The sequence below is a fragment of the Cygnus atratus genome, chromosome 3 (genome assembly GCF_013377495.2).
Source record: "Cygnus atratus isolate AKBS03 ecotype Queensland, Australia chromosome 3, CAtr_DNAZoo_HiC_assembly, whole genome shotgun sequence".
Lineage (NCBI taxonomy): Eukaryota > Metazoa > Chordata > Aves > Anseriformes > Anatidae > Cygnus > Cygnus atratus.
In genome coordinates, this window is record NC_066364.1 from 31,695 (window position 1) to 102,816 (window position 71,122).

Below are 71,122 nucleotides of genomic sequence, written 5' to 3' on the forward strand. Positions count from 1 at the left end.
GGGTATTTCTACCCTGCCGGTATTACCCCTGGTCCTGGAGGATGAGCTCTCTCCCATTTTTGTATAGCAGCTCTCCTCCCGATCATTCCCATTTCTTTCCCTGTAAAGAACATACTTATAGACATAATTCCCCCTCAAGAGTGCAAGTTAGGTCCTAGGAACTGGTCTAAGAGTTCAGCTAGCCTGTTGGGGTCCTCAACTAAGGACTTCATCTCCTCCTTAAAACTCCTAACCCCTCTGCCGGTAAGGAGAGGGGGGAGTTCACCTAAGAGGATACACAGTTAGCGTTAGTACTGTTAGTGTCAGGGAAGGCAAAATTCTCAGCATCTCTTCTACCTTGTTCTAATTCTTGCCAGAGCCTAGAGTACGCTCCTTCTCTAGGGATAGTGTTAATTACAGTCCCTGTCTCCCTTCCTGGGGCAACTGCTGCTGCCACCGGTGCAATATTAGGATTATAGGGAGCGTAACTTGGCTCCTTCTCCGAAAAAGGAATCTTATTGTTTACATATAAATTTAAAGCCTGAATTTTCATCAGACCCATATTTTGGCCAAAATACTGCTGTTTCCTTAATTGGTTCTTTTGTCCTGACTGATACACAATATTTAACCTTTTTTTTTTTTCCTTTCTTTTATCATCTCCTCCGATTTTGATATTATTTTTCCAATTTCTTATAATTCTTCAGGAAGACCTGTCGGCAGGCACTCCCCCAGGGATATCTCCCTGTCCCCTGGAACTCATATTTCCCATTTTTCCTAGCCCTAGTCAGTGTGCTGCTACAGAAATTTCCCTCCTGCAGGGTACCACACACTAACGTTCCGATTCTGGAAAATGGGGGTGTACTGCCAAGCACTTTACCGTGCAAGGGCTACCATACACCAAATTTCCCTGGTGTACTGCCAAGCACTTCCCCGTGCAAGGGCTACCGTACACCAAATTTCCCGAGACGCTTCCTTTCTCTCTCTTATCTCACGCTTCGGCTGTCTCTGGCCACGCCCCTCACGGAGCTACGGAACAGTGGATCAGGACGCTCCACACTCGCTTCGTACAAAAGTATGTCTCAGTCACACATCACACGGAGTCTCACCCGACCCCCAAGGCAATACTTAATATTTCTTACCTTGGTCTCTGCACAGAGTTACCGGATCAATTCCTAAACCCGGAGTGCCTACCTTCTTCCCTTCCCCACTACTTCATGGATCCTGCCTCTTTAATCAGTCTCGGGCCCTCTGTCAGCCCTCCGCAGAACTGCCTCTAACAGATCCTACTAGTTGTTACCTCAAAAAGAAGGACGTACCGATCTCTACTTGGAAACGCATCAGTCCATAGACTCTGACCCACCTAAAGACCCCTGCAACTGACTGAAGGAAAACCAAAGCACTTACCCCAAAGTGCACCCCAGGCAGAATGAGCTCTCTGATAGGATGCCTGTGACTCACTTACCATTAAGCTCTGCCTGGAACCCAAACCCAATCACCTGGGAAAGGGGAGGGGCAAAGCACGAGAAAGTAGAAAGAGAGCAGGGGGAGCAGCAGCTGTTTTTCTTTTCCTTTATTTTTTTCTGGCTTATCTGAACAGCATGCAGAGTGCAGACAGGAGAACTGGTGTCTCTCTAGCAGCAACAATACCAATGCTTTTGCTTCAGCTTTGAATATTGAAATGACAATATGAGAAAGCAAGTTACTGAAGCTAACTGGAATTAGCTCAACCTTTCTTCTACACAGGAAGAAAAATCTAGCAGCATAACAGATTACACCCCAAAAACAAAATCAATGTAGTAACATCACTCGCAGGAAAAAAAACCGCGCATGCGCGGCCCCGCGCCGGCTGCAGTACCCGCTTTTCCCCGGCAGGCGGCGGCAGAGGGCGCCCGGGGGCGCCACTGCGCATGCGCCGCCCCCCACCGCCTGCAGTACCCGCTTTTCCCCGGCAGGGGGCGGCAGAGGGCGACCGGGGGCGCCACGGCGCATGCGCCTCCCCGCGTCGCCTGCAGTACCCGCTTTTCGCCGGCAGGCGGCGGCAGAGGGCGCCCGGGGGCGCAATCGCGCATGCGCGGAGCACCGCCGCCTGCAGTACCTGCTTTCCCCCGGCAGGGGGCGTCCCGAGGTCAGCAGGGACAGCTTCCCAGACCATTTTCCCAGAAGAAGCACAAACGAAAACAGCAGAAATTCGCACCCCACGCCGCCTCAGGGAGACCTCAGGATCTGCCTTGGGCAACGTGCCGCTCACGGCTGGGAAGCTGAGCGACGGCAAGCTGAAACAATAAATTTTTTACCAGGATAAAAAAGGCAGGGAGATAATAACAACGAACCCAACGTGGGCAACGGGAAGCTCAGAGCCCAATGACCACAACTCCCGGCTTGCTGTGGGAGAAGGTGCTCCTGGCGGCTTGACACTGCGGACACCGTGGAGCCAGCCCCGGGCTTCCCGACCTGCAGCCCAGCACCCGCAGACCCGCGCCTGCCACCCCGTGCCATCCCTGCCTGGCCTTTCCCTGCCCCAGCCGCCAATCCCGCGGGACCCGGCCTCCGCAACGCCATCCCCTGCCCTGGGGGTCCTGCCGGGAACCCCCAGCCCCCCCCACCTGCGCTTCTGCAAGCAGCCCCCACCACACAGAGCAGTCCCCCCCAGCCCGGGGAGCAAAGACAGCACCGAGCTGCCCTCCCGGTCCCGCAATAGGCAGCTGCCCCCCCACCCGGCAGGGCTGGTCCCGCACCCCGGCCGACGGACACGGGGCCACCCCCCCCTCCGGGCCCCTGCCCCCTCCACACCCACCCCGCTACGGAACCTGCACCCACACGCAGGCGGCGACAGCCACTTAACGGGGCGGCAACCACCAAAGGGGGCACGGGCCGGAAAGCAAACTTTACTAAACTGCTGTGCAGGACTCCCGGGAGGGGGGCTGCGGTGGGGCTCCCTGCCCGGTCGTTCTCCCCTTCCCCTGGCGGGCAAGGCAAAGAGCGGCGTCCGTCTGTCCACCCGTCCGTCCCTGCGTGGGGAGCGGATGCTGGAAGTGGGCTTCTCACTATCGCTGCTTTGGGTAGTTGCGGAGTAATTGCCTGAAGTAACTAGGCCAATTAAACTCATATTCACCTTTTAAAGAAAGCGTACAGCACTGAAGAAGCTTTCAGGGTGGAGGGCAGCTGCGCTACCTAAGCGTTTCCTAGGCCTCCAACTTTACATGCTATCGCACTAGGGGAACTCAGTGTGCTGACTCTAAGGAACAGGACGGAGCGTAAGGCGGAGTGGAAACACCACGGATAGGCTCTGCGACCAGATGGGGACCCGATGCTCTTGTGCACACTGAGACCGATAAGCTGCACGTTTGCTACCCTGAGCCAACGACCTGTCATGTTTTTAACAAAACACTGTACTCTAGGGAACTTTTGCTCATTCTAGTATCATCATAAGATCAAAACACACCTCCATCCCAAAAGCTCCGTGCCTCCAAGGTGCGACCCCTGAGCGCTGAGCATGCGTGCTCGCTTGCTTTCGTGGACAGTGAATTTATCGCCGGCGATCCAAAGAACCTGTGTCCTTGTTGCTGTAATAAATTGCTGTTCAGTGCATTGTTCCTAGCCGTGACAGTTCTCATTGAACGCGACTAGAGCGAGGATGTGCTACGTTATTTAGGTGAATCCGTGACCGTGATAGTTCAGTACCCTGAATCCGACCAGAACCGTAACAGTTAGTCAGCTATGCCCCTTAACGCGACAGTATTTCATAGGGAAAAACATTAAGCCTAAGATTTCCCATGCCTAAGGCCCTGGGGGGCAGGCAGAGAAGGAACCCGAGACTCTTAGCCATGCGACTCCTGAGAATCGCAGCTTACAGTTAGTCACTCATTGTCTTCTGGTCTCTCAGGATGAGGCAGAGGTATAATTAATTCCTTCGCCACCTCTCTGGAAAGAGCTTTTCTCCTATCTGTGACAAAGGAAAAAAAAAAAGCTGTGATCATGGGAGTCATTACACAAAGCCACACTCTGTGAATTCACTACTACAGTTAAGATCATTTTTAGTCAAAAAACACCTCGGCAGCAATGTTACCACCGCAAACATAGCGCTGCAAGTAAAATTCAACTCAAGACAAAGGAAAGGACGAGCTAAAAGGACGAATGACGTGACCAAAGGCAACTGCAACAACCATCTGGTAGATGGTTGTCCACAGCCCTCGGATTTCATGGTCGTCTTTCCTGACAAATGAATCCTGGAAGAACAGAAAAGATACACATCGTGCCCACAAAAGCCTTTGGGGAGACTACTGAAAGGAAAACCAAACCAAAAAACTAGAAACAGCAAGTGGCGCGTATGTCGGTTTTGTTAACAGAGTAACACTAACGTACTAGAAATTTCCACGTTCTTTGCCCTCTACCTTGAAGAAGTCACCCAATTCTGTCAGTGTTCACCACCAGTTTTTTTTTTTTTTTTTTTTTTATTTTCTCATGGACATCCGAGGAAAACATTTCGAGTCTCTGTCATCGAGGGAGGAGAGAGAAAAAAGAAAAAAGAAAAAAAGAGGGATGAGGGGGGAAGAAGCACAGCCATTCCTTTCCTCGGTAACGCGAGCAAAAAGCTCAGGCGCTTGGCAACAACGTGCTTTGAAAGATAAAACACAGAAGAAACTGCACGTTATTTAATCTCAGCTACAGTGTCACATGTATTTGTACATGCTCATTTATTCATCTGTCAGTTTATTTTGCTACAGACACTACAGAACATAGAAACTGCAAGGTTACTACTACCTTTTGTAACCGATGGGATCTTCGGTAGGAATAGCTATCTAAAAGAGCCAACAAAATCCCCTTCGTTGACAGCCGTCTGAACTTTTATCGTCTAAAAACAGTCCTACAAACATCCCCCAGGATGCTCAACTTCAGAAACTTTCCGTTCAACTTGAGGCAGAACAAGCCCTTAACCTGGACACCTTCACCTGGCTCTCCACTGTTAGCAGAGTAGCACTCTGATACCGTCCAGTACGTGCTGCAGCCTACTCGCTTACGCATATTTACTGCAGCCTGGTTCGATATGCTCACAGAGAGATCCATGAAAAATCCACCCTTTCTTTCAGAAAAAAATAAATAAAATAAATATGACACAGTAAGGAAGAAAAGCTGAACATAAGGGATGCGGTCCTTTACCGAGTGGCATATCCAGCATAGGCACAAGGAGTTTTTGGGCACGTGAGCGATCATCTACAACAGCTATCGGGACAAGCCAAATGCATGCACACGAGCCTCAATTTGAAAAACACGTTAAGTTCCTTTATAGCTTATGGAAATAACAATCTACAGCTTAGATGTATTTAGATTGCATCAGATTAGAGATTGCCTCCTTCGAAATGCACAGGGAGGTGGGGAAACCAGCCTTTCAAACCTGTTGCCTAACAAGAGACGGCCCTTCTCCTCCGTAGATTAAGTTCTTCCAAGCATCGTCCTGTTTCTGGATTTTCAGAATCACAGATTCATCTAGGTTGGAAGAGACCTCCAAGGTCACCTAGTCCAACCTCTGACCTAACACTAACACGTCCTCCACTAAACCATATCACTAAGCTCTACATCTAAATGTCTTTTAAAGACCTCCAGGGATGGTGACTCAACCACTTCCCTGGGCAGCCCATTCCAATGCCCAACAACCCTTTTGGTAAAGAAGTTTTTCCTAATATCTATCCTAAACCTCCCCTGGCGCAACTTTAGCCCATTCCTCCTCATCCTATCTCCGGGCACGTGGGAGAATAGACCAAACCCCACCTCGCTACAGCCTCCTTTAAGGTATCTATAGAGTGCGATAAGGTCGCCCCTGAGCCTCCTCTTTTCCAGACTGATCAATCCCAGCTCCTTCAGCCGCTCCTCCTAAGACTCGTTCTCCAGACCCATTCACCAACTTCATTGTCCTTCTCTGGACATGCTCGAGCACCTCGATGTCCTTCTTGTTGTGAGGGGTCCGAAACTGAACACAGTACTCGAGGTGTGGCCTCACCAGAGCCAAGTACAGGGACAGCCACAATGGGATAGTCCTACCGGCATGAGTTGGGGATGCTTCCCTGGGGGTTTACTTGATGCTGAAGTAGGTTTCCTGCAGGTACAAGTAACATAGCACAAGACGGAAAGTAAGCTAAGGTACTTTCTGCAGCACAACACTTGTGCGATATTGGACCTGAGGGGACCACTCAAAGCCTGCAATCACTGAACGAGTATGTAGGGAGCCCTACAGGAAACAGAGCTTATGTTCTGCGAAGCTCTTTTCCTGTTGAGAAGAGGACCTTGTATTCAGTGTCTTTACTGAAATTTAGGCTACTTCCTAGTCGTTTTGGCATGTTAGCCTTTGTAGAAGCCAAGAGATTTTAAACTGCCAAGCACCATTTGTAATTCTTGTTTTCTGACTACAGGAAATTTCAATCGGGGCGCTAGTTAATAGAAAAGTCTGTCTGTTTCATGCAAATCAAGTAGCTAAACCACGGACAGGAGTCTGCAGAAAGAATACTTTAAAAGGTGAATTTAAAGAGAAGGATAATACTTTGTTTTAGCTTTGCTTCTGATAAACTAGACTGAACCTAGTAAGAACTGTTATCTAAATTTGAAATTGTGATGCTCTTGGAAAGCTCTGCTTTAGTAAAAGCAGTAACCATGTCATAGGTGGCACTTAACAGCTGGTTGTCCGTGTCCTCCTGCCCCATCTATGCTTGTAAAATTCACAAAAATTCTTTTTCCACAAACCCGTACAACTTGTACTAGCAGACCCAGCTGCCAGAGCCTCACTGATAAATCTCTCTAGCAAGGTCACAGTAGAAAGAAAAATATTCCAGAGTTGAGAATGGTAAACAGCAAGAGAACATGTGTGCCCCACCGGTATCTATCAAGAAAACAAGTATTAGCCCATGTCCAAGTATTTCTCTACATGTCATGTAAACGCTCATCTATAGAAACTCCTCGGTTTTAAGTTACATACAAATATGTATAGCCATTACACAGCCATGCATGCTTCAGTTCTTAGTCTACTGAGAATCAAGCCAGTTCTCATGGGAATTTTATTTACTCAGTATTTTCTTAAGTCATCTGTATTGTGTCTATGTAATGCAAGTAAGATGCATTTGCTGTGCATCCAGACGGGTGGGCTCTAAGTGCTGTAAGGACAGAAAAAAATTCTCACATTAGAAAGGTGAAATGAGAACTGCTATTAACCATCACACATTTGTTACTTCATAAAATATATTTAATTAAAAATAAAGTATCAAACACTAGGTTGATGGAATATTATTAAACTACTTTGCTTTCAATTATTTATAGACTAAATTAAGCTTGTCTACTTCTCTAAAAGACCTTACATTTTAATCTCCAAAACCATAATACTTGGGGGGGGGGGCAGGGAACAAAACACGAGAGATGCCCTTTAGATCACTATCTCAGAAAAAAAGAACACATACATATCAGGCGTTTCATGCTGTGGAGGTTTCACTTCTGTCCTGGATGTATCACACACCTGTCTGCATGAGGTGAACACACTGCACTTCTGGAAACCAGTAAGATTATAATGCTCTCAAAACTCAAAATCTAAGCTCTCAACAGACATATCTAAACAATTTGAAACAAAAGAAAGTGCAATCTGTTTCCTTCAGCTTTAGGAAGTCACAGTGGCAGATGACCAAATGTACAGTCAGTTGGATATAAAACCTTCTACTCATATGACCAACAGTTACTGCAGGAAGAAAGACAGATACAGTATCAATGTATCATAGGAAGCTGTTCATAGGCATAAGACTTCATGCATGGTTCCATGCAAGTTTCTTTATGCTGTTTCTTTACTGTTAATTCCATTTTAATGGACTCCAAACCCTTTATTTCTGAGGGTCTGATTCATTCCGATTGCTTCTTCTCTGGTATTTCATCCGTGTCTCTTGCATAAAATTTCTGAAGGCTGGTTCTTCATGACTCTCCTCAGTAACTGGGAGAAAACAAACAAACAAACAACACAGTTCACTATTTCAGCATTCATTCTACTTGTGTTCCTAAAGAAAGCTAGAGTCAGGCTAATCAGAGTGACACTGAAAGTCTATTTGGTCTTCAATTTCATTACAAGAGAAAAGAAAGAAGTGATCCTAAATATGAATGGAACAGGGAAAGTATGAAGATAGTCTGTGAGCTATATAACGCAATATCACACACTGTTAAGAACTTAAAAGATTGTTTTAAGACCAAGAGTGACAAGAAAAGGGAAGAAAGACAGGGACGGGAACTGTAAGACCATAAAGAAGATGAATCGTGCATTAAACAGGTTCAGGGGTCACTGCATGCATGGCCCAAACGTAACAAGTTCTCTGGTGAACACATATTGTTTTATGCATTGTTGTATTAAAAATAATTACTTGAATACACAATTTATAATTGAACTTTCACAAAGATTACAGTGTGGAATCCCTGGACTGAGCAGTGTGGCTGGGCTACTGCTATAAATTCATACACTTATATTTAGATGACCAAACTTTCGCTTGTCTCCTAGGCTCTTGTTACAGCTAATACAGCTAATGAAATACAGATAATATTTCATGCCTAGACAAGCAGCTTTTAGATCAGAACAGATCTCTCCTTCCCTTACCTTCATGGTCAATGTCATCAGTATCACTCTCCCTCTCTTCTTCTTCCTCATCAAGAGTTCCTCGTGTTAGGATCAGCTCAGAGGGACCCATTGCAGAAGCATCATCAGACCCTTGGAAGGAACAGAAATGGCTATACACAAAACAGCATGCTAACAATAAGTTAGCTCACTCCCTGACAACTTCTATTTACATACAACAAAAACAAGTACCTACTCTAAAGGAACAGAAAGCTACTTACAGGTTCCAAAGATACAGGACAGGCTGTAACAACATCTTACTGAACTCCTCATATAAGGTAACAGCTGAACCAAGAGCAGAGCTTTCTCATTGTCTATTTTGACCTTTTCTAAAATACTTGATTACTCACAGTATGCCCATTGCTTTACCCACACACTAGGGTTTCCTCTTCTCATGTCTCTGACTAACACATGGGAGAGATAAGTCTGACCCATCCCACAGGAACTGACATCCCACTCCACTAAGATGAAGCTGCTTTCATGCTTTTACAGTGAAGACAGAAAAGCACCATGCTACTTTTCAAGGCAGGCTCTTCAGAGAACTTCTGCAGTAAATGTAATATTGCTAGTAAGATACCTGCAAGTGTGTTGTTGCCCTGCATACACACAGTGCCCATGTCCTTCCACAAGTGTTCCAGCTGATCCCTCTTTTGTTTATTTTGAACTTTCTCCTGTGGGTACAAAGTTACAATTGGCTTATGAACACTTTTAAAACATATCTCACTCAATACTTGCAGTCTGTCCTCTGGGGTGGGGTGGGGAAGTCAACAAGCATATCTTACATTACAGCTAAATCACAGAATCATAAAGGTTGGAAAAAACCTCCAAGATCATCTGGTCCAACCATCACCCTACCACCCACTAAACCATGTCCCTAAGCACCATGTCCAGCCTTTCCTTAAACAGTCCCAGGGACAGTGACTCCACCACCTCCCTGGGCAACCCATTCCAATGCCTGACTGCTCTTTCTGAGAAGAAATTTCTCCTAATTTCCAACCTAAGCCTTCCCTGGCGCAACTGGAGGCCACTCCTTCTTGTCCTATCACTAGTTATCTGTGAGAAGAGGCCGACCCCCAGCTCCCCACACCTTCCTTTCAGTGAGTTGGAGAGAGCAATAAGGTCTCCCCTGAGCCTCCTCTTCTCCAGACTAGACACAGACACAGACACAGATTTCTAGGTTGGAAGAGACCTCAAGATCATCGAGTCCAACCTCTGACCTAACACTAACTACTCCACTAAACCATATTGCTAAGCTCTACATCTAAACGTCTTTTAAAGACCTCCAGGGATGGTGACTCCACCACCTCCCTGGGCAGCCCGTTCCAATGCTTAATAACCCTTTCGGTAAAGAAGTACTTCCTAACATCCAATCTAAAACTCCCCTGTCGCAACTTTCGCCCATTCCCCCTCGTCCTGTCACCAGGCACGTGGGAGAACAGACCAACCCCCATCTCTCTACAGCCTCCTTTAAGGTAACTGTAGAGAGCGATAAGGTCGCCCCTGAGCCTCCTCTTCTCCAGGCTGAACAAGCCCAGCTCCCTCAGCCGCTCCTCATAAGACTTGTTCTCCAGACCCCTCACCAGCTTGGTCGCCCTTCTCTGGACTCGCTCAAGCACGTCCATGTCCTTCCTGTAGCGAGGGGCCCAAAACTGAACACAGTACTCGAGGTGCGGCCTCACCAGAGCCAAGTACAGGGGGACAATCACTTCCCTAGACCTGCTGGCCACACTGCTTCTTATACAGGCCAGGATGCTGTTGGCCTTCTTGGCCACCTGAGCACACTGTTGGCTCATATTCAGCCGACTATCAACCAGTACTCCCAGGTCCTTCTCGGCCAGGCAGCTTTCCAGCCACTCATCTCCCAGCCTGTAGCTCTGCTTGGGGTTGTTGCGCCCCAGGTGCAGGACCCGGCACTTGGCCTTGTTGAACTTCATACAGTTGACCTCAGCCCATCGCTCCAGCCTATCCAGATCCTCCTGCAGAGCCTTCCTGCCCTCTAGCAGATCGACACACGCACTTAGCTTGGTGTCATCTGCAAACTTACTGAGGGTGCACTGGACGCCCTCATCCAGATCATCGATAAAGATATTAAAGAGGACCGGCCCCAGTACTGAGCCCTGGGGGACACCACTTGTGACCAGCCTCCAACCAGATTTGACTCCATTCACCACAACTCTCTGGGCCCGGCTATCCAGCCAGTTTCTAACCCAGCGAAGCGTACGCCAGTCCAAGCCCCGAGCAGCCAGTTTCTTGAGGAGAATGTTGTGGGGAACGGTGTCAAAAGCCTTACTGAGGTCAAGGTAAACCACTAAACAACAGACTGGTAAACCAGACTAAACAACCCCAGTTCCCTCAGCCGCTCCTCATAGGACTTGGATTCCAGGCCCTTCACCAGCTTCGTAGTCCTTCTCTGGACACGCTCCAGGGCCTCGATGTCCTTCTTGTAATGAGAGGCCCAAAACAGAACACAGTATTGGAGGTGTGACCTCCCCAGAGCAGAGTATAGGGGGATGATCACCTCCCTGGTCCTGCTGGCTACAGTATTCCTCATACAAGCCATCCTGTTACATAGAATGCTATTGGCCTTCTTGGTCACCTGGGCACACTGCGGGCTCACGTTCAGGCGAGCGTCAACCAACAACCCCAGATCCTTTTCCTCTTCACAGCTTTCCAGCCACTCTGCCCCAAGCCTGTAGCGCTGCATGGGGCTGTTGTGGCCAAAGTGCAGGACCCAGCACTTAGACATGTTGAACCTCATCCCATCGGCCTCTGCCCATCAACCCATCCTGTCCAGGTCCCTCTGCAGGGCCTTCCTATCCTCCAGCAGCTTGACACTTCCCCCCAGCTTGGTGTCATCTGCAAACGTACTGAGGGTGCTCTCAATTCCCTCATCCAAGTCATCAATAAAGATATAAAAGAGGATGGGCCCCAACACTGACCCCCGGGGAACACCAATGGTGACCGGTCACCAGCTGGATTTCACTCCGTTCACCACTACTCTCTGGGCCCGGCCACCCAGCCAGTTTTTAACCTAGCAAAGAGTATACCTGTCCAAGCCATGGACTTCCAGCTTCTCCAGGAGAATACTGTGGAAGAATGTGTCAAAAGCTTTGCTGAAATCTAGGTAGACTATGTCAACAGCCTTTCTGTCATCCACCAGGTGGGTCACCCAGTCACAGAAGGAGATGAGGATGGTCAGGCAGCACTTGCCTTTCATGAACCCATGCTGACTGGGCTTGATCCCCCAGTTCTCCCGCATATGCTGTATGATTGCATTCAAGATGACCTGTTCTGTCACCTTTCCTGGCACTGTGGTCAGGCTGACAGGCCTGTAGTTCCCTGGGTCCTCCTTACGACCCTTCTTAAAGATGGGCGTCACATTAGCAAGTCTCCAGTCATCCGGGACCTCTCCAGATGACCAGGACCACTAACAGATGAAGGAAAGCAGCCCAGCAACCACATCCGCCAACTCCCTTAGCACCCTCGGGTGGATCCCATCTGGCCCCATGGACTTGTGATAGTCCAGGTGGAGCAGCAGGTCTCTAACTGTTTCCACCTGAACTGTGGGTGATTTCTTCTTCTCCCCGTCCCAGACTTCCAGCTCGGGAGGCTGAGTACCCTGAGGGTAAGTGGTCTGACTAGTAAAGACAGATGTAAAGAAGGCATTAAGAACCTCAGCCTTCTCCTTATCCTCAGTAGTCATGTTCTCCCCTGTGTCCAGTAAAGGATGGAGATTCTCCTTGGCCCTCTTTTTACCGCCAATATATTTGTAAAAACATTTTTTGTTATCCTTAACCATAGTGACCAGATAGAGCTTGTGTTGGGCTTTAGACTTCCTGATTTTTTCTCTGCATAAACTCGCAACTTCCTTGTACTCTCCCCGAGTTGCCCGTCCCTTCTTCCACTGGACATAAACTCTCTTTTTCTCCCAGACACTCAGCAAAAGTTCCCTGTTCGGCTATGCTGCTCTTCTTCCCCACCAGCTCATCTTATGGCACATGGGGACAGCCAGCTCCTGCGCCTTTGAGATTTCCTTCTTGAGGAGCATTGAGCCTTCCTGGACCTTAAGGACTGACTCCCAAGGGACCTTCCCTACCAGTTTCCTGAACAATTCGAAGTTTGCCCTCCGGAATTCCAAGGTAGCAGCTCTACTGCCCCCCCCCCCCCCGCTGACTTCACCAAGAATTGACCACAAAATGGTAGAGTTCTCCGTCCAAGACAGCTCCCAACCACCACATCTCCCACCGGTCCTTTTCTGTTCGTGAACAGTAGGTCTAGTGGTGCACCCCCCCGCTAGACTCACTGACCAGCTGAGTCAGGAAGCTATCTTCCACACACTCCAGGAACCTCCTAGACTGCCTCCTAAGGGCTGTATTGTCTTTCCCGCATATGTCCAGGAAGTCCTCCATGAGAACAAACACTGGCGATTGCACGACTTCCACCAGCTGCTTGTAGAACACCTCATCTATATCTTCATCCTGGTTTGGCAGTCTATAACAGACCCCCACCAGGATGTCCGCCTTGCCTTGTTGGTCTTTCCCCTGATCCTTAAAGTTACACAGAACTTTTGTTTAAGCATGGAAAGCAACCTCCAGTATGAACTTAATGAAAATTTTCAGCAGCATCTGGAAAACAAACTTGGTGAATTTGTGCCTGCAGAGAACTACCCTTGCACAGTCAGAACTCAAGACAAGCAAAGCTACTCATTTTGGTACTCCAGGCTTCATTATTAATCGTCTCAGTCAAAACAGCAAACTTGACTGGTGCAGAAAGATGCAGTGATATTCTCAACAAACCACATTGGAAAGTTTTTTTTTTTTAAAAAAAGACAAAGTATCCTTCTGAACAGAAAATACCACAATCATTTTCTCACAATCTGCCCTAATAAACTTGAATTATTTAGCACTAGAACATTGATCAACATCTATTTTACAAAACATCTGCGGTTTTGTAAAGATATGCTCCACCAAGCCTGGGGAAAAAAAGACAGATTGCGAGCTTCAGGATAACACTTTTTCCACACCATGTATGAATAGTAAATGAAATGTTAGATCCTCCCAATGCAGAGGCAACTGTACGTATAAAATTGACCCCCAAGATACACTGCCTCAGTATACAATAGTTAAAAATACTTACCAATGTTTTCCTCAGACGCTCATATTCTGGACGATATTCCCTGCAAAGATAAATACATGGAGTACATTCACTCTCAATTAATACATCATTCATATTAAGTACAGATCATTTTGGAGGTTTGTTTCTATCCCAAACAAGTTTTTTTAGGCTTTCATATGCTTGAGAGAGGTTTCAAAAAGACAAATGGTACTTTTACCTGCATTTGGATCTGAAACTAGAGGATGCAAAATAAGTAAAAACAAACAAACATTCTTCATTAAAATGCTAAACCTTTCTCACACATTTTTGTTGGATAAAATAATAAAAAAAAAACCTGTCCAATAGAGGTAGCTGTTTCACTACCATACCTAAACAGCAGATCACTTACTCTCCTCTAACTACAGACATAGCTTTCTCTGCCAGCACCTGTGCATCCTGAGACAGTTCAATGGGAACTCATACAGGAAGACAACACATATTATCCTGCTCAGACACACAGACACAGACACAGACACAGATTTCTAGGTTGGAAGAGACCTCAAGATCATCGAGTCCAACCTCCGACCTAACACTAAGTACTCCACTAAACCATATCACTAAGCTCTACATCTAAACGTCTTTTAAAGACCTCCAGGGATGGCGACTCCACCACCTCCCTGGGCAGCCCGTTCCAATGCTTAATAACCCTTTCGGTAAAGAAGTTCTTCCTAACATCCAACCTAAAACTCCCCTGGCGCAACTTTCGCCCATTCCCCCTCGTCCTGTCACCAGGCACGTGGGAGAACAGACCAACCCCCACCTCACTACAGCTTCCTTTAAGGTAACTGTAGAGAGCGATAAGGTCGCCCCTGAGCCTCCTCTTCTCCAGGCTGAACAAGCCCAGCTCCCTCAGCCGCTCCTCGTAAGACTTGTTCTCCAGACCCCTCACCAGCTTGGTCGCCCTTCTCTGGACTCGCTCAAGCACGTCCATGTCCTTCCTGTAGCGAGGGGCCCAAAACTGAACACAGTACTCGAGGTGCGGCCTCACCAGAGCCGAGTACAGGGGCACAATCACCTCCCTAGACCTGCTGGCCACACTGCTTCTTATACAGGCCAGGATGCTGTTGGCCTTCTTGGCCACCTGAGCACACTGCTGGCTCATATTCAGCCGACTATCAACCAATACTCCCAGGTCCTTCTCGGCCAGGCAGCTTTCCAACCACTCATCTCCCAGCCTGTAGCTCTGCTTGGGGTTGTTGCGCCCCAGGTGCAGGACCCGGCACTTGGCCTTGTTGAACTTCATACAGTTGACCTCAGCCCATCGCTCCAGCCTATCCAGATCCTCCTGCAGAGCCTTCCTGCCCTCGAGCAGATCGACACACGCACTTAGCTTGGTGTCATCTGCAAACTTACTGAGGGTGCACTGGACGCCCTCATCCAGGTCATCGATAAAGATATTAAAGAGGACCGGCCCCAGTACTGAGCCCTGGGGGACACCACTTGTGACCAGCCTCCAACCAGATTTGACTCCATTCACCACAACTCTCTGGGCCCGGCTATCCAGCCAGTTTCTAACCCAGCGAAGCGTACGCCAGTCCAAGCCCCGAGCAGCCAGTTTCTTGAGGAGAATGTTGTGGGGAACGGTGTCAAAAGCCTTACTGAGGTCAAGGTAAACCACATCCACAGCCCTTCCCTCATCCACCAAGCGCGTCACTTTGTCATAGAAGGAGATCAGGTTCGTCAAACAGGACCTGCCTTTCATAAACCCATGCTGACTGGGCCTGATCGCCTGCTCGCCCTGCAAGTGCCGCGTGATGACCCTCAAGATAATCTGCTCCATGAGCTTTCCTGGCACTGAGGTCAAACTGACAGGCCTATAGTTACCCGGGTCTGCCCTCCGGCCCTTCTTATAGATGGGCGTCACATTGGCTAGCCGCCAGTCAACTGGGACCTCCCCCGATAGCCAGGACTGCCGATAAATGATGGAAAGCGGCTCGGGCAGCTCCTCCGCCAGTTCTTTCAGTACCCTCGGGTGCATCCCATCCGGCCCCATCGACTTGCGCACATCCAAGCTTCTTAGCAGGTCGCCAACCATTTCCTCATGAATAGCAAAGGCCACATCCTGCTCCCCATCCCCTTCTGCCAGCTCAGGGCACTGGGTATCCAGAGAACAACCGGTATTGCCGCTAAAGACTGAGGCAAAGGCGGCATTAAGCACCTCAGCCTTTTCTTCATCCTTAGTAACTAGGTTTCCCCTCGCATCCAGTAAAGGATGGAGATTCTCCTTAGTCCTCCGTTTCGCATTGATATATTTGTAAAAGGATTTTTTGTTGTCTTTAACGGCAGTAGCCAGGTTGAGCTCCAGATGAGCTTTGGCCTTTCTAATTTTCTCCCTGCACAGCCTCGCTACATCCTTGTAGTCCTCCTCAGCGGCCCGCCCTTTTTTCCAAAGATTATAAACCCTCTTTTTTCTGCTAAGCACAAGCCGCAACTCTCTGTTCAGCCAGGCCGGTCTTCTTCCACGCCGGCTCGTCTTTGGGCACGTGGGGACGGACCGCTCCTGTGCCGTTAAGATTTCCTTCTTGAGGAGCGCCCAGCCTTCCTGGACTCCTCTGCCCTTCAGAACCGCCTCCCAAGGGACTCGGCCAACCAGCGTCCTGAGCAGCTCAAAGTCAGCCCTCCGGAAGTCCAATACAGCAGTTTTACTGGTCCCCTTCCTGGCCTCGCCAAGAATAGAGAACTTTACCATTTCGTGGTCACTCTGTCCAAGACAGTTTCCGACCACTACATCTCCCACCAGTCCTTCTCTGTTTGTGAAGAGAAGGTCTAGCGGGGCACCACCCCTGGTGGGTTCACTGACCAGCTGCGTCAGGAAGCTATCTCCCACGCTCTCCAGAAACCTCCTAGACTGCTTTCTCCGTGCCGTGTTGTGTTTCCAGGATATATCCGGGAAGTTGAAGTCCCCCACGAGGACAAGCGCCGACGATTTTGCAACTTCTGTCAGTTGCCTATAAAACTCCTCATCCGTCTCCTCATCCTGGTTCGGCGGTCTGTAACAGACCCCGACCAGGACGCTAGCCTTGCCGGCCTTCCCGCGGATCCTAACCCACAGGGATTCAACCTTATCATTCCCAGCCTGGAGTTCCACAACATCAAAAGATTCTCTAATGTAGAGAGCCACGCCACCACCCCCTCTGTGCTGCCTGTCCCTCCTGAAGAGCCGATAGCCAGGCATTGCAGCACTCCAGTCATGGGAGCGGTCCCACCACGTCTCCGTGATGGCAACCAAGTCGTAGCCTTCCTGCTGGACGATGGCTTCCAGCTCCTCCTGTTTGTTACCCATGCTGCGTGCATTAGTGTAGATGCACTTCAGCTGGGCCATCGCCTTCTTCCCCAGCCTAGCCATTGTTTCCCCCAGCACGGCTCCAACAAGCCTTGTATGAGCCCCGTCCCCCTTCTCGCCTAGTTTAAAGCTCTCTCTATGAGCCCCGCCAGCTCCTGGCCTAGGATCCGTTTTCCCCTTGGAGATAGGGACCCATCTGAGGCCATCAGGCCGGGTGCCGAGTAAAGCTCCCCATGGTGAAAAAACCCAAAATTTCTGTGCTGGCACCAGCCTCTGAGCCACCTATTAACCACGTGAGCTTTCCATGTCCTCTCCGTGTTGAAGACAACACATATTATCCTGCTCAGCTACTCCCGAGCACATCACAGGAGGGCCATCACCTCCCATGGTCCAGGCATGAAATCCATCATCATGAGTCATAAGGAATAGCTATCTGGATCACCTTATGAGGATGGGGGTGGCTTCCTAGGTGTGCGGGACACATTATGGGGTTCAGGGAAAGAACATCTGGGGATTGCACGGGATTTATTATGCAATGTTTAGAGAAGGAACCAAAGGCAGGAAAAGGGAGGGATTGAGACTGGGGGATAAACAAGCATGAGATATAGAGGGATAAGGGAACAAAAGACTCTGTTCATAGGTAAGCAGTAACTATTCAGCATGCTTGTCTGGTCATGCCCTGCACCTGATAAAAACAGTCTGTCCTGTCACCTTATTAAACTCCACCTTCAAATACTTTCTAGTAAGAGAAGACTCTTGCTCTGTGTACATGCGTGCATAAGGGTCTGTGGTATCAGTGACTAAGCAAGTGCAGGTTCATCAGTGAGTATGTGATTATTAGTGAAGATCACGCTTAACTAGCTGAAGAGCAAGTGAAGATCAAGCCAGAGTAGCTGGAGGGTAGGTAAAGTGGTCTGGGAGTCAGTGCAACAGGGAGGTGGACACCTATGGGTGTTAGAGTGCCTGTGTATCTCTAGGGGCAAGAGCACATAGGAGTCAGCTATTGGGACCAGGGAATCCCAGCGAGTGCATGGGAGATAGTCTGTATCATCAACCGGAGCAGGGCTAGAGTCTCAAAGGCTCATATATCCAGGTGGCAGCAACTGCGAGAAAAGGATCCAGAGGTAACTACTGAGCAGACTGAGCCTCTGAGCCCAGCTGCTGGAGGGATCTACGTTGTACGTATGTATACAAATTCCCACTAACAGACCTTCATCCTGCTCAGACAGAGATGGGGACAGAATAAGGCCACTGAAGCTATGTTCATGCGAGTGCTCTTTGTATCCCTCCAATCTGCATGGCTTGATATGCATCTATACATTTCTGTGATGTATACATACGCCTTATGTGCATGTACCTACTGGGAGTACACCTCCAGCCTCAATACTGGTTGGACCTGGGGACATGAAGTTGTAGCAGCCTTTCTCAGGCTGTCTGATCCAGCATGATATATTTTCCTCTAACAGTAGTCTATGGTCTGTCTTAGCTATTTCCATGTAACCCAAGTTAGTGGATTTGCTTTCTGATTTTATAGAGCAGTCTGGCAGTATTTCATGAGGAGGAATCCAGTAACAGCACATTCTCAAAGAATTCTTGAATTTCAGCTAGCTCGCCTTCTCTATCTACTTCTTTCCGAGGGCAATTCAAAGCTTGATCATCACACAGAACCAGATCAAAAACCTAACTTCACAAGTTTGCTGGCATAGCTGGCTTTTACTTTTTATCACTGAATAGCACAAAAATTCACCACTGCATAGGTTATTTTAATTGCCTCATTTTATGCTGACTCTTAGATTTAAGAGTATTATAAACCTTATGTTACCTTGGCTTGAAAAGTGAACACTCCTTCAAATCAAGGGAGTGTGTTCATGAATCAGTAAGTTCAGCAAGTATTCAGAGGGTCAGGAACCAAAGTATCACCTTACCTCTCATATTCATCTACAGCTTTAGAAAGCTGAACAAAAAAATCATCCAGTCCTGTGCCTAGCACGGCAGAAACACCAACGACCTGTAAAAGAAAGCCATATACCAGAACTGAACAGTAACGGAACCAAGTTTTTAGGTAACTGATGGATGATGAGAGCTGGGAAGACTAAACAGTGCCTTGGAAAAAATACCTAAGAGAATCTAGTGATAACCATTTAAGCAGCAGCATGAGAGTAAGCAGTAATACTGTACTTCTGTCACTCCTACTTTCAACCTCGTTCTCCACCTAGTTGTTAATGTTTGGTACCCTCTGCTCCCCGCCCCCCTTTACCTAAGCTCTTATTTAACCCAGGAAGCTGGGCTTTATTGTTTCTTATAAAGTTTATTGCAGGAAAAGGGAAAACAAACAAACGCAACAATGCAACAGTTAAGAAAAGAAAGCCTGGTTTTACAGACCACTCTTGTGCCTCCAGTCTCAATACCCCCACAAACAGAGTTAAGATAATACAGCACCTAAACATAATGAACAAGATGGGGAAATTGTGGTGGTTTCACACTGATGGGCAGCTAAGCTTCACCAGTCTCTCAAACCACCCCCCTTCAAGGGAACTGAGGGAGAAAATATGATAAAAAAAGGGCTCAAGTGATGAGAAGGACAGGGAGATTGCTCACCAGTTACCATCACAGGCAAAACAGTCTCAGCATACGGAGATTAATGTAATTTATTGCCAACTACTAACAGAGTAGAATAGTGAGACACTAGAAACACCTTTCCCCTAATCAACCCTCTTCTACCTCCACACACACACATACACACTCCACCAAGCAACAGAGGGGAACAGGGGCTGTGGTCAGTCCATAATGGCTTCATCATCTACTGCTCCTTCATCTTCACTCTCTTCCCCTACTCCAGCACGGGCTCTCCAGGGGCTTGCGGCATGGATATCTGCTCTGCCATGGTACACCACAAGCTGCATGGGACAGCCTGCTCCACCATGGTTCTCTCCACAGGCTGCAGGGAAACTTCTGTTCTGGCACCTGAAGCACCTTCTTCACTGATCTTGGTGTCTGCAGGGTTTTTTCTACATTTTCTCACTTCTCTCTCTCAACTGCTGTTGTGCAGTATTTTTTTCGTTTCGTAAATATATACTTTCAAAAGAGGTGCAACCAGTGTTGCTCATTGGCTCAGTCTTGGCCAGCAGTGGGTCCCTTTTGCAGCCAGCTGGAACTGATTCTTACCTAACCTGTGGCAGCTTCTAGACTCTTCTCGCAGCAGCCAATCCTGCAGTCCCCCCACCCCACAAACAAAATCTTGCCACATAAGCCCAATACAGGCAATAAACAATAATATTAATGATGATAATAATAATAATAATAATAATAATAATAAAGCCTGTCTTCTATTTACTTGGTTACTGTTAGCAACGCAAGTTGTCATTCAGAACATAGTATTTTAAGTTGTTAGTATAACTGCTGCAGTGTACTAAAGTCAGTGTACTAATATCAGTGTACTAAAAATAAGCAGCAAAACAGACCACAAGAACTGACCTTTTGTCTCTGAAATTCTGTCTCTGTATTTAGCTGAAGCACATTTTAAAAATGCATGCAATCTAACTGCAAATAAGGACTGGGAAGTACTTTAGTCATGCATATGGCACCATTCCAGTCATTTTTGAAATATTGGATATTGTTCTCCATAGACATTTAAAATATTCTTGTTTTAGCTCTATTCTATCTATATAAACGGAATCATTTATTTCGTCTTTCTTGTAATATCCATAAAAAATACAATTGTTTGCTCTTTCATAAGTAAAAGCTAATGCAAAGCACAACTGTCTGAACCCATTTGGCACAGGCTATGGAATCATTATCATATTCAACATACGGTGTTTTCAGAGAAACTTAATGGATTTGTCCTCTCAACACCTGATAAATGTAAAAAACTGTCACTTGTCTCAGCAAATATACAGTTTTTTGGCTTGCTTTTGAGATTATTTCCCTTCTTCCTACATAGAAAATTGCCTAGCCGTACTTGACACTTCCAGAACAAGGAACATTATCTCAGATGGGAGACTTTACAACACAGAACATTACCTTTTAGCAGCCTATCTTACCTTTTTTCCAATAATTAATCGCAATTTAAATGCTACTCAGGGTGACAAGGAACTACAGTTACTTTATGTTCAAACCAGCAAATCATCTCCCCTCAAGAAAGGTTCGGGAACAGATTCCATTTCAAAAGGGTGGTACAAAGCTCTTTTACAGGATAGAGTGGTTGAGGCTGGAATATACCTCTGGAGATCATCAAGCCCAACATCTTCTGCTCAAAAAGCAGGATTAATTAGAACAGGCTGCTTAAGATGTTGTCCAAGCAAGCTCTGAGTATCTCCAAAGGTAGAGATTCCACAACCTCTCTGGACAACCTTTTTCCAGTGCTCAGTCACCCCTACAGAAAAATTCCCCCCCACACTTCTGTTTCAACAACTTCCTGAATTTCACTTCATGTGTGTTGCTTCTTGTTCTTCACCACTGAAAAGAGTCTGCCTCTGTCATCTTTACTTCTTTCCATCAGGTATTTATATATATAGGTAATGTCCTCCTTGAGCTCCTTCTCTTCTCCAGGCTTTTGTGAAAGTTAGTTAAAAAAAGGAGGAGTCTTACCTTCAATGAACTGTAAAATTCATCCAACACTAAACTCATAGAACGAGTCAGGTTACTGACATAGGATGTCTCTTGATTCAGGGCATCTTGAAAAGTCTCAAAGTCCTGCATCCATTCTACCGCAAAACTGTGGTCAATAATGTCAGTCTGGAAGGAGAAGACAGCACTTTCAGAAGTAATAATGATTCATTTTTTTGTTCACAGCCTAAGGGTAATTAAAAAATAATAACCTCTTTTAAACTTACTCTCATAATGCTGACCTTTTCAAAATATTCAGCCCTGGTCTGAAGTTTTCCAAGGTCTGTTTTTAGTCAAACCAACTACTTCAATACAGGAAGTGGGGAAAAAAAGAAAAAAACAGCACTATCTCAGTTTGAAGGAGTGTTTAAGGAAACAACTCGAAGTCTGGTTATAAAAGTTTCTATGGTTTACTGGAAAGGGGCATCCAAAAATTGCTGTATAAAACAGCTTAATTTGTAAATACTACATTGTATGATTAAGGCCAGACAAAAACAGTCTTCGCTGAAGATGCCATCCTTTCTTGATTGGCTTGTGGGCTGTGGGGCATTTCCTTGCTGGGTAACAGACTACAGGACCTTTATAAATGGAACTGTGCTCTGACCTCAAGAAGCTATAATCTCAACTCAGAGCAAGACCATGGTCACAAAACAGGTGAGATGGTCCCATAATTTTACATGGATTAGTAAGTGAACAGTCTATTAAAGAATTTTATAAACAAATCACAGTTCATGCAAATCCTCAGTTATTACAATATAAGCATCTAAAACAGACAGATATATTTAATTTCTCAGCATCAGTAGGAAGGAGTATTTCCTACCATTATTTAAAAGATTTATGATGGAACTGAATCCATCAAGGGTCCAAAGCCTATTTAGAGACAACTTGATTAAATTCTGTAAAGAAAATTGAATCAATTCTATAATTTAGTGGCTTTTTTATTTTCATCCGCAAATCTAACATCCTGTAAATCTGTGTCATAGAATGGCTTGGGTTGGAAGGGACCTTAAAGATCACCACGTTCCAACCCCCCTGCCATGGGCAGGGACACCTTCTACTAGACCAGGTTGCCCAAAGCCCCATCCATGTCGGCCTTGAACACTTCAGGGGATGGGGCATCCACAGCTTCTCTGGGCAACCTGTTCCAGTGCCTCACCACCCTCACAGTGAAGAATTTCTTCCTAATATCTAATTTAAATCTACCCTCTTTTACTTTAAAAGCATTACCCCTCGTTTTATCCCACATAGAGTCTCTCCCCATCTTTCCTGTAGGCCCTTAAAATACTGGAAGGCCACTATAAGGTCTCCCCAAAACCTTCTCTTCTTTAGGCTAAATAACCCAAGCTTTCTCAGCCTTTCTTCATAGGAGGCGCACCATGAAGTTATGAATCCTAAACCTTGGGCCTACCTTTCTTTACACATACTAAAGAAGTCGCATATTTTTTTAGTCTTTCCAGAAATCCGTTTTGCTAAGATTGATTTTCTTACCTCATGCCTTTTTCTATAAAAAATGCTTAACAGCTTATTCTACAATTACTGTCTAGAGCTAGAAAGAAAACAGCGCACAAAAACTTGCTAAGTAAGCACACAGGTATTGAAGACATGCATGGTAGGGATCACTGGGAACATGAGTGTAGTTGGAGCACATCAGACACTAATCACTGAGTAAGAAGGGGTGAAGTAAAATTTCGCATTCAAAGCATTGGCCTTCTAAAGGAAGCATGCAAGATATACATGCACACACAAAAATTGCTATGTTGGGGATTATCTAATTGAATATGAGGGATGGAAGGATGCCTGTGGGGAGAAGAAAGAACACTCACAACAGAAATCTAATGAGAGTCTTCTAACTTCTTGAAATTATGTTAAAGGAGCTGGCTAGCTGTCAAGTTTAAAAGCATTCCTTTTAGGCTCCAGAACAGTACTTTACACAGCAATGGAGGCATAGCCTCAGCCTAGTAAATACCTGCTTTCTAGCAGATACTGGTACATTTTAAGTGTAAGCAATTAGAACCAGACACATTCTGTTAAGTTCTGCCTGCTAAAAAACATGGGACTCCTTCCTGAAAACATGCAAGCGTTACACAATTTCTGCTGTAAGTCATCAGCTTAGTTCTGAGAACCCAGGATTAAGGCAATTGTTTTGAGAAAGCAGTGGAAAGTAAGGGCAGATTCAGTAATGAACTTACATTACAAAATTAAGTTTCCTTATAGCATAGGGTTAAGCTTTTAGGAAGGGAGGCCCATCCATGGATAGCATACTTAAAACCAAGTGTAGATGAAAAACATAAAACCATCAAAGGAATGCTGAAGCAGTGGGGATTTCTCTTGGCCAGGGTCCCAACATTATACATGCAAAGACTAAGAACAGGACTGGCATCAGTGTCCTGGTTTCAGCTAGGACAGAGTTAATTTTCCTCCTAGTAGCTGGCAGGGTGCTATGTTTTGGATTAGGATGAGAAGAGCGCTGATAACATGCTGATGTTTTAATTGTTGTAGAGCAGTGCTTACACCAAGACAAGGACTTTTCAGCTTCTCGCTCTGTCCTGCTAGCGAGCAGGCTAGGGGTGCAGCAGGAGCTGGGAGGGGACAGACCCAGGACAGCTGACCCAAACTGGCCAAAGGGGTATTCCATACCATCTGACGTCATGCTGAACAATATATAGGGGTGGCTAGCCGGGGTGGGGGGGGGCCGGCTGCTCGGGGATAGGCTGGGCATCGGTCAACGGGTGGTGAGCAATTGCATTGTGCATCACTTGTTTCGTACACATTATTATTAATACTATTATTATTATTATTGTTGTTGTTATTATTATTTTCCTGTCTTAATAAGCTGTCTTTATCTCAACTCACAGGCTTCACTTTCCCGTTTCTCTCCCCCATCCCAGAGAGGGAGGGGGGAGGGTGAGCAAACGGCTGTGTGGTGTTTAGCTGCCAGCCAGGCTAAACCAGAACAGTTGCATATCCACCCCTTATTCCATACCATTTATGTCACGCTCAGGTTACACTCTTTCCAATACCTTCTAATTAATCACCATTTTCATCTATGATATATAGCAATCATGGTACTGATGACATACAGTATTATATGATAATTAACATACTACAATTCAACTCATGGGCTATTCTCACCCAGTATTAGGTCCCCTTGAGGTACACACCGGACCTCCCCATTCTTTTGCATTACCCACCAAGTGCATCCAGGTCCCTGAGCAAAAGCAATCCCACGAATGGGCTTGCCTTTTCCTGAGGCAGGAGTAGCCCAGACTGTCTTACCCAGCATGTTTCTTACGTGCACTACAGGAACTTTATCCCCTTCTACAGTGCGTAACAGGTTTGACTGGGCAGGTCCAGCTCGGTTGGCAGATCCTCTCGTATTGACTGACCAGGTGGCCTTTGCCAAATGTGTAACCCAATTTTTAAATGTCCCAGCACCCATTGCTTTCAGTGTAGTCTTTAACAGTCCATTGTATCGTTCAACTTTCCCAGAGGCTGGTGCATGATAGGGGATGTGATACACCCACTCAATACCATGTTCTTTGGCCCAAGTGTCTATAAGGTTGTTTCGGAAATGAGTCCCATTGTCTGACTCAATTCTTTCTGAGGTGCCATGTCGCCATAGGACTTGCTTTTCAAGGCCCAGGATAGTGTTCCGGGCAGTGGCATGGGGCACAGGGTATGTTTCCAGCCATCCGGTGGTTGCTTCCACCATTGTAAGTACGTGGCGCTTGCCGTTGTGGGTTTGAGGGAGTGTGATGTAATCAATCTGCCAGGCCTCTCCATATTTGTATTTCAGCCATCGTCCTCCATACCAAAGAGGCTTTGACCGTTCGGCTTGCTTAATTGCAGCACATGTTTCACAATCATGAATAACCTGTGCTATAGTGTCCATGGTCAGGTCCACCCCTCAGTCACGAGCCCATCTGTATGTTGCATCTCTACCTTGATGGCCTGAGGTGTCATGGGCCCATCAGGCTATAAATAATTCACCTTTATGTTGCCAGTCCAGGTCCACCTGAGCCACTTCAATCTTAGCAGCCTGATCCACCTGCTGGTTGTTTTGATGTTCTTCAGTAGCCCGATTCTTGGGCACATGAGCATCTACATGGCGTGCCTTTACAACCAGGTTCTCTACCCGGGCAGCAATATCTTGCCACAATGCAGCAGCCCAGATGGGTTTGCCTCTGCGCTCCCAGTTGTTCTGCTTCCATTGCTGTAACCACCCCCACAGGGCATTTGCTACCATCCATGAATCAGTATAGAGATAGAGAACTGGCCACTTTTCTCATTCAGCAATATCTAAGGCCAGCTGAATGGCTTTCACTTCTGCAAACTGACTCGATTCACCTTCTCCCTCAGCAGCTTCTGCAACTCGTCGTGTAGGACTCCATACAGCAGCTTTCCATCTCCGATGCTTTCCCACAATACGACAGGACCCATCAGTGAACAGGGCATATTTCTTCTCATTTTCTGGTAGCTTGTTGTACAGTGGGGCTTCTTCAGCACAGACCACCTCCTCCTCTGATGATATCCCAAAGTATTTGCCTTCTGGCCAGTCCATAATCACTTACAAGATTCCTGGGCGACTGGGGATTCCTATTTGAGCCCACTGAGTAATCAGTGCAACCCACTTGCTCCATGTAGCATCAGTTGCATGATGTGTAGAGGGGACCCTTCCTTTGAACATCCAACCTAGTACCGGCAGTCGGGGTGCCAGGAGCTGCGCTTCAGTACCGACCAGTTCCAAAGCAGATCGAACTCCTTCATATGCTGCCAATATCTCCTTTTTGGTTGGAGTATAGCGGGCCTCAGATCCTCTGTATCCCCGACTCCAAAACCCCAGGGGTCGACCTCGAGTTTCCCCAGGTTCTTTCTGCCAGAGGCTCCAGGTGGGACCATTCTCCCCAGCTGCGGTGTAGAGCACATTCTTTACATCTGGTCCTGTTCGGACTGGCCCAAGGGCTACTGCATGAACTATTTCCTGCTTAATTTGTTCAAAGGCTTGTCGTTGCTCGGGGTCCCATTCAAAAGCATTCTTCTTACGGGTTACTTGGTAGAGCGGGTTTACAATCAGACTGTAATTTGGAATATGCATTCTCCAAAACCCCACGACACCTAGGAAAGTTTGTGTTTCCTTTTTGCTGGTTGGTGGAGACATAGCTGTTATTTTGTTGATCACATCCATTGGGATTTGACGACGTCCATCTTGCCATTTTATTCCTAAAAACTGGATCTCTCGTGCAGGTCCTTTAACTTTATTTTGTTTTATGGCAAAACCAGCCTTCAGAAGGATTTGGACTATTTTCTTTCCTTTCTCGAAAACTTCCTCTGCCGTGTCACCCCACACAATGATGTCATCGATGTACTGCAGGTGTTCAGGAGCTTCCCCCTGCTCCAGCGCAGACTGGATCAGTCCATGGCAAATGGTAGGGCTATGTTTCCACCCCTGGGGCAGCCGATTCCAAGTATATTGGACTCCCCTCCAAGTGAAAGCAAACTGTGGCCTGCACTCTGCTGCTAGAGGGATGGAGAAAAATGCATTAGCAATATCAATTGTGGCATACCACTTGGCTGCCTTTGATTCCAGTTCATATTGGAGTTCTAGCATGTCTGGCACTGCAGCACTCAGTGGTGGCGTGACTTCGTTCAGGCCACGATAGTCCGCTGTTAGTCTCCACTCACCATTAGACTTTCGCACTGGCCATATGGGACTATTAAAAGGTGAATGGGTCTTGCTGATCACTCCTTGGCTCTCCAGTTGACGAATTAGCTTATGGATGGGAATCAGGGAGTCTCGGTTGGTGCGATATTGCCGCCGGCGCACAGTTGTGGTAGCGATTGGCACTTGCTGTTCTTCAACCCTCAGCAACCCCACAACAGAAGGGTCCTCTGAGAGACCGGGCAAGGTAGACAACTGTTTAATGTCCTCTGTCTCTAAGGCAGCTATGCCAAAAGCCCAGCGGAACCCTTTTGGGTCCTTGAAATATCCTCTTCTAAGATAGTCTATGCCAAGGATGCACGGAGCATCCGGGCCAGTCACAATACGGTGCTTTTGCCACTCATTTCCGGTTAGACTCACTTCAGCCTCCAATACAGTTAACTGCTGGGATCCCCCTGTCACACCATAAATACAGATAGGCTCTGGCCCTTTATAGCTTGATGGCATTAGAGTACATTGTGCACCAGTGTCTACTAAAGCCTTATACTTCCGTGCGTCTGACGTGCCAGGCCAATATCCACACAGTCCAATAAACTCGATTGTCCCTTTCCTCCCCCTGGCTGGAGGCAGGGCCCCTCTAGTCCTGGTCAGAATCTTCGTTTCTGTGTTTAAAGGACTGCCTGCTGGAAGTTGGAGCAGCAAACTTTTCAGAGAACCCCTTTTTCCCGATTGTTTTATTTTGCAACTCACGTACCCGTGCCTCTAGGGTCGCAGTAGATTTTCCATCCCATTTTCTCAAGTCTTCTCCATGGTCACGTAGGTAAAACCACAGGGTGGCGCGGGGTGTGTACCCACCATATTGTCTTCTTTGTACGGATGAACGTTTACCCCTAATAGCAGAGACACTGGTTTGTACAGGTGGGGAAGAAAATAAACTCTCTTTAAGTTGGTGGACCTCTTCAGAAAGGTTCTCCAAAGTATTCTCTTTTAGTTGGTGGCCACTGGTTTGTTCAGGTGGGGGGGAAGATAAATTCTCTTTAAGTTGGTGGAACTCTTCAGAGAGTTTCTCCACAGCTGAGATGCAGGCCTGCAGGGAAGAGGAGAGACTTTCTTCGTACTGCCGGAGTTGTTTAGCCACTTCATCCACTGTGGGTTCATCATCATCTTTCCAGGTTATTATTGCCAATGAGCTGGCATATGATGATGGTGCACTCCGTACCAACTTCCGCCACATGGGTCGGGTACACTGGACTTCATCTGGATCTGTGGATATTTGTGCGTCGCCTAGGACCTTACAAATTACTTCCCGTACGGCTAATTCCCTCAGGTACTGAATTCCCTTCTCCATGGTGGTCCACTTGCCTGGTAGACATACAAGTTCTTCCTTGAAGGGATACCTTTCCTTTACAGCTGACGCCTCCAGAGGCTGCGAGATCGTGCTCCATCTCCAATTGCTTTGTCAATGCCTGCGTCTCTAGCAAGGGATCCCAGCCGCCTGGCTTCCTTGCCCTTTAATTCCACACCATTGGCTCCAGTGTCCCAGCACCGGAGCAGCCAGGTGACAAGCTGCTCACCTATACAGCGACCAAAATCTTTTCGCACATCTCGTAGCTCAGGCTGGTATAGGGTTCAGGTAGTTACTGTTGATTTTTCGACATCCTCATCCTCATCTTCATCCTCCTGCACATTTGATGGCCCAGCCTCGTCTTCTCCATACCTAGACCTAGCAGAAGACTGTCTGCGTTCTAAACGACCTGAGTCTCTATACCATTTTTTCACCTTGTCTACAGGGGCAACTTGCACTGCTACAGCTTGCTTCTCTGACCCAGCTACAGGGTCTGCCACAGGGGTTGGAATACCCTCTGCCGGGGCAACTTGCACTGCTACAGTTCGTTTCTCTGACCCAGCCACAGGAGTGGGAGTGGCTGCAGGAGCTGGAGCAGCTGCAGGGGCTGGAACGGCTGCGGGAGCTGGAACGGCTGCGGGAGCTGTCACTAGGTTGATAGTAGCATCAATTGCAGCTCGATAGGCACAAGCCAGACCCCAGCACGCTACAGTGATTTGTGTCACTTTGGAACTGCCAGAGTCATGACACCTTTTTTTCAAGCATTCTACCAGTTTTTTAGGATTTTGCAGTTGTTCGGGGGTGAATGTCCAAAACACTGGAGGTGCCCACTGCTCTAGAAACCTGCCCATATCCTCCCACACTCCCTGCCACTCGCAACTATCCCGCCTCAAAACAGATCTCCAGATGAGATTCCTAAGTAGTTGTTTAACCTTAAACAAAACCTGAAGCGCATTCAGGAGACATAACAACAAGAACATGCTGGTCTGAGTATCCCAAGGATATTCAACATCTTGGAGAGCTACCGTAACTAGCTCGGGGGATAAGAGGGTGGTGAAGGAGAAAGGGAGAGTGAACAGGTAGGAAAAAATATCTTCCCCTGTCCCCTCCACAGATTGGCTCCCTGATGAAAAAAGGCAATAGGTGTAATTGCTAATAGTTTCTGAGATATAGTTTCCGAAGTATAGAGTTGACGACAGCGCTGAGTACAAATACCAGGTTAGAGTCATGACCAGAAATCTCATCATTTCATAAGCCATCGTTACACCACACAGTACCATAACAATCTTAAACCAGGGCCCGGAAAGGATAAACAGCGCGACAGGGAGCACATACAGAAAGTAACGTGCTATAAAACTCAATTTGGGAAACAGGCACAGCAGACTTGAGATTAAGGCAATCAGCATTGTGACTAGCAACTATTAAGCAGGTCGAATACTTATACCAATTTTAGTTTAACACACTCTGGTCAAATCTGTCGATATCTCAACCCTTCGGGCCCCACGTTGGGCGCCAAAAGGACTGTTGTGGTTTAGCCCGGCTGGCAACTAAACACCACACAGCCGTTTGCTCACCCACCCCCCTCCCTCTCTGGGATGGGGGAGAGAAACGGGAAAGTGAAGCCTGTGAGTTGAGATAAAGACAGCTTATTAAGACAGGAAAATAATAATAACAACAACAATAATAATAATAATAATAATAGTATTAATAATAATGTGTACAAAACAAGTGATGCACAATGCAATTGCTCACCACCCGTTGACCGATGCCCAGCCTATCCCCGAGCAGCCGGCCCCCCCCACCCCGGCTAGCCACCCCTATATATTGTTCGGCATGACGTCAGATGGTATGGAATACCCCTTTGGCCAGTTTGGGTCAGCTGTCCTGGGTCTAGCCTGCTCGCTAGCACCCCTAGCCTGCTCGCTAGCAGGACAGAGCGAGAAGCTGAAAAGTCCTTGTCTTGGTGTAAGCACTGCTCTACAACAATTAAAACATCAGCATGTTATCAGCGCTCTTCTCATCCTAATCCAAAACATAGCACCCTGCCAGCTACTAGGAGGAAAATTAACTCTGTCCTAGCTGAAACCAGGACACATCAGTCACCCAGCCAGCTTCAAAGCAGGGAAAATCTACACCTGTAATATGGACATTTAGCGTTTCATAAGCACTAGAAATAGATTTGAAACATATATTTTACAAAATTCACACACACACAAAAAAAAAAGATTTAGGAATAATCCAAAAACCTCAAGAAATCAAACCTGTAACAGATACTGCAAAACATTTTTCAAATTGTTAGTATCATGTCTGATTTCAATGTTTCAGTGTAACTGCCTGTCCCTGATTTTTCTTTCGCCTTTCTTTGCCAAATTAAAGACCCCTTCTAGATTCAGTTTTCAGCCTGTAGCTCCTTCTCAGCCTTTTTCCTTTCTTTTTCCAGAAAAAACATAGTATTGTAGTAAGATGAAGACACTACATTAAAGCAAGCTAAGCAGAACAATATTCTACTGGAACACAGGTACCACAGCTTTAATTTACCTTGTTCATGACAACAATGAAAGGAAGTTTTGTCTTGTATAGGATACTAGAAGGAAAAATTAAAAAAAAGAACCATTAAAAACTTAATTTAATACCCATTAAAATAGAAAAAATATTAAGCGTAAGGCAGATAAGACTTGTGCAAAACTGCATACATGTGGCTTTGAAAAGAAAATATTTTTCTCTGCATCAATTATAAATGATGATGATAATTTTCAACCAAATCCTGCGTACTGAAGTTGAACAGTATGTCCCCCAACAGACATGAGCATGCATCTGTAAAATATATAATCTCCTTCTACACACCCAGTTGATTTTGATTACTGTTTTCTGATTCTCAGATCCCAGTTCTTATTATCCTTGCAGTTTCTAATTATTATGACTCAAGTCGAAATCAGTTTTGAGAAATTATTCTTGACCAATGAATTCAAATAACTCAAAATATCTGTAAAGCAAGACTACCTTGAAACATGAGTTTACATTGTCATGTCACTGTATGTATTCCAATATCCTCCGCTCAACTCTAATTTCAGAAAATGCAACATGTCACATGACATATTTGCATACTCCTATCACAATGATACAGCAATTGACCTTGGTAGAAGGACTAATAGTTTTTTTTTAAAACCATTTACCAACATTTACCATAAATTAAGAAAGCTCTAAATATGATCTTTACATAGGTATTCAGTCCCTGGTTTAACGTAAAAGAAAGCAGAGAAATCCATGTATGAGAAGGAAGTCAATAAATCAGGAGACAGAATGTGTTCACATGACCTCATACCATGATGAGCTCAAGACAAATCTAGAAGAGTCACTGAAAACCTCAAGAATAATAAAAAAGGAGTGTCATCATATTATGGGTTTACAAGAAGGGCCTCAAACTAGCCTATCTTGATACATCTTTAGATAAATGATTTTATAAGCAACAGGCAATTAGTCAGATGTAATCTAACTATCCATCATCAAACTGGATTCAAATCATCAAATCTCATGGATTATTTAATGTTTTCAGTGGGAGCTTTGACCAGATGACCTCCAGACCTCCTTTGGTACCTAAATTATTTTGTTTACCCAATGGGGAAACCACTGAGACAGACAATAACCAAAACAGCAGATTAAGTATCTCAATAGGAGGTATCGTAACACTAAAAAGGGAACGAGTATGTTTTTTGTTTGGTTTGTTTTTTTTAATTCCCAGTAACAGCTTAGTCTAATTAGGAAAAAAAAAAAAAACAACTAGCATGTAAGTGCCATTGCAACAAAGTAGCTTTTAAGACAGAAAGATGCTAAACAAAGACAAATCCCAGACTTAAGCAAGATTTATCCACAATGGTGCTTATAATCAACAACTAAATTCAGTCTTGACTGGGAAAGTTGAGTGGTTTCATATCTAGTATGACTGAAGAGTCTAGTAACATTGCCAGAAAGAGCAAATAAAAGTCACAGATCTTAAGAAGCGAGAGCAAAGACAGAGCTTTCTCATCAACAAGCTGCTATGTATTAAAAGAGACAAGCTACAGTAAGCCATAAACTCAAACAACTGCTGAACACACATTAGCAGGAGACGCTATACTGTTACACTATTGTCTGATTTGCGTAACAGTTGAGGAACAAAGGAAAAAAAACAAAGGGCTTATGAACAATCACATAATCTAAAAATGACACATTTTTCTTACTTCTGTTCTCTGTTTTCATTTTTTAGGATGTGTCCCCACCTGTATATTCTTCGTTAGGGTGAACAGGACAACACAGCAATACACAAGAGTGCTCACACAAGTATAAATCACAGCGTGAAAAGCATCAGGATTTGTAGGTGTAGACAGCCCTACACATTGTCATAGCCGTAACTGTAAAGATGTGTATCACCTTTAAATCTCTTTAGAGACTTTGTAGATCTGTAGACTTTGCAAATTAAAAGATTACAGGCAGAAATTCCGTATGCTAAATCTCTACTTGTCAAACATTTAAGTTTGAATCATCATGGCTCAAACTTAACTACAGTCAATACCTGAAAGAAATGTGGTAAAAGGAGTTAATGCTGGAATTCACATATTGAATAATGTATGCTCCATTTTTACTTTAACAAAAGAAATCCATTATTCAAGTCAAATAAAAAATTGGATATAGCCATTGTAACATTCTGACTATGCCTTAACCATGGACAAAAAGACATGGTCCTTTTTCTCAGCCACATTTCCAAGAAATTAAGTGGACATATTCTCCTCAACTGAAAAGCTCCTCACATGAAATCTAAACAAACGGTCCCCCCCATCCCTCCCTGATAAATAGCAAGGAGACAAAGCAATCAAAAAAGATGGATTGCATTTTCAGCTTTTCTTACCTACAGGCATACAGCATGTTGGACATAAAGGTGATAGGATTAGTACTGCGAGAGGTGTCCATCAGATAAACAACAACAGAAGGAAAAGAGGAAGCCTGGAAGCATGCGGAAAAATACAATTTAATTAGAAGTACACGCTGTTCAATAGGCACTTTTTCCACATAGCCTCAATGTCAAGTTATGTAGAATACACTTACCAAAGCTTCAGTTATAATGGTTCCTGATGCTGACCATGTGAACACCTCAATTTGACCTGGTGTGTCAATAATGACATACCTGTTAAGAAGTCACCCGCAACAAACAAAAAGGGAAAAAAGTTAGTCAAGCACAAGGTCCTGTCATGACTAGACTAACACAGGCACAGAAGAGCAAATCACATGATTATTCTGCTCAGAACAGAAAACCTTTTCCCAAACAGTGACAAGATTTAAGGACACACCTGAAAATTTCCTGAGTGAATTTTGTGACTAAGAAGCATTTATTCTCCTAAGATTCTGTTAGAGTCAAAGACATCAATTTGGCTTTTTTTTTTTTTTTGACTAGTACAAACTCTTCAGAACAAAAATTAATTGTTGCCCATTTGAACAGTACCTTAAGTAAAAAAAATGAAGGTCTAAATGAAGACAAGAAAAGCAGATGTGGAATCAGTAGACATTTCTTTGATGTATGCAAATGAGTCTAGTACCCTGTGCTAATTCTATGCCCTTTTACAGATAAAATTTATACCAAGACTGAAAGACAACTACAAAACACACAGAGATTAAAATTAGGATATTTAAAACACACAGAGATCCATTTTTTTAGGATTAGAATTAAATTAGGATATTTAAACCATTTCACGTGTTTTTTCCACATTGATTCCAGAATAGTAAAACTTGGTAGAATATACTTACTTGGATGCGTTTTGTCTTTTTTCAATAAACTTCATCACCTGATTGAAAAAGAAGCAGTATACATTGTATTTAGGCTCAGAACAGGAAACACAAATAGTCATTTCATAACAGAAACATTAAATTGCACAGCCACACATGTACGTATCAAAAAAGCTGGAAGTCTAAGCCTTTCAGTGTGTGAAAATAGATGGCTTGAAAATACTCAGACAATGCATATGCCAAAAATGACCTTAATTTTACCCATAATCTAGTACCTGGTGAAACAAATGGTATAATTAATGCAGTTGTTCCCTAACTATTTCCTAAGAGATCATGCATTGCTTTAATATTGTGAATAAGGATCCCATCTCAGTGCTGATTTAGCATTAAGATTTATGAGAATAGTCAATTATCAAATAACCCTAGGAAAACTTAGCTGGTTTCCAGAAGTGAGCTTCCCTACTTCAAAATCTGAGCAATCACATAAAAGAAGGTGTTATACTGAACGTCACGCAACAGAATAGTTATATACAAAGACTTAAGAATTGACGTTCTGTACATACAACTTCCGAATTTTAAATAAAAAAAGAGTTGGGGAAAAAAAAGATATATCTCCCTTAAATGAGACCTAATGAAATTTGGCTGCTTTCCAAAACAGGGAGAATACTATTAACTCTCAAAACAACATTTAAAGGTTAAACAAAAGTGATTTCTGAAGCTCCATCTACACAAAAAATCCAGTCCCCAGCACAGTATCCATAGCTCAGTATCACATAGGAACAACCTCATACCTGATCAAATCTTGTAGCAAAAAGATTGAGAGAGGTCACTATTCCACCATTTGGGCCCAGCCCATATCTAGACACTCCATTTAGGAAAGCAGATGACTATACAGACCTCAGAGGGCTTATTTTTAAATTCTGATAGTAGTTGGCCATTTACAATGTATGTTGGATACCTTGCAGCAAAAGACAATTCTCCCCATGCACAATTAAGTCTTTTAAGTGATGCAGTACCTGTGCAAGAGAAAGACTACTTGCTATTTGTTAAAACACATGTGACTGACAAAAGATGCTACACCGTGGCTTCCTCTTGCCATTATTCAAGCATTACCATCTCAGGCAAAGAAAAAAAGAAAAGAAGTGCACTTATATACTAAAGCCATCATTGTCTTTCCAAAAAAGATTAACAGCACAGCCAGTAACTCAGAGTTTAACAATGTCCTGAATGCAATTCATTTTTAAGAATATGTACTTCAAAAATACAATTAAAAGATTTCTTACACAAATCATTCGCAGAAGAATTTAAATGGAAAGAATTGGAATTAACTTTTTTGAGTTGTAGAGACACTCAAAATGTCTTGAAGATTTCAAAAATATTTTTCACACATATGGGTCTATACTAATTATGTTCATGGAAACAAAGACTCTTAACTACATCCTGTATTTTCCTTACTTCACAAGAACCAGCACTGATCCTTTAGTACATACAGTCTTCTAGGGGTACTGCTCTATATATCCAAACATGCTGACAGACAAGCCCCTTAAGCGCTATTTGATGAGATACTTAAACTCCAACGATGGCTAACAGAGACAGCAAAGCAAGTAATGCATCTACATACCAAATTCAAACTTACGTTTGGATGTTTTGCTAGCAACTCCTAATCAAATAACAGCCAAAATCATAATCCTAACCTCCATCATCCCTTCTTTTTCCCTAAAAGAGTAAATGTAAGAGTCATGCTAGTATGTCAAATCCAAAAACTGTATATTAACTCCATCTGCAAAGGCTATTACTTGAGGAACAAAGGACCTCCATACCTCTCTGGAACTGCAGTCATTTTAGTGTAATGTTACCGAACTACAGTTACCAAATTACTGTACAGTGTAAGCCCCCAGTCCGATGTCTTAGAGATTCAGAGAGACAACACTGCTTTGATTACCGTCAATGTGTAAATAGTTTTCTTCACTTACTATAGGCAAATAGTAATTTGAATATTTTTAATAATAAATAACGTGAGATTTGTAAATACATGGGGAAAAAGCTGCTGGCTTCCCCCATGAAAAATAAAAGCACACAAGAAAAGCGGATGGAGTGCATGCTATTTGTAAAAAAGGTACTATTAGGCAGAAACACTTTTAGCCCACTTTTTACACCTAAGTATCAAATCTTGTTTAACATGTATTTCTAATCTCTCATGTAAGAAGTACAGTCAAAAATTCTGATCACGCACTAGTCTGCATTACTGCAATCCCCAATGCCCCCTGTCCCCTTCATCTTGATGTGCAGAAGTGACAGGCAACTTTTACAAAATCCAAGATTTCAAAGATTACTGTAAGACCAAAAAAAAAGGATACTGTTTCATGACTTCTTTGTACTTCACAGTGTCCCGGATATCTAAAGTGGGAATACATATAAATAGTTTTAATATATTTCTTTTAAAACAGTCATATCGATTTGCAGACTAGTGAAAGCCTTTCCCTTTCTAGCGAGTCTCCTTTTTCCTCACTAATAGATCTGGAACCAACAGGAAAATTCTCACAAGTAGAATAAATAAAATCTAACAGATTATCATCATATACATGAAATTCACTATAACTCATGCAAAACAGCACCAGGTTAAGTTTTTGAGCAATAACTACTTAAACTGAATTTTATTCTCAGCTCAGTTAGTAAAGCATATATATTTAACCATTTTATGCAAGATCCAGCACTACACCGCATTATGGAATTCTTCATCTGACATCAATAAAAACACTTTGGTACCACTACCTTTCTTATTTTCTACAGAGGCAGACTGACAAACCTTAGAAAGTTTGAAAGAGAGAACCCTCACAAACCTAAGGACTGGTATGGTAAGCTTTTAGGAACAGCAAACCTTTTGGAATGGCCAGACATAAAGGCTGTTTATTGTTATTTTCTCTAAAATCAACGTCTTTTAAAGAGCTTTAAAAAGTTATTTGGTTGCACATACAGCTACCACAGCTCTGAAAATAGGAACCCGATCAAATCTGCTACAATGCTTGTTGCAAACGAAGGGGAAAAAGAAAAGGTGCACACTAAACCACACAAAATAATATAAAATATGTACAAATGCAATGGTAGAACGGTTTCGGTCCTAAAAATTCACAATCAAGAAAAAAAAATTAAGCTCTCCTCGCGGTAGGACTTGGTATCTCTTAAAGAGAAGATAAATAGCCTAATCAAATGCCTTACGTAACACAGCCTCCCTCCCCTTCCGCGAAACATAAGAAAAACAGTATACCAAAAAAAGGATTAACTTCCCTATGGCAAAAGGTATTTGCTCTGTTCTTGCGGACTCGACAAATACGCGCCAGCTCTGATCCGGGACCACCTCCATCTTTCACCAGCCTCAAGCTGCCGACCACCCGGCACAGCACCAGCGAGCCGGGCTCGCGTCGGCGCGGCGGGACTCACCGATGTTGGCAGGGAAGGGCAGGCTGTGCACGGCGGGGTCCAGGTTGATCACGTACGGAGGGCAGCGCTGGCCGTGCAAGTGAGCCGCGAGTCGCTAAAGGGACACGAGAAGGCGTCAGGCCCCGCTCGACGTGGAGACAGCGGCGGGAAAACCGACAGCTCCCCGCTGCCGTCTCTCACCTGCACAAAGGTGGTCTTCCCGGAGCCGGCCATGCCCAGCACCAGTACGCACACCGGCGCTGCCGCCGCCGCCGCCATCTTCCCAGCAGCCGCTTGTTCTTCCGGGGCGCGGGGGAGAGGCGGAGACCAGCCTCACAGCTTCCCGCCATGACGCGCATCGTTGCTCCGCCGCCGGCCGGTTACGTACCGCAGGCTCGCGCGGCCTCCCCGCACGGGGCGGCCCGATCGCGGCCTGAAGGCAGCCGGCGCCGCGGCGCCGCGGCGCTCGGGGCCCGCGGCCGCCGTGAGGAGGCGGCCGGAAGCGGCCGGGACGGAGCGACCTCGCGGTCGCGCGCGTGCGTGCGGGGCGCGTGCTGACGTGGCGGCGGCACCATGAGGGGTGGTGGCGGCTCGGTGAGTCCGCGGGGGCCTCGCCAGCAGCGCCGTCGGCAGCTGCCCGGGGGGCGTGCGGCCGGGCTGCGGGGAGCGCGCACGGCGCCGGGAGCCGCCGCGAGATGGAGCCCGGCGGCGGGAGCGAGCCGGCGGCACCGGAACAGCCCGCGGCGGGGCGCGGGGGCGCCTCTTCTTCGCCCCGAGGGTCCTGCTGGGCCCTGGGCTGTAAAGAGAAGGGGCCCGGCGCGGAGCGTCCCGGCCCGGCGCGGGCCCCGGCTTGGTGAGCGGGCCCGGTCCTTCCACCGCCGCCCGCTGGCTGGGGCTGCGTCCCAGAGCGAGCGTTGGGGCGGGCAGCAGGCGGGACCCGCTCTGGGCCGCCGGGAGAGCCGCCCGCGACGCGCAGCCGCGAGCTTTCTGTTTGAAGGCCTGGAGCCCGGCAGCAGCGGGACGGCTGCGGGACGGCTGTGTCCAGCGCTGTCCGGGCGAGAGAGGGACCGGCAGCAGCGCGCTGCTGGCTCCTCTGGCGCTGGTCGTGCGTTTTGTCTGAAAGGCCTTTATTGTAGGAGACCGTTATCTGTGAATTACCGAGAAAAAATGAAAATGGGGAGCTGAAACAGAGAGTCCTCTAAAAGGTGCTAAGCCTGTCATACCTGCCCCAGGTCCCAGGGGTTTTCCCTTGGGGCTAGGGACAGTCGTGGTAGTGTGGGACACTTCCTGCTTTTACTAACACCTCCTTGATAACTCTGAAACTGGAGAGCTGGGGAGGGATTCTTTGTCAGGGAGTGTAGTGATAGGACAAGAAGTCATGGCTTTAAACGAAAAAAGCGTAGGTTTAGTTTGGATATAAGGAAGAAATTCTTTACTCTGAGGTTGGTGAGGCGTTCGAACAGGCTGCCCAGAGAAGTTGTGGATGCCTCATTCTTGAAAGTGTTTAAGGCCACGTTGGATGGGGCTTTGAGCAACCTGGTCTAGCGGGAGGTGTCTGCCCATGGCAGGGGGGTTGGAACAAGATGATCTTAAGGTCCCTTCCACCCCCAAACCATTCTGTGAGCATAAGAAGTAGCAATCAGTAAATGACGAAAAATCTTTGCTAAATGAAAAGAGTTTATGCGATGTGGATAAAGGAAACAGCAACTGATGGAATATGATAAAACGATTAAGATAAAAATGGAAAGAAAACTTAAAAGAGACTGGAGGCAACATCCTTGGCATGGAAAATGCAAGAATTATTAAGGAAAAAGGCACTGTAGAAAAAACAGTAAGTTGCAATCTAAAGTATTTGTCATGATGTGATAAGTCATAGGCAGAAAGTAGGTACCACTGAATTAACTGGAGACCAAGAAAACTCCTTCATGCCCCCGTCCAAAGGGTATGATTGGATTTTGTATGGGAAGTAGAGAGGAGCTCATCCCTGTTTTGATTACAGTTCTAATTTAGCTGGAAATGAAAGGGTTCCTTGCTACAGAACAAGTTTCTGGTTGCCAAAGACAACAGATTGCATAAGGATGGTATGCACATCCTTAAAATGCAGGTGATTGTGTTTGGTTGGAAAAAAAGCATGCAAGAAGAAAAATTATATTGCTAATGTGAATTGTTCTACTTTGTTAGGATACCAGGCCTGTACATCACGGACAACAGAAAGCCAAGAGGTCTCTGGGAAATAAAAGTATGTGAATGTTTCACGTCATATTTCACTGGGGGGGAACTAAGAGATTCCTCTTGAAAAACTATATCTGGTCTTTACATAGTTGTCTAAATTTAAGAGCCGCGACAATTTTTGTTTTGTTTGTTTGATAAGGATCTTGTGAGATCCACACTGGTTGCTTAAATGTTTATTTTTAAAACTGTGATGAGCTTGTGCCTAATCTGTAAGTTGAAATGCTGAGGTAGGATGAATATTTTTTTTTACTAGTGCTCCCGGGTAGCTTTCTAATGTCAAACTCTAAAAGATATGGTATTGAATAATACCACTTGTTACATTTTGCCTTGCTAGTAGTTTTCAGTGCACAAAACTCAAGAGATTCAGTGACGTGAGCTGAATTTTTAGAGTGCTTGGGAGGATGAAAGGGACGTTGTCTGTCAAGCTGTTATGGTTGTGTATATGTATATACGCGTGTGTGTATATATTTATATATAAATAATTTCAAGTTGAACTTTTCCAGGTCTAAGCAATTGAGGAGGTGGAAACTACTGTCCTAGGACTGAACAGTAATTATGATGAGACAACCAGCAACGTTTCTTCTGGCTCACCAAAGAGTCAAGTGAACGGAAGTGGAGAGTCCAGAAGCAAGCGGACCATTCGCAGGCCTGCTTACTGGTTGGAAATGAGAGGCATAAAAAACAGCATTAACAAATCTTCAGAAAAAAAGGTATTCATCACTCTTTGCTCAATGCGAAACTGGTTTTCTCTTCAGTTCTTTTGTGAGAGATTTGATGATTTCTGAAAGACATGCTGCAGTTCAGTCACAAATTACAATCTTGGTAATGATGCTTATGTGTTAGGAGAGACAAACTTCCCCTGTTGCAGAAACATATGTAAAATTCTCTGGTGTTACGCAGTTCCTTTTGAGTGACTTGTCTCTTAAAAGTAATGATTCTGTGACTGATTTCAGTTTTATCTGTAGAAGAGAGATGTGTAGGGGTTCTGGCAATTGATTCAGGAATATGCTGTGAGAACTTTAATAATAGAAAAAAGCAACACTAAAATGTACAGAAGTGGACCGGGTTAAACATGGCTTTATTTCCGGGTTAAACATGGCTTTTATGGCTGTTAAATTTTATTTTGATGTTTTTCTTTGGTTTGTTTTCCCACTTCTGTTACTTAAGATTTTTCTGATGTGGAGTGGATGGGATCTGATGTTGTTGCAGGGACATTCAGATTTCCTGGCTTCAGAACTGTATCTCAAACTTCCCATGTGGCATTTCATTCTGTAATGCATTTTTTTTCCTTTCTCTAAATCAAAATCTGTATTCCATCCCGTTGCAGAGAGGACCAAATTTGGTAGCTTGATAGAGGTGACGTCACTGCAGCTCCATGCCCTCAGGCCCAACCAGTAACAAGACTGAGCATATAATCCCATAGGTACAAACACATATATGCAACATATATATACAGCCAGACACACAGATCAATACAAACATACATGCTCAAGCACTCTTGCAAACAGCAGCAATGGCATCCATCCTGTTTCCCTCCCTGGCTGATCAGGATGAAGATATGTTAATGAGGGAAAAAAAGCATTTATATATACATATATGTATAAAACATATTTGTGTATCACTGTGTGGATCCCACCTGTAGCTGGACTTAGGCACTCTGTTTCATAGAATCGTAGAACGGCTTGGGTTGGAAGGGACCTTAAAGATCATCTGGTTCCAGCCTCCCTGCCATGGGCAGGGAGGCTTTCCACTAGACCAGGTTTCCCAAAGTCCCATCCATACTGACCTTAAACACTTCTGGGGATGGAGCATGCACGGCTTCTCTGGGCAACCTGTTCCAGTGCCTCACCACCTTAAGAGTAAAGAATTTCTTCCTTATATGTGACCAAAATCTACCCTCCTTTAGTTTAAAGCCATGACTCCTTGTCCTATTACTACGCTCCCCGATAAAGAGTCCCTCCCCAGCTTACCTGTAGCCCCCATTTAGGTACTGGAAGACTGCTGCTTCCGGTCTCCCTATTGCCTTCTCTTCTCCAGGCTGAACAACCCCAACTCCCTCAGCCTGTCTTTGTAGGAGAGGTGCTCCATTCCCTTGATAAACTTTGTGGCCCTCCTCTGCGTTTGTTCTAATACTTCCATGCCCTTCTTGTTCTGGGGGCCCCAGAGCTGAATACGGCACTCTAGGCAGGGTCTCACAAGAGCAGCATAGACGGGAAAAATCACCTCCCTCGCCCTGCTGGCCACACTTCTTTTGGTGCAGCCCAGGATATGGTTGGCTTTCTGGGCTGCAAGTGCACATTACTGGCTCATGTTGAGCTTCTTGTCAACCAGCACCCCCAGGTCCTTCTCAGCAGAGTCGCTCTCAATCCCTTCTCCATCCAGACTAGTATTTGTGCTTGGGATTGCCCCAGCCCAGATGCAGGACCCTGCACTTGGCCTTGTTGAACCTCCTGAGGTTTGCACAGGCCCACCTCTCAAGCCTATACGGGTCCCGCTGGATGCCATCCTTTCCCTCCAGCATGTTGACCGTGCCACACAGCTTGGTGTCATCAGCGAACTTGGTGAGGGCCCACTCGACCTCACTGCCCATGTCACTGACAAAGATGTTAAATAGTGCTGGTCCCAATACTGACCACTGAGGAACGTCGCACATTACTGATCTCCACTTGGAGATTGAGCTATTGGCCACGACTCTTTGAGTCAGACCATCCAGCCAATTCCTTACCTACTGAGTGGTCCATCCATCAAATCCATCTTTCCAATTTAGAGACAATGATGTTGTGTGGGACAGTGTCAAATGGTTTGCACAAATCCAGTTAAATGACGTCAGTTTCTTTTTATCTACCAGTGCTGTGACCCCATCTTAGATCTGTCAGGTGAGATCCGCCCTTAGTGAAGCCACGTTGGCTGTCACCAGTCACCTCCTTATTTCCCATGTGCTTTAGCAGAGTTTCCAGGAGGATCTGCTCCATGACCTTGCCAGGCACAAAGGTGAGACTGGCCTGTAATTCCCCAGGTCTTACTTTTTTCCATTTTTAAAAGTGGGGGTTATGTTTCCCTTCTTCCAGTCAGTGGAACTTCACTGGACTACCATGACTTCTCAAATATGATGGACAGTGGCTTAGCAACTTAATCCATCAGTTCCCTCAGGACCCATGGATATATCTCATCAGGTCCCATGGACTTGTGTGTCTTCAGGTTCCTTAGCTGGTCTCAAACCTGATCTTCTCCTACAGTGAGCATTATTCTTCCAGTCCCTGCCTTTTGCCTTCTGGGGCACAGGCTATGTGGCTGGAACTCTTGCAGGTGAAGACTGAGGCAAAAAAAAAAGTCACTGAGCACCTCAGCCTTCTCCACGTTCCAGGTGACCAGGTCATCTGGGGGTGTTCCAGGAAAGGTTGGACCTGGTGCCTTTTCCAACCTTAATGATTGTATGATCTGTTTCCTTTTGAAGAGGGCCCACAATTTCCATAGTCTTCCTGCTATCACCGATGTACCTATAGAGCCCTTTCTTGTTGCCCTTGATGTCCCTGGCCAAATTTAAATCTAACAGGGCTTTGGCTTTCCTAAGCTGATCCCTGGCTGCTCGGACAACGTCTCTGTATTCCTCCCAGGCTATCTTTCCTTGCTTCCACTCTCTGTAGTCCTTCTTTTTCTGTTCAAGTTTGGCCAGTTCATCCGTGCAGACCTCCTGGCATTTTTCATGGAATCACAGAATGGCTTGGGTTGGAAGGGAGCTTAAAGATTGTCTAGTTCCAACCCCCCTGCCATGGGCAGTGAGGCCCATGACCTCATCGAGGAATGGGGCATCCACAACCTCTCTGAGCAACTTGTTCCAGTGCCTCATCACTCTCTGAGTGGAAAATTTCCTGCTACCGTCTAATCTAAATCTCCCCTCTTTTATTTTAAAGCATTCCCCCTCGTCCTGTCATTATCTGACCGAGCAAAAGGTTGTTCGCCATCTTTTTTATAAGCCCCCATTAAGTATTGAAAAGTTGCAGTGAGGTCACCCCGGAGCCTTCTCTTCTTCAGGCTGAACATCCCCAACTGTCTCAGCCTTTCTTCATAGGAGAGGTGCTCCAGCCCTCTGATAACTTTGTGGCCCTCCTCCAGACCCACTGTAACAGACCCACCTCCTTCTTGTGCTGGGGGCCCCAGACCTGGATGCAGTACTCCACGTGAGGCCTCACAAGGGCAGAGTAGAGGGGGATGATCACTTCCCTTGACCTGCTGGCCACTCCTCTGTTGATGCAGCCCAAGATGCAGTTGGCCTTCTGGGCTGTAAGTGCACGCTGCTGGTTCATGTCAGGCTTTTTGTCCTTCAGAACCCACAATTTTTTGCCCAACTAATTCTTTGTTGGGATGCATCACTCCTGAGCTTCGAGGGGGCGATCCTTGAATATTAACCAGCTTTCTTGGGCCCCTCTTTCCTCCAGGGCTTTGTCACATGGTACCCTACCAAGCAGATCCCTGAAGAGGCCAAAATCTGCTCTCCTGAAGGCCAGGGTAGCGAGCTTGCTGTGCTCCCTCCTTGCTACCTCTGAATCCAAAACTGCACCGTGTCATGGTCACTGCATCCAAAGCTGCCCTTGAGCTTCACATTCCCCACCACCTCCTCCTTGTTGGTGAGAATGAGATCCAGCATAGCACCTCTGCTTATTGGCTCCTCTATCGCTTGGAGAAGGAAGTTATCACCAGTGCATTGCAGGAACCTGCTGGATTGCCTATGCCCTGCTGTGTTGTTCCTCCAACAGATATCGAGGTGTTTAAAGACCCCCATGAGAACCAGGGCTTGTGAATGTGAGGCTGCTTCTATCTGTCTACAGAGGACCTCATCTGCTCGGTCTTCTTGATCATGTGATCTGTAGCACACTCCCACTATAATGTCCTCTGTCCCTGCTTTCCCTTACCCATAAACTCTGTCAGCTCTTCATTTGCCCCCAGGCGGAGCTCCACGCACTCCAGCTGCTGATTGACATAGAGGGCTACACCTCCTCCTCGCCTCCCCTGCCTGTCCTTCCTAAACAGCCTGTATCCTTCCATTCCAACATTCCAGTCACAAGAGCCATCCCACCACTTCTCCATAATGCCAGTGAGATTATAGCCCTGCAGGCACGCATGCATCTCTAACTCATCTTGTTTATTCCCCATACTGCGTGTGTTAGTGTAGAGATGCTTGAGGTTACTCAGTAGCTGGCCTCTGCCTCTTGGTCTTCCCAGTTGCTGGTACGTGAACACACTATCTCCTGAAGCCCACAGAGCCACTCCAGTTGCTGGTGTAGACCTCCTTACGGACAGGCTCACATTCTGCTATCTGCCAGTTGTCTGGGATTCCCCTCATCCCTCTGGTAGCCTATTTCCACTGTGATCTTGCCCTTCTGCCCTGCCACACACACATGCTCACAAACTCTCCAGTTGGTGGCACCACAGGCATACTGGCCTGTATGACCCGTGGTGTCACTTTAGTTGCTGGCATTTAGACCTCTCTGCAGACGCTTAGGAACACATGCATACAGAATACAGAGTCCCTCAGAGTCTAGCACCCAGAAACTCTGCTGATTCAGTGCGAGGCATGGGCAGATTTGTATGCTGACCAACCGCATGTTTACAAGCAGGTGGCCCTTTTATCCCCTTATTCCTCTGTTTTCCCATGTGTTCCTCCCCACATCATTCCCTTCCTTTCCGTGTCTTTGATACCTCCCCTAAACATCCTCTGATGTCATGTGTAATACTTAAATGGTCTTCCTTTGTGTTCCATCTGTCCCATAATTCTGGGCATTAAAACCACACTCACCACCACACCAGTCTACCTCATCTTGGTGGTTTTCATACCTCAACATGGGCTGGCGGATCTCCTGGGACAGACCCAGGAGGAAGTTGTCTGTTTCTTTGAATCCCCAGTTTGGTTTCCCCTGCTTGCCATTGTGCTTTTGTACTTCTCTGTGCTCATGGAGAGATGCTGGACTCTGTATTCTGCGTGCACGTGTGCATAGGGAGGTCCGAGTGATGCCAACTTTCCAGGTCTTTGGTAGCCTAGGAAATAGTACAGGTAGACAGGACATTATTCGCGTTTCCGCACTTGCTATTGTCTCTCTGTTCGCCTTTTTATATGTGTAGTTGAGCTTTTTATGATATAACGTAGCACCTTCTGTTTCTCTCTTCGTGAGGAGTACAGTTTCCCCAAACCATGCTATGGCACTGTTTCTTCCATGTCCTCTGTATTGGAGGATTGCAGGCCATGGAGTGCCTAACGTTCCTGAGTCGGAAGGCTATATCTAGCTCACCGGTGTCCAAGTGCCTCACAAAAACTATTTTTTTCTTCAGAAGTATTGAATATGAGGAGAAACTAAGGCAGCAGACAGACACAAAGCTGTTATCCAGGCTGAGTCTTAATAAGACTGAAGCATTTCTATTCTTGCTTGTTAGCAGGAGAAGTACTTTTGAAAGGCAAGAGGAAATCTGAGGATGGGGAAGGTGAAGATCTTAAAGACTCTCCTAAGAAGAAGCAGAAGATTTCTGGTAATATAGATAACTAATTCCTAGTAACAGACCTTCAGGTACTTCAGACTTCCTTTCTGTCCAAATGCTATCCTCTGATATCTTCCAACTCTATTTCTGATTCTGTGTATATTGTAGGGTACTGACGAGTAGTGTCTGTTTTAAGGTGGGTGACGATTATTCTGATTTCAGTCTCTCTTAAAGTCCATCAGAGGGTGGAAAAAAGTAGGAAGTAGGGGAAGAACAGTCTAGGGTTGTTAATCAGTGGTTAATTGCAAAAGGAAGTGTACAAGAGGTGGAAGTAGGAGTATGTAACACAAGACAAGTATAGGGTTACTGTATAATCTTTCAGGGATAACATTACAAAAGCCAAGGCCAACCTTGAATCTGGGAAAGGATGTGAAAGGCAAAAAAAAAAGTTTCTACAAGTAAAGTAGGTAAAACGTGGGTGCACTGCTGAATATATCTGGTTATATGTACAGAATGAGGGATGAGAGTCTGGAGAGCAGCCCTGTGGAAAGGGATCTGGGGGTTCTGATCAATGGCAAATTGTCAACAGTGTGCCCTGTAGCCAAAAGGGCCAGCTGGATCCTGGGGTGCATCAAGCACAGCACTGCAAGCCAATCAAGAGAAGTGATAGTCCCCCTCTAGTCTGTGCTGATGTAGTCTCACCTTGAGTACTGTCTGTAGTTTTCAGCGCTATAATATAAGGATATATAGCTATTAGAGCGTGTCCAAATGAGGGCAACAAAGATAGTGAAAGGTCTAGAGAAGACATGTGAGGAGCAGCTAAAGTCAGTTGATTTGTTCAGCCTACAGAAGAGACTGAGGAGAGAACTAATCGTGGTCTATAGCTTCCTCAAGGCGGTGGGGGGGGGGAGTAGTGGGGTAGGCGCTGGGCACCAGCGATAGGACCCAAAGGAACAACATGAAGCTCTGTCAGGGGAGGTTCAGGTTGGATATCAGGAAAAGATTCTTCACTGAGAGGGTGGTTGGGCTCTGGAACAGGCTCCCCAGGGAAGTGGTCGTAGCACCAAGGCTGCTGGAGTTCAAGAAGCATTTGAACAACACTAAGACATATGATTTGATTTTGAGGTGGTCCTATCTGGAGCCAGGAGTTGGACTTGATGGTCCTACCAAATTGGGTATTCTATGAATAGAGCCAAGGAACTGGTGGCAAATGACATGGAAAAGGCATAGGTACTCAGTGACTCCTCTGCTTCAGGCTTTATCAGTTAAACCATACTTCAGGAATCCCCGGCACCTGAGACCAGATGAAAAGTGTGGAGCAAGGAACCCTTGCCCTCATGGTGGAGGAAGATGAGGTTAGAGCACTTAAACAAACTGGACGTACCTAAGTCCCATGGGGCCTGATGGGTTGTGCTAAGAGATGGCTGATGTCATTCATAGAATCATGAAGGTTGGAAAAGACCTACAAGATCATCTGGTCCAACCATCACCCTACCACTAATATTACCCACTAAACCATGTCCCTAATCACCATGTCCAACCTTTCCTTAAACACCCCCAGGATGGTGACTCCACCACCTCTCTGGGCAACCTGTTCCAATGCCTAACTAGTCTTTCTGATTAAAAATGTCTCCTATTTTCCATCCTAAACCTCCCCTAGCGCAACTTGAGGCCATCCCAAATGTCTGGATTAGACTAATGCCTGCAGCTGTAAATAGCTATGGGTTTTGAGAGGGAGAAGAGTTTATAATCTTTAAATTCCTTTATGGATTTTCAAAAAAAAAAAAAAAAAGCATTGAACATGTCTGAGTTGTCTGAACATGTAAGTTTGAGACAGCAGACTGAATAGCAAACTCCTAGCCAAGCTCTCCTTTTTTGTAACATGGCTCACAGAATTTAAGTCTCTTGGTCTTTCTTTGTTATAGCAGGAAAAAAACAGCAAGCTGGAGCACAACAAAACTCCAAGACGAAAGGCCACTGTGTTCAGAAAGAACCAGAAGCCTATGGCACAGGTAAGAAGGAGTAGTTGCTCAGAATTGTTTATAAAGTGGGTAAGAGATAAGTGTAATTTTATCAGTTGAATCTGTGTAACATCTGTGTTTCTGATGTTTCCATTTTGGTGTTCAATTTGCTGTTGACACGAAAGAAGTGGCTGCTATCTTGCTGCAATATTGCAGAGCAGTATTGGAGGGACTGCCTGCTGCCTGATAAAATAGTTTTGCATGGGTTAACCCTAAAAACATTGCATAATGGGACAGTGATGGAGGAATCATTTTTGAACTAAGAATTCTGTTTAAGTAATTTCAGTGCAAAACTCAAAAAATATTTGTACTTTTTTATTCAGCAGAATATGTTTGCAGGAAAAGCTTCAGCTGTTGCTGCCATATCATTTCTTCTGGTAGCCAGAGACAGAAGAAGTCTGTCCTAGAAAAATAACACTGTAGCCTTTACTCATCAAGTGTATGTGTAGCTCACAGCACTCATTAACTATGCAGTTTTTTGCCAAGTGCTGTTTGACTTGTGGACTTTTCTGCTAACCACTGAGGAGAGACAAACCCTTCCTGTTATTCCTGGGCAAGCAGAAAAGCTTTTAGATATTTTTATGATAAGAATTCAAGTAGGTGTCTTATAAGCCACTTTCTTCCCAGAACACGTTTCAGTAATTTATAATCCTTTTGGCTAAAGTGAGTGCTTGACATTTCAAAAAGAGACCAGGAACTGAAAACCATGCCTCACAGGGTACTTTCCCGTGGCCATTGAGTGGCTTAGTGTGGTGGTGCAGCTCTGTTCACTTTTAGTGCCAAAACCACAGTCTAACGCAAGTAAAGTTCTAAACATTTATTTAGTAGAATTGAACCATGGATTTTGTCCCAAAATTGTTCAGTCACATCTGTGCCTACGTTTGTCAAAAGCCTTTTGCCAAAAGAAGAGTTTACCCTGCACGTGAAAGTAATTGTGTAATAAAAATAAATGAAGGAACAAACAAAAAGAAGCCTCTTCACAAGAGGATGATAGCGTCAGGAGTTTTTATCAATTGATATTCCAAAAAGAGAGATGTATGCCTTGTCACATGACGCATTTAAAGCTGCAAATGAGCTAAAACTATTGAAGTGTAGAAGGACACAAGTTTGGTAGCATATGATTCATTTCGTTCTAGGATACATTGAGCATACTGATGGAAAAAGATTTTACTTTTGCCGTTTTATTGCAAATCTTTTGTTGTGACAGGTAGTATGGAAGAGCAGTGGTCTTTGGAAATTCAGGACAAAGGTCGAGTTACCTGTCCAACGTGCCGGGCTGTGGTGAGAAAGACTGTAGAAGGACTGAAGAAACATATGTTAAATTGCAGGCAGGTGAGGACAAGAGAGATGTTTTCTGTATTCTCTTCATATTACTGGTAGAAATGCCCGTAAATTGTTTTCTGTTGCATTTTAAACCAGTTTAATCCTAAGCAAGAGCCTTTTATACATCTCTAAGAATCTGCAGGTGGTGCTTCTTGCTCAGCATGCTGGAGTTTTATGGTAGCGAATAGAGGCATACCTATTTCATTGTTCCCCTAGATTTTAGTTTCTGTAAAATCTGTTCTATTCATAATGGGCAATTACCAGGCCCGAATAAAATGTTCTGCTCTTGTGCTCCTTTCTCCCAGAGACTTTCCCACTGCTTTGGTTAATTTGCAGTTAAACATACTATGTCCTTGTTTATTTGTAGGAAATGTTCACATGTCATCACTGTGGGAAGCAGCTGAAGTCTTTAGGAGGGATGAAATACCATGTCATGGCAGACCATAACAATCAGGTAACACGACTGCTCTGCATCTGAAAGTCTTACAGGCAAGATAGTCTTTTATTCCTTCCCTGCTGCACACAGAAATGGAATATTTTGTGTTTTTGCAAATGTTGTAGGTGCTCAATTCTCATTTACCTATTATCATTCTTTTAAGATTGGAGATCTGGAAAAACTGCAGTATGTTACCAGAAAAGATAGGGATGCTGCAAATTAGAAAGAAGAGATTAATTTCTGTTTAGGCTGGTTATATGTCATACATAAAAGGCATTCTCAATCAGAAAAAGTCCATTGCTCATTAGACTGCACTTTTCAGTCTTTTGCTAGAAAGTGGCAGTTTTTCTGCATCCAGAGCAGACCAGGACCAGATTTTAGTTCTTTACCATGTTCAAAGGTAAAAAAGCAGAAAAAGCTATTTAGTTTTTGCCTATTTGCTGTAAAGTTACAAATGCTGCAGTCTGGTTTTCTTCTTTGCTCTTACTTTAAAGAAACATTATAACTTTTGGAATGGTTATTCAGAAGTTTGGGTAAGATTTAGAAAATTCATTAGTGTTATATTTACATAGTTACCAGTACTGAAGTTTCTGAAGCTACAGCTGTACTAGTAGATGAAAGAGGCCAAGTATCATATTCTGGTCCTGAGGAATAGGTCTGTCACCCAGTTTTAACTTTTTTTGTTTTTAACTTTTTTAGTCAATCTAGATGTAATATTTAGTATAAGGTAATGTAGGAAATAATATGTAATAACCACTGAAGAAGGAATAGAGAAGAACTTTAGCTGTAGTTTATCATAGATGAATTACTATTACAGCAGGTAGTCTGCTTAGCTATAACCTAAGTGGAAATGGTAGGACGAGTAAACATTAAAGATGCAGTCTAGAGATGAGTCAATACTTTCCACAGGCAGAAGGGAAGAAAAGTAATTGTAGAAATACACGACCATGTCCTTACCAGCAACTCTAGTTTGAGACCATGTCTTTTCAAGGCTTTGTTCATATATAGCTATCTGCGAAGTGGTTTTCAGACGGTTTACTCCTCTTAAAGATAATGCAGATTTTCTGGGTTATAGACGGGGATAATGGTATTAAATACACTTTTGTAAAATCACAAGTTGCAGGGATTTAATTATTTTAAAAGCTTTCCTTCAGTATAAATGCTGAGCATCCTGTATTTTTCTTTCATCCTTCTGCTGTGCTTTAGCCAGTTGTGAAGGAGGGAGGAGAACTGGATGAACAGCTTGAACGAGACCGCCTTCGGAAGGTTTTGAAGCGTATGGGAAAACTGAAGTGTACAAGGGAGGTAAGCTGCATTGTCAAAGTATCTTAAGTTGAACAGCATCAGATGCATGAACATAGAATATTATGAAACTTCTGCTGGATATGCTTTTGATGATGGCAAAAGATGGCTTTGTTTCAGGATCCTAGTTAATGTTTTTAAGACATGAGAGACTTGGAGGGATGATGGATTACCAGGAAAGCAACAGGAAGGAATTTGCTCCATGTGTTTTTCCTTCTACGTTGACAGGGCTGCACAGGCAGCTTCACTAGCATAATGGGATACCTATATCATGTTAAAAAATGTGGGAAGGCTGCTTCTGAGCTGGAGAAAATGGCGATGAAGTGCCATCATTGTGGGAAAGCATACAAATCAAAGGCAGGTCTTGTCTACCATCTCCGATCTAAGCATGGGCCGGTAAGTGCAAATTACCATAGATATCAGGATAGCATTGTGGTAATTCAGACCATTCATACTTGAGACTCATGTAGGCTTCTGTCTGCTTCTTGGGTGAATAATTAGAGATAGCAGATCTCTGCATTTTCCTGTATCTCCGTAGTATTCTGTCCTTGTTCCTTTGTAACTAGGATGAAGTTTTTAATAGTAAGTCTCTACGTCAGCAGTAAACTTGGCAGCCTGACTTCTGCTCCGTGGAAGAACGATGCTAACATGTTGTTGTGGGTTAACCCATACAGCTGCTCACTCACCCACCCCCGCTGGGATGGGGAAGAAAATCAGAACAGTAAAAGTGAGAAAACTCATGGATTGAGATAAAGACAATTTAATAGGTAAAGAAAAAGTTGTGTGCACAAGCAAAAACAAATACAGAATTCATTCACTACTCCCCACCAGTAGTCAGGTGTTTAGTCATTTCCAGGAAAGCGGGGCTTCATATGTAATGATTACCTGAGAATACAAATGCCATAGCTCTAAACATTCCCCCCACCCACCCTTTCCTCCTTCTCTCCCCAGCTTTTTTTGCTGAGCATGACATCACATAGTACAGAATATCACTTTGTTCAGTTGGGGTCAGCTGTCCTGGCTGTTTCCCCCCCATGCTGCTTGTGTGCCACCGGCCTACTCACTGGTGGGGTAGTGTGAGAAACAAAGTATCTTAATGCTGTGTAAGTACAGTTCAGCAATATCTAAAACATTGGTGTGTTATCAACACTGCTTTAGTCACAAATCCAAAATAGAGTACCATATAAGCTACTATGAATATAATTAGATCTATCCCAACCAAAACCAATGCACATGTAACTTTTGAGTTCTTTGCTTTTAGAAGACCCATCACTGAAGCAGAACAGGCAATACCATGCTTGTCCATGCAAATTTTACAGTGAAAGATGTGTTACCCTTTCAAGACCAGTGGCTGCATGAAACTTTCTACTTTGACCCTAGTGCTGTGTCCCTGACTAGATTTTGGGGTCTGTCTTGGCAGTGGGATGCACTCCTGTCAGTGAACCACAGCTGCTTCAGCATTTTTTTTTTTTTGCGGGATTTGGCAGAGTAATTCACAATACTGTAGCTGAAATAGGAACTGGTGAATGAGGCTCCCCTTTTTTGGCCGTCATTGCAGGTCACTTTCTTCCATGAGGAGAGAACAGAAAGCCTGAAGGAAATAAAACGGGAGCCAAATAATACAGGGAGAGTTCAGAGGAGATCTGCGAAGGTGGCAATCTACTATCTCCACGAGCTAGCTGGAGAAGAGCTGGCCAAAGAGTGGCCCAAGAGAAAAGTGCTGCAGGACTTGATTCCAGATGATCGGAAGGTACAGGGTCTTAAAAACACTCTACAGGGTTTGAGTCTTTCTGCCTATCAGATAAGTCTTGCACTGGTATCTCCCCAGAGTTGCCAGTGTTTAATGGTCCATGGAAATTAATATTGAAGAAGTAATTTCTTGTAGAAGAGGTCAGGTTTTGCCCTCTCTGATCTTAGATTATGGTATTGCTACTTTAGCAATTGTTGTGGTGTAGGTATTTTATCCAGGTAGGCTATAATGACTTTAAAGTCCTATTGCTATAGGAGCTGTAATTTTCAATGGGCACAAGCAGTGAAAGCAGTTATAGGCAGCATGTTGCTCACAAATCAGAGGCTGCAAATTGCTGCCACCATGCAGTGGTATTTCATAGCTTGTCAGGCTTCACGCAGTCTCCAGAAGCAACTCTTAGGCTGTAAGGGAAACCCAAGGGGAAAGGATGATCCATGATTTCAATGGGGTAAGTACGTTTGGAGGAACTGTAGTCAAAGTTGTGGGAAGTTTTGTGTTCAGGTATTGTAGGGGATTTCCAGATTCAGTTATGCTTTTAGAAGCAGTAGGATGGGAGAAAACTGATAATTGAGAATTTGTCTGTTAGAATAGGAAAAGAAATAGCACTCCTGTCAAAAAAAAAAAAAATGGGAGAGAAGGGAATGTGCTTTTCACAATGCCTAGCTAGCATTGCTTCCAGCTTTTGATTTCATTTCTTCATCTCAGCTGAAATATACTCGTCCTGGACTGCCCTCATTTAGTCAAGATGTGCTGTGCAAATGGAAAACGGAGATAAAGATGTACCGAAGAGTCCACTGTCCAAATCAGGTAATCCTTAAGTCTTACTGAAGCCTCAAAGGGGGCAAATGTCAGGTCTGTATGAGCCAACAGCTTTCCACAGCCTTGAAACTGCAGTTTGTCTCTCTTTCTGTGGGAGACAAGTTCTGCTTCATCTCAGTATGTTCAGTTAGTGTTTGTACTATTGCCCTAGGGATGAACCCTTTGGGGATGTGTTTGTCCCCTTCAGACCTGGTACCTTTGTGTCAGACTGATGCAGCTTTCACATCCAGCTAGGTGCTGGTCCAATTGAAGGTGTGACTGAGCAGTGGAAAAATGACAGGCTCCAGCTGTCTAGCAGATGTGCTAAATCTTAATTATAGAGGAATGGATGGAGAAGTAGAGACAAAAATTTGAGATTAAATGAACTTTGGCACAGCACTTTAGTTTTACTTTGAAAGCTTGAAATGGGCTATGAAGGACTCACGAATGGCATCCTGGTCTAGGGTTGCTCATGCATGTTCACATAGTTTCTTACGATCCTGTGCAGCGGTCACCAGTCAGATTCAGTGAGAAGAAATGGCCACATTGGTAGAAACTAGTCGTGCACATGATGCATGTGATGCATACTGCTAGATAGTCAAGGGTCAGTAGTGGCTTTCATCTGGGTTTGATATGGAGACAAGGACTTACCCCGTCCCTATCCCACTCTCAGATCTCCCTCCCCAGTTTTCAGGCTTGTGCCATTTCCAGGTATAAGAATTGCAGCATGATGTTTTATATGGAGCTGACCCCAGAAAGCAGCTGTTCTAGTTCACTGACCAGTAACCCAGAAGCACGTCTTGCACCTAACCTTCCGTTTCAGATTGTGGGCGGCTGGGTGAGCAAGTTCTAGTATCCTGAGACTGATACCTAACCCACATGGGTTAGGCCCTTAAAGTTGCCCTTTAACTGGGACTATTGATGTTAGATACAGTACTTACGTTCTATGCCACTAGATAAAAGATGAGGGCAGGAGAGATTGTAGAGTCTTGCATTTGCTCCTGTACTTTGTTCAAATGAATCTTTGCTGCCTTTTAGGCAAAATGCAAACTCTATGATTTTACTCAGGCTTTAGATAGAGAGTGATTGTAACTGTGACAGAAGTCAGTTTATTATGTCTGAACGTGCTCAGAAACTGGAAACATTTAACTTACTGAAATCTAAAGTCCCTTTTGAAGGTCTTATTTACGAGGAGCTTTCTTCTCTTTACAACTTGTCTCCCTTCCTCTACCTCTCTCAGCCCTTTGGGAATTTTGTTCCAGAGAGTAAGTCTTTTTTTATCCAGGAAGAAGTGATTTCTAAATAGAGTTTTGCTGACGCTGATACAGACATTTGATTTTTTTTTTTTTTTTTTTTCCTGTTTCAGGGTTGTGAATCTGTATATGGCAGTGTCTCAGGACTCAAATCTCATCTTGGCACATGTACCTCGGTTGGTAGCATTCCTGTACTCGTCTTTTCTTAACATCCTGACTGTCTCTGTCCATCAGTTATCTCCTTGTTCAAACTGTTGTCCTGCCATCTAATCTGAATTCCTCACAACTTCAGTGCTTCCATATGTGCTAATGGGGTTGCCGTTGCAAACACTGTTTGAAGGAAGGAGGGAGCATCTTAATAGCATGCATTTTAGTGAAGTTGCAGTCCTACCTGTACTTTCACAGCTAAAAGAGCATTTTTCCAAATACAGTGCTTGAGACCTTATAACATCTCACAGGGCAGTTCTATGCTTTGTGAGTATAACTGGTCAATAATGTCAGTGCTCCTGTAGATAAAGCATAGTCTAGTATGAATAAGAGACTTTACTTCTTACTGCTGAGCAAGACTGAAGTACAATATATAGGTGTATCAGCCTCCTAAGCAGCACTTGGTGATGTATTCTTTTTTTGTTTTGTTGCCAGGGAGATTTTGTGGCTGGCAAATACAAGTGTCTCCTGTGTGAGAAAGAATTCGTTTCAGAGAGTGGGGTCAAGTATCACATCAACTCTGTGCATGCTGAGGTAAGGCAGGCAGAATTGAAGTCCTCAAACCTGTTTGTTGAAGGTGAGGAGGGTGTCTTGGGAAGGAAATGCTAGATGCCTGCCCTATTATATTCTTTCCTTGCTTACTGTTGGAAACAGGGTCCTGGGTTCAAGTGGCATTTAATATGCTTAAACATAGCTGTTAAGCGCTGGTCTGGGGAGCAAATGTTATGTCATATCACAGGTCTTGTCCTAAGCTGCTGCTGTTCAATTCAGCTTTTCAGCATTTTCCCTGCCTTTAGTCAGCCAATTGCTAAATCAAATCTGACACCTCTGAGACAGTGACACCTTAGGAAGAACTTCAAAGAACAGAGAATTGTCTTAGTCATCTGCTTTTCCAGATCTCACATTTCAACAAACCCTTGTCCCGCAGAGGCACCTTTATTATAAGCTCTGATAGTCTTTGTATGTTATTTCCACCATTAGTACCAACCTGTTGCCTTCTAACCCTCCAGGATTGGTTTGATGTGAACACAAGTACCACCAAAAGCTTTGAGAAGCTAATGAAAATCCGCCAAAGAGAAGAGCAGAGGAAGCAACGGAAGAAACATTCTTTGACCCGGGGCAAAAAGAAGAGAACTGGGTCCCTGGCTGCCAAGAAGCTCTCCAGCGCTGGAGCTGAGAAAATGAAGAGAAATAAGAGAGATTGTCCACAGCGGGTAGACAACGAGAGCGAGAGTAGTGAGGAGGGGGAGCCCCAAGTTGCACAGACAGCCAAATTTCCAAAATCCAGCCACAAGCGAGGCCAGAAATAAATCCCTGGAAGAAGGGAAGGAGTAATCCTAAAGCGTTTCAGTTACAAGCCCCACTTCTGTCAGTCTCATAACCCACAGCACTAATATAAGCAACTGAATGCCTTTGGAACTGTGATTTCATTCCGCTCTGTGACCTAGATTTTGAAACTGTTGAATCTGGTCAGTTGTGAGAAACTATGAACCAAAGCTGTGGTACAGAGGCAACCTCTCCTGGTGTAGTTCCCGTGAACAGTGGGACTAGCAGTGTACCCAATGTGGTTTATGCTCTGGTTGCAGTCTCAGTTTGGGTCACAGTAGTTAATTGTTTAATGGTTTCCAGCACAGCAGCTCTGTTTTGTCTTCTTCCTGATTGGTGACACCAGGGTTCTTTCTAAGCAGTTCTCCCTATAAGAGTCTGACTAGCACAGTGTTTAGGTCCCTTTAAGGGAGGAACCTTTCTTGCACAGTATGCACAAAAAGTTAAGCAGCACCATGCAGAACACAAAGGCTTTAGTTTGCCCTTTAGCTGTCCTATCTGTTGTCAGCAAGGATACCACAGAAGAGCAAATACCTTACTGCTCCAGTCTGTTGCACACAGCACTGTCTGTAATTCATACACTGATGTCTAGCCTTGGCGCCAAACAGTAGCATATGAGGTTTGGTCTGCTTGGAAGTGATGGGACATCATTATCTCCCTTGTCAGGAACCTGATATTCCTCTGGTATCTGTCTTCTTTAGTACTGGACATTGAGTGTATAAGGAAGGTCTTCCCACCCAGTGCAGAATAAATACTCTCCAGCCTTTTGGAGATTCACTGGCCTTTTGGAGACCACCTGACAATGTAAAATGTTGGCCTATGTGGGTCTTCTGAGGACAGCTTGTTTCAGACTCAACTGGGAAACAAACTTGCTGCAAGAAGGTGCGTATCTACAGTTGCAGTGTTGGTAATGCTGCAGCCTGGAATGCACTGAACTGCCTTGCCCCAGTGTGTTGTTCTTTGTCATGCCCACACTCCCATAGCATCCTTTTCTCTGCAAGTGAGCACTGTAGATGTCTCCTTTATCTTACATCACCTGTTTCTTTTCAATACTGCTTCCTTTATATGGATGAGGTATATTAGCAGTGGCTTTCCTGTGTGGAGAAGGTCAAAACAGGGTTCATTTTTTGTAAAGTCACATGATGGTATGATCTCTGTGTCATAGGGAATATCTTCCTGTGCTCCAGAGTTGAAACAGATGTTACAGAAATAGTAAGAAGCAGCATGAGCAATGCTACTCCGTTTTTTGACAGAATATGTTCTCCAGAATCTCTGTTATCCAAAGATCCGCTGTCCCAGAAAGTTGTAAAACTTGACCTTTTCCTTGTAGTTTTGCAGGCAAGAAAATAGGCTACATGTTGCCTCCCTTTGATTTTTTCCTGTTTACCAAAATTGGTATCTGGCACTGAAATTCACAGGGAAGCCATTGCAGTGCCTGGTGAACAGGCAGGTTTATATGTATGTGTTATTACCAGAATCACGTCAGTCCTGATGATGGGAAACACTGTATGGCCAGGGTGTTTTCAAGAGCTGCCTCTTCCATGTAATAAGCAAAGCAGTCAGGAAGTAGTAAGACAGCATGCAGTGCTCTACTGTGATTTACATACAGTAGTTACACACTGCCTTTTGGAAACAGTTGTCACCATGTGTGCAGTGCTGCACTCAAAGTATAAATATGTGGACTTCTGTACAGGGTGTACAAGGCTTGGAGCAGGAGGGGCAAGATCAGAAGATGACAAAATAAAATGTTACCAATGTAAGAAAGTGGTTTCTTGTTTGTTTGGTTTGTGGTGTTCTTGGCACCATCCCTACTTGCACTACACACCCCAGCCTGCCCACTTGGTTGTCATGCATGCTCGCTGGTGCTGTTCAGTCCTCTACTCCATTTCTCCTCTGTACTGCATTCTACAGAACTGTACTTTGACCACACGTTTACTACATCACTGCCCAATAAATGGGCAACAAGATAAACCCATGAATTAAAGGAGGTTTTTCTTAGTGGATGTCAGTCTAGAGTCCTGTTTACTGTCACTGATGAGTTACTAACCAGCCCTGCTTTCTAGATGTGTATACTTCTTCACAAGCTTATGGATTTTGTAGAGTTGCCTCAACAATGTATTCCCTCACATAACATGGCATGTGGGGAAAAAAATAATTATCCAATAGCCCATACATGATCTATCAATACTCAGCTCCATCAGTGCTACAGCACTTCATTTGCTGGATTGGCTCAAGCTGATAATAGTTGGTGGCTCTTTGCACCAGCACAATTCCCTATTTCTGAGGAGCGTGGTCTGTGTAGGAGCACTTGCTTCCTACTGTAGGTGGACTAAAGCAGGCTACCCTGTATGAGTGCAACAGTGCCCTACAGCCTACTATGCTAAGATTTATTGCTTAAGTACTCATGAATCTGCTGTTCACTCCTTTGTTAACAGTTCAGTTAGCCTAGCTTTCTGCAAATCCAGGTCAAAAATCCTACACCATCAAACTTGGCCTTGCTTTTACAAATTCTATTTGAGCAAGTACATGTTTAGAAAGAGATCTAGTTTTGAAGGTAGAAAAAAAGTGATAAAAGAGACCAGCTAGTCATTAGATAGTTGTTGCTGTGATTCATTACTCTAAAAATTATGTGCCTTACTTTACTTGGATTTATTTTTAATTTCAGTCTCTGCATCTCACATTGCTTAATCCTTGTAACTCAAATAGCCTTGCAGTATTGGAATTTTTTTCTTACGTATTTACAGTTATAATTAACTCCACATAATTTTCTATGTGAGCTGAAGAGATTTCTAGTTTCATTCAAATTAGTTTTTTCTCTTTTTTGTTGGTCTTGTCCTTTGCTGACGTTTTATGTATTGAACGGTGTATTTTGGGCTTTTGAAGTTCAGAAACAGTAAAGAGAAACCAAGAGATGTAAGTAGTCTGTTTTAAATAGAATACAATAACATTACTCTGTTCTTAGCTACTTCCCCCCCTCCCAACTTCTTCATTACACTGTTTACATTCAGTTGCAATCTGCTCTGCTAAGCATATTTTCAATTGTTCTGAAATTGGGTTTGAGTGTTTGTTTCTAGAAATAGAGGTTAGCAGGGTTTAAGTTCAAGCAGCACATGATGAACTCATCTGTCTTCTGTAAAACACTGATGTGTCTCACTGAATTACTCTAGCAGAGACTGTATTTTTGGTTGAGCCACTCTTCCAGAAAACTTTGTCTTATAATTTAGCTTTTCATTGCTTTCATTTGTGATCAGCTTTTTTAACCCGCAGATTTTATTTGTAATTGTTTTATATTTTCATTAGCATTGTCAATAAAGCTACAACCCCATGCAGCACTACAGGCTTGGGGCAGAGTGGCTGGAAAGCTGTGAAGAGGAAAAGGATCTGGGGGTGTTGGTCGATGCTTGCCTGAACACGAGCCAGCGGTGTGCCCAGGTAGCCAAGAAGGCCAATAGCATTCTATGTAACAGGATGGCTTGTATGAGGAATACTGTAGCCAGCAGGACCAGGGAGGTGATCATCCCCCTATACTCTGCTCTGGGGAGGTCACACCTCCAATACTGTGTTCTGTTTTGGGCCTCTCATTACAAGAAGGACATCGAGGCCCTGGAGCGTGTCCAGAGAAGGACTACGAAGCTGGTGAAGGGCCTGGAATCCAAGTCCTATGAGGAGCGGCTGAGGGAACTGGAGTTGTTTAGTCTGGAGAAGAGGAGGCTCAGGGGAGACCTTATTGCTCTCTCCAACTCACTGAAAGGAAGGTGTGGGGAGCTGGGGGTCGGCCTCTTCTCACAGATAACTAGTGATAGGTCTAGAGGGAGTAGCCTCAAGTTGTGCCAGGGGAGGTTTAGCTTGGAAATTAGGAGTAGTCAGGCATTGGAATGGGTTGCCCAGGGAGGTGGTGGAGTCACTGTTCCTGGGGCTGTTTAAGGAAAGGTTGGACGTGGTGCTTAGGGACATGGTTTAGTGGGTGACATTAGTAGTAGGGTGGTGGCTGGACCAGATGATCTTGGAGGGCTTTTCCAACCTTTATGATTCTGTGAAATAGCTGCAGACTCTGGCAATCTGTAGAACAAATCTATATTTACAATTATTTAGTAACTAACATTTAATAAGCTCAACTGATACGTGTGTGGAATATGGGGCTAAAACAATGCCTTGCAGAAATTTAACATGTAAGTAGCTACTTTTACCAACCCAGACTTGTAATTTAATTTAAAAAATAATGTTTACAGTAAACTATTCTCTGTGAAACTTTATCAGTTGGTTTTAATTATGATCTCCTTTAATGTCAACTGTTCTGTTGGTTTGCCTCGGAGATTTCAAACTGATAAGCTGTACTTACACCAACCGCTCGGCTTGCCATTTTTTAAATACTGGCATAATACTGGAATTCTGTTTCATTTGTTTTCCAGAAAAGGGAGAGAATATCTTGTATTATCTTTTGTTTGTGGTTTTTTGTTTTTTTTTTTTTTTTCGGTTGGTTGATTGGTTTGGTTGTTGTTTTGTTTCATTTGTTTTCCTTAATGCTAAAGTATTTCTTCAGTCTTCCAAGGATTATTAACAGCCATTAATAACAATTCAAAGAACTTTTCAGGAGACATTTTTTATCATTCTCTTTTGTCAGTTTTCCAATGCCATATATTTAGAGTTTTTTGTAAGCTGTTTTAATGATGCCAGAATGTCCAAAAAACAAGGATGCACCTTTCACAGAGATGACAGGAGCAATTTGTCATTCTTGTCTGCTTGAAACAGCCCAGCTTTGGTGTGTGGCAAATAAGAGTGAAATCATTTTAACACACATCATACACTTGATTATATAGATACATCTGTAAGGAATAACTACGACTTGTGTTTTTTTTACTCTCCAGTGGTGAGGACCAGTTGACCAGGTCAGCTCTTCCACTGCTTCACATTCCTTGCAGTATCATTATGTCATAGAATCATAGAATGGCTTGGATTGGAAGGGACCTTAAAGATCATCTAGTTCCAACCCCCCTACCATGGGCAGGGATGATACCCACCTGATTGGGTTGCTCGGGGCCTCATCCAACCTGGTCTTGAACACCTCCAGGGATGTGGCATCCACAGCTTCCCTGGGCAACCGGTTCAGTGCCTCACCACCCTCTGAGTGAAAAATTTCCTCCTAACATCTAATCTAAATCTCCCCTCTTTTATTTTAAACTATTCCCCCTTGTCCTGTCATTATCTGACCGAGCAAAAGGTTGTTCGCCATCTTTTTTATAAGCCCCCATTAAGTATTGAAAAGTTGCAGTGAGGTCACCCCGGAGCCTTCTCTTCTTCAGGCTGAACATCCCCAACTGTCTCAGCCTTTCTTCATAGGAGAGGTGCTCCAGCCCTCTGATAACTTTGTGGCCCTCCTCCAGACCCACTGTAACAGACCCACCTCCTTCTTGTGCTGGGGGCCCCAGACCTGGATGCAGTACTCCACGTGAGGCCTCACAAGGGCAGAGTAGAGGGGGACAATCACTTCCCTTGACCTGCTGGCCACTCCTCTGTTGATGCAGCCCAAGATGCAGTTGGCCTTCTGGGCTGTAAGCGCACGCTGCTGGTTCATGTCAGGCTTTTTGTCCTTCAGAACCTCCAAGTCCTTCTCAGCAGGGCTGCTCTCAGTGACTACCCACCAGTCTGTACGTATGTCTGGGATTGCCCCAAACCCAGGTGCAGAACCTTCCACTTAGACTTGTTGAAGCTTAAGCTTCAGCCCACTTTCGCGTAGAGCCACTTAAGGCCACTTTTCTAGCCTGTCCAGGTCCCTTTGGATGTCTAACTTGCATGTTTAACCATACAGCTGCATTGCTGTTGGGAACAGAATCAGGGCCTGGGATCAGATCTTGAAGCAATTTGGACCGCAGTGAGTGCAGTGACCTGCATGGTAATTATATGGGTCTAAGGCTGATGTCAGCCTGGGACGCTGCTTGGCTGTGATAATAGGAATGAAACTGGCACTAAGCATGATATTGTCTATTTCTCGAAGTGTTGCTTGATCCCGAAGGCCAGCTTTCTTCAAAATTAAGTAGGTCAATTTCATAATTCAAATACAGCAGGATTAAGAGAGATTTGGGGTGGAGAGTATATTCAGCAGCTCTGCTTAGACATTAATTAGTGCAGTGTCCCTTTTTATGCATGTTGTATTAGTTCCAAGAATCCATCTGAATTATGCTCAAAGGTTTCCGAAGTCAGAGGCTTCTATTTTTAAAAAGTGATTGCACCTCAGAAGTGAGCCCCTTTGCCTTTCTTCAGAAGCAGATAAAAGCCAGTTAGTTGTTCAGATAAAGGCTTTATTTAACAATGGCCTAACCATAAACAGAAAGCCAGGCCTCCTGACTGAGGTGAGACAGAAACAAAAGATTACAAAAATGATGGGCAATGCTGTCAAATGTCTTTCCAGCCCCTGCTCGTTGTGACCAGGGAGGGCTTTTGGTCCCCTTACACCCGTTTTGGTCCCCTTAAGTACCAACATGTGATGGATTTTTAAGAGAGAGTTAAATTGTCTTTATGAGACATTTTTCAGGGCTGCAGGGGCTTCTGGCATGAGGTGGCTGCGGGGGTAGACATGAACAAGCACTTTGTCAACATCCTGCACTGTCACAGTCTGGAGACATACAGCACTGGGAGGTGTCTAAGTGCCCAGGCATGGCCCTGCCTGCAGATCAGAGCAGGAGCAGATGTTGGGCAGCTCAGGGCAGAGACCACAGATGGTGCACCATGTCATGCAGCAAGCCCAATTTCCACAACAATTCCTGCATGCACTCCTCCAGTTTGTGTTTGGGCAACCTGCAGCACGTGTCCAGGAGCTGCCCCAATTCCTGCTGCAGTGCTGCATTTGCCCCATGCACAAGGCCAGGATGCTCCTGTGTGCACTGGGTGGCTGCCACAGAGGCTTCCTCCGTCAGGCATGCCTGATGCTCCCACATCTGCTGCATCAGGGCTGTGGCCTCCTGCCACATGTGCCCCAACTGTTGGGCATGCTGTCCCTGGATGGCCACCAGTGCCCAATGCAGTGTGCCAAAGCAGGCAGCCTACTCCTTCCACAGCACCAGCACCCCCACAGCCTCTATGCTGCAGTGGTTGAGCTTGTCCTACCTGTGTGAGAGCTGTTTCCACAGGGTGGCCTTTCCTGCATAAACCATTCAAGTTGCTCCTGACACTGTGCCTGCAGCCATGACAGTACCTCCTAGTTTGGTTACTGAGTCAGCCCAAGGTGGTTTTGGAAACAGCAGGATGAAGTAGCCCATGAAGGTTGGTCTGGCTCTTGGCCTGGAGGTGCTAGACCTCCTTAACAAGGCAAGCGTTTTCCTTCTGCATCCAAGCCTGTGTGTCCTGCTTGCCTTCCAGCTCCAGGAAACAGCAGCCAAGCCCCCCAGGTAGTAATGCTTCTCTGCAACCTGCACAACACCTGCTGCCATGCTGCCCTGTGGCTCTGTGTTATCTCATGGCACCATCTGCCTGCCTTGTCCTGCTCACTGGTCATGAGGGCCTCAGTTGCCCAGGTACAGGGGGAAGAGTTACCTTAGGGCTAGGCAGGGTTGCACCCACCTGCTGTGCTGTACTCCTAGTGCTGCAACACTAGGACTGCTGTGGCAAGTGGCAAATATCATTTCTGTGTCAGAGTCGGGCTGTGTCACCACGCAGCTGTCACTCAGACCCCCTGCAGTGAGCTGTGCTTAACGCATTGCTAAGGTGCTTGCTCACTCTGCACACACCTGTGCTAGCTCTGCCCTAGGGGCACTGTCTACTTCCCACAGCCACCACCTGTTGAACTTTTTCATCCTTTCTCTCCCACTGCTGCCCTGTTGCTCAGAATTTTTCTGTCTCTGCTCGTCCTTCCTGTCCAGCTGGCCTTGGTTCACAATGCTTCCTGGGCCTGCCACAATCCCCCTCCTGACCTGAGTGCATCAGGGGGCATCTGACAGCAGGGAACACACCCTGCAGCTGATGGACTCCAGGGCTGGCTACCACTGTGGGAGAGGCTCAAACCACCCCATGGCTGTACCACAGCAGTGGTGGGCCTTATGATAGGGTCTGTAGCCCATGCAGGTCGCTGGCCAGGCCCTGGGCTCTCTCTCAAATGCCAAGGATAGGAATGGTGCTTGGGCACAAGGTGCCCAGTTGTTATAGCAGCACCCAAGGCCAACATCAATAACCATCAATAAGCCAACATTACTGACCACCCCTTTCTGTGATTTCTGGGCTATCTCCCTGCAAAACTGCTCCAGAGCTTCCTGCCACCAACTGAGCTGGCTCTGTTTAGATAGCACATTACAACGAACTGTTACAAAGATGGTGAAGGGTCTACAGGGGAAGATGTATAAGGAGCAGCTGAAGTAATTTGGCTTGTTCAGCCTAGAGAAGGGGAAAATGAGTGGGATAGATGCATAGAGGAAGACAAGCTAAGCGGGATTGTAGGAACAGGACATCATGTGCTCCACCACATCACAAATGACAATGACTTACTAATATCATGCAGGGGGCAGAAAACACACCATCATTAAGCCACCGTTGTCCTCCATGAGAACCCAAGTCAAAATGGGCAGAGCAACCACAAAGACATGGTACCTGGGGCCAGAATCTCTCTCTGCCTCTCACTTCAAGGCAATGTTGATATAAAAGCATCTAACCAGACATGGTACTTGGCCAACCTCCTCTAGCTGACCCTCCCTAAGCACGGGAACTGAATTAGATGATCTCAAGAGGTCCCTTCCAACTTCAGTGATTCTGTGATCTTGCACGACCCTCGCTCCAGCATATGCTTTAGACAGCTCCCACAAAGGAGAAAAAAAAAAAAAAAAAAAAAAAAAGACAGGTAGTTGCCATAGGAGACTCCCTTCTGAAGGGAACATAAGGCCCAATATGCAGACTGGACCCACTTCATAGGGAAGTCTGCTGCCTCCCTGGAGCCGAGGTTAGAGGTGTGAAGAGACGGCTTCCTTCCCTGGTGCAGCCCTCAGATTATCACCCATTATTGATTGTCAGGCAAGCAGCAAAGAAGTTTCAACAGGAAGTCTGAGGGCAATGAAGAGAGTCTTTGGGGCCTTCTGTGAATCCTTGTGTTGCTCTGGGGCACAAAGGATCATTCCTGATGACAGTGGGGCTGATTTCCTAGTGCATCAGTATTCCCACACAAAATTTCCTTGCAAGTCTCTGCTTAGAGAACCCACCACCCTTGTTAAAGCTAGTTGAGTCCAACCATGAAACACGTTTACTGTGGCTACAATTTACCATTGGGACCACTGGCGGGGCATAGGGATGTTCTATCTCTGGCTTTTTTTTTTTTTTTTTACAGCAAGATTAAACAGACATTTCTCTGAACTGCAAGACTGTTCTTATGTTCTTAAGAACTCAGGGCAATAACCTCAGCTGAGAGTCACAACTGCTGGACATGATAATGTGTTTGGGGCTGTAACATAGGGATCTGTGCCCTACGCATTGCTCAGACACAGACACAGGGAAGGCACATCCTGGCAACACCTGCAGCTGCTCAGAAGGGTCTGTCCTCCTGCAGCTCATTATTCCCATCTGCCTCAGGTGGAAATGGAGCTTGAGGGTGGCAATGCCAGAGAAAGAGTAGCTGGCAAGGTCAGCTTGGTATGGAGCTGCAATAAATGGCAAAATTCACCTGGATGGTCCTGGCATTGCACATTCTGAGTACTAATCCTGAGTACACTGGTAGGAAGGAGATATTTTGTACAAAGAAGGTACATGCTGTGGAGAAATGCCTTTGGCAAGGTCCATCACAGGGTTGAGCTGGAAAATGCAAATGAGAGCTGGTGGCTGGCGTACACCCCAAAGCTAGAGGTTCATCTTGTGTCATCGCACCCAGACTAGTATTCCGGAGTTCAGTCTCCCAGCCTCTCTGTTACCCACCTCAGTGCCAGAAATCCTCAGTGAAGACAAACACAGCAAATGGAAGAAATATGGCTACCTGCAGTTTTGCTTTGAGCGATTTGATATAATGCCCCAGTTCTCCTTGCATGGGCACAAGTCTTCCATGCAGGAATGAAGGTTCAGGGAGGGCTGCAACCATAAAAGAAAAGCACAAAGAAAGGAAAGACAAACTCAAAATATATCCAAGCTTGAGCTCTTTGAGCCGCCATTAGATTTTTCCAGAGGATTGTCATTCATGCCAGGAAAGGCCCAGGCACCAGGAGCTCTAATGCCAGAAGTGTTCTGAAAACACAAAAGTGTTGAGAAAACTCATTCTAAGATACAGGGAGATCTAATGTTTTTATAAAAGCCTCCCCAGGCATGCACCCACACTGCACTTACTAATTTGGTATACATTATCCTTCACGCAGGTAATTTGTATCCTCAACAGCTTTTGTCAGCTTCATTTTTCCAGTGATATATATGATCTCTTATAAAGTGAATATTTTTTCTTTGGATCAGTTGCCTGAATCTGGATTTTTTTTTTCTGTTTTGCCATTGTACTTTGAAATAAAGATTGCAATGAAAGAGATTTTTATTTATTCTCTGTTGCAATTTTGCTTTTGATGAAGGCATTACATCATACATTTTGGCACATATGTGATTTTCTTTTTTAATTTTAAAATGCAGTTATAAAAAATTGCATATCTTAAAAGGCACTTGGTAGCCATTAAAAGCGTTTGGTCATCTCTGTCTTCGTAGTCTTCAAGCACTTAAAAGTGCAGTGGAATAATCCTCCCATTTTATAAAATTACTTTCTAGTATCAGGGAAACACTTTAAAATGCATTTGACTGAAGATATAGTTTGCATGTAAGTGCTTACATTTGCATTTTCAGATGTCTTCTATAATTCTGAAACTTAGTAGATGTCAGAGATGAAATTATGCACTTCATTCAGAGAAGCAGTACTATATTTACTGTTAAAATGTAAAGATCTAACAAAGCTTAATCATAAATAAGATAATGACTTTACAAGAATTGATATAGCAAGGGGCGGGGGGGCAATCTTGTCATACACTTAGAGAAAACTCCAAAGGCTCTTGGCCTGATCTCTATTTATAACGTAAGAGGATGGACCAATAGACTTTTTTTTTTTTTTGGTGCATGCTCAATTGGCCCTCAGCTGCTGAGCAAGACATCTATCTGTCAGTTTCTCCAGCACCCAATTTGAACCAATATGGTGGTCACTATCTGCATGAGCAAGGCCTTGGGTGTAACCAGCACACTGATCACTACTTGCCTGCGCAGGGCCTCAGGTGTAGCCAATAATGTAGTCACTATGCACCTGAGCAAGGCCTCGGGTGCAACAGCCAGTGTTTGAGCAAGGCAACTGGCCAGACTGAAGGTGGGGAAAGGGGCCAGCACCAGGGGGGCCCCAGTCTTCAGGCCTAGTCTTCTTGTACATGACACAATTGGTTTTCTAGTAAAAACAAGCTTTTTTTTTTTTTTTTTTTCCAAAGTTAATTTGAGTTAAAAATCGGACAAGAAGTAACAAGTAACATTCAATGACTTGACAGGATGGGCTCTGGTACATGTCACCTGCAGGACATAGCTCTGCATCCATGCCCAGGAGTAGGCACAGCCCACATTCCTTCTGCAGTGCCACAATCCCAGCCTTGCTGCAACATCCATCCACAGTTTGGGGTGGGGATGCAGGTGTGTAGATGGTCTCAGCTGTGGCTTGAGTCTGGCAATGTGCATCTCTGAGCACACCATGCCCCATGATGACCCTGGCCAGCACATCTCACACTGCTCTGCATGACTGTAGAGCAATGGGGAGAAGAGGTGCTAGCACAGCCCTGCATTTCTCACTGTTTCCCGGGTCTTATTCTGGCTTGATGCAGGCTGGCTCTGATAGCTGCCCTGCAGTGGAGCAGTGTCTGGCCTTGCAAAGGCATTGCAAAAGGCAGACAGGGACGGTGGCTGAGATTGATGATCCTTATTGGTCCCTTCCAAATCGGGATATTCTATGATTCTATGAGTAGGGAAAGGTGTGACAGCCAGACAGGGTGCTCAATTCAAGCTAGCAAAGTCTGAGATGGGATGGGGCACACCAGGAGGAGAAAGAGAATGACTCAGGCATGAAATTAGGTATTTCCTGCCCACCAAAACTGTACCTGAGCATCATTGCCTCTCACATAGAGACTCACACAGAGACTCGGGGCTAAGAAGTAATGGTTGACAAAGGGAATCAGATGATGTGTTTTGTGGATGGAAAAGGTGGATGTGCAAGAATCCCCACACCTTTGTTTCAGCTGGCAGGGATGTTCGCACTGTGTGTCTGGGTCTAGTGCAATGCAACGGCTCTGTGCTGCTCCGAGGCATAGAATCATAGAATCATTAAGGTTGGATAAGACCTACAAGATCATCTGGTCCAACCATCACCCTACTACTAATGTCACCCACTAAACCATGTCCCTAAGCACCACATCCAACCTTGAACACCCCCAGGGATGGTGACTCCACCACCTCCCTGGGCAACCCATTCCAATGCCTGACTGCTCTTTTTGAGAAAAAATGTCTCCACATTTCCAACCTGAACCTCCCCTGGCACAACTTGAGGCCGTTCCCTCTAGTCCTATCACTAGTTACCAATGAGAAGAGGCTGACCCCCAGCTCCCCACACCTTCCTTTCAGCGAGTTGGGAGAGAGCAATGAGGTCTCCCCTGAGCCTCCTCTTCTCCAGACTAAACAACCCCAGTTCCCTCAGCCGCTCCTCATAGGACTTGGATTCCAGGCCCTTCACCAGCTTTGTAGTCCTTCTCTGGACACGCTCCAGGGCCTCGATGTCCTTCTTGTAGTGAGGGGCCCAAAACTGAACACAGTATTGGGGTGCGACCTCCCCAGAGCAGAGTATAGGGGGATGATCACCTTCCTGGTCCTGCTGGCTCCTGCTGGCTCCTGATAGAAGCCAGGATACTGACCAGGATCCCCAGTCTCTGCTGTCACTGGCCACCCCTGGTCCCAAGCCACTTCAGTGCAAGGGGTCATCCCAGGACAATCCTTGTGCAAAGAAGGGAGGTTCCATGCCACCATGCGGCTGCCATTCCTGGTGCACATAACTGGCCCAATCACATGAAGCTCTCCCTTGCGTGGGCTGTCCACTCAGTATTCTGTCTCGTTATCCCATGCCCCTGACAGCTGCCTGCCCCCATGCTAATGATGTGAAGACTTTGTGCAGGTTTGTCCTCCTTCCCATGCCACCCTGGCTCTTCACCTGGCCTTGCAGAGCACTGCATATCTAGTGCAGGTTGATATACTACCTCAAAATGGGGGCATGTGGAGGAGCCAGGCTGGCTGGCAAGCACATTGTCTCTTCTTCATCCGTGCAATTTCAGCTCTGCTCCCAAATAATGAGAACAATTGCACAGTCAGCACAAGCAAACACAATGAGCAGATGCTAGTGTCAGTTTTGCAGATGACAAATTACTGTGGCCCTGCCAGAAGCAACACCACAGAGGAGGTACCAGAGGAAAGGCAGCAAGACAGCAGTCTTGTTGGGAGGGCTGGAAACCAGATTGGCATCCCTCAGTCTCATGCTGAAAGGAGCAACTGGCACAAGTTCCTGTGCAGGCCAGGCCATCATGGTTGAGTCCTACCTATACATAACAGGCCATTCCTATCTCTGTAGCAGTCTTGTATATACTTGGAAGCTACCAGGAATATACAGAGAAGCTGTTAGCACATCCCTCTCATTTTCATACCTTCTAGGCTAAACAACCGAGGCTAACTCAGGCTTTCACCATAAGCTGATTTGCCTAAACCTCTCTCAGCACTCTCTTGAAGCTCAAACTCCTGGCTGGACACCAAACCCCAGAAGAGGAACCAGCACTACCCAGCAGCAGATCAGGCATCTGAACCAGATCAGGCGTCTTGAAGACTTTGTGCCCATTTACACATCATTGCATGACACTTGCTTTTATATGGCAGCTGGTCACTGCAGAGCAGTGTTCTGTTTGGGATGCAGCATTTGCCCAGTGCTCCTCATACTGTTCTCACTAGGATTAGCTTTCCTGCTCCAGGTTTCATGCTTTGTACGTTTTTCTTAAACAAAGAGGGTCAATAACTTCCAGCATTCATGGGCTTCATGCTCATTGTACTACTGGATTCTTTTGCTATCAATACACTTGTCAAACCCTTTTTTCACTTTACCAGGCTCTTAGCTTCAATGCCTTCATGTGGTATAAATGATCTGGGAAGGGTGTGATCAGTAACTTTATTAATCAGGGATTGTCATACTGT

At 45.2% G+C, this 71,122-nt stretch overlaps 2 protein-coding genes across 8 annotated transcripts; one reads left to right on the forward strand and one right to left on the reverse strand.

Moving 5' to 3' along the window:
- Positions 1 to 7,185: 7,185 nt before the first annotated feature.
- GPN1 (GPN-loop GTPase 1) lies at positions 7,186 to 38,186 on the reverse strand. 3 transcript variants are annotated; one of them, XM_035568216.2, is made up of 14 exons: positions 38,024 to 38,168; positions 37,844 to 37,937; positions 36,763 to 36,802; positions 35,197 to 35,263; positions 34,427 to 34,464; positions 33,731 to 33,809; positions 33,534 to 33,628; positions 31,190 to 31,235; positions 21,630 to 21,776; positions 18,968 to 19,050; positions 13,742 to 13,781; positions 9,183 to 9,276; positions 8,588 to 8,698; positions 7,186 to 7,936 (listed from the first exon to the last, which is right to left on the reverse strand). In XM_035568216.2, the coding sequence occupies exons 1-14, from the start codon at positions 38,099 to 38,101 to the stop codon at positions 7,830 to 7,832; spliced, it is 1,119 nt and encodes a 372-aa protein (XP_035424109.1). In that variant the 5' UTR covers positions 38,102 to 38,168; the 3' UTR covers positions 7,186 to 7,829. The 3 variants fall into 3 exon arrangements, with proteins under 3 accessions (XP_035424109.1, XP_035424111.1, XP_035424110.1); XM_035568218.2 differs by lacking the exon at positions 37,844 to 37,937 and having other exon boundaries at positions 38,024 to 38,128; XM_035568217.2 differs by lacking the exons at positions 31,190 to 31,235; positions 33,534 to 33,628 and having other exon boundaries at positions 38,024 to 38,186.
- A 2,376-nt stretch (positions 38,187 to 40,562) lies between these two features.
- Positions 40,563 to 58,702, forward strand: ZNF512 (zinc finger protein 512). 5 transcript variants are annotated; one of them, XM_035568207.2, is made up of 12 exons: positions 40,563 to 40,763; positions 46,479 to 46,573; positions 48,448 to 48,534; positions 49,751 to 49,875; positions 50,234 to 50,320; positions 51,509 to 51,607; positions 51,833 to 52,000; positions 53,163 to 53,354; positions 54,060 to 54,161; positions 55,519 to 55,581; positions 56,048 to 56,146; positions 56,623 to 58,702. In XM_035568207.2, the coding sequence occupies exons 1-12, from the start codon at positions 40,720 to 40,722 to the stop codon at positions 56,920 to 56,922; spliced, it is 1,461 nt and encodes a 486-aa protein (XP_035424100.1). In that variant the 5' UTR covers positions 40,563 to 40,719; the 3' UTR covers positions 56,923 to 58,702. The 5 variants fall into 5 exon arrangements, with proteins under 5 accessions (XP_035424100.1, XP_035424103.1, XP_035424102.1 ...); XM_035568210.2 differs by having other exon boundaries at positions 48,451 to 48,534; XM_035568209.2 differs by having other exon boundaries at positions 46,482 to 46,573.
- Positions 58,703 to 71,122: the final 12,420 nt, after the last annotated feature.

Bases quoted from the DNA above. Each gene is read 5' to 3' on its own strand.
- GPN1 (XM_035568216.2), bottom strand. From the start codon at position 38,101: ATGGCGGCGGCGGCGGCAGCGCCGGTGTGCGTACTGGTGCTGGGCATG. The intron at 21,777-31,189 runs GTAAATTAAAGC...TTCTCCTTCCAG, and splicing joins TCATTGTTGTCATGAACAAG to ACTGACATTATTGACCACAG. The intron at 7,937-8,587 runs GTAAGGGAAGGA...GTTTTCTCCCAG, and splicing joins TGATGACATTGACCATGAAG to TTACTGAGGAGAGTCATGAA.
- ZNF512 (XM_035568207.2), top strand. From the start codon at position 40,720: ATGAGAGGCATAAAAAACAGCATTAACAAATCTTCAGAAAAAAA. The intron at 49,876-50,233 runs GTGAGGACAAGA...GTTTATTTGTAG, and splicing joins ATATGTTAAATTGCAGGCAG to GAAATGTTCACATGTCATCA. The intron at 50,321-51,508 runs GTAACACGACTG...GCTGTGCTTTAG, and splicing joins TGGCAGACCATAACAATCAG to CCAGTTGTGAAGGAGGGAGG.